The sequence below is a fragment of the Spinacia oleracea genome, chromosome 2 (genome assembly GCF_020520425.1).
Source record: "Spinacia oleracea cultivar Varoflay chromosome 2, BTI_SOV_V1, whole genome shotgun sequence".
Classification (NCBI taxonomy): Eukaryota; Viridiplantae; Streptophyta; class Magnoliopsida; order Caryophyllales; family Amaranthaceae; genus Spinacia; species Spinacia oleracea.
Genome location: NC_079488.1, coordinates 76,867,785 through 76,939,873, shown reverse-complemented (window position 1 = coordinate 76,939,873; position 72,089 = coordinate 76,867,785). Strand labels below are relative to the sequence as shown.

General features: G+C 39.3%; 2 protein-coding genes and 1 non-coding gene across 3 annotated transcripts; all 3 read right to left on the bottom strand.

The window, feature by feature from the left end:
- Positions 1-25,740: 25,740 nt before the first annotated feature.
- Positions 25,741-32,334, bottom strand: LOC130467554 (uncharacterized). Its single transcript, XM_056836097.1, has 4 exons — positions 32,080-32,334; positions 30,213-30,283; positions 26,163-26,217; positions 25,741-26,073 (listed from the first exon to the last, which is right to left on the bottom strand). Exons 1-4 carry the CDS (start codon positions 32,332-32,334, stop codon positions 25,741-25,743), a joined length of 714 nt encoding a protein of 237 aa, XP_056692075.1.
- A 162-nt stretch (positions 32,335-32,496) lies between these two features.
- LOC110804847 (uncharacterized) lies at positions 32,497-33,604 on the bottom strand. The gene is made up of 2 exons (XM_022010449.1): positions 33,094-33,604; positions 32,497-32,963 (listed from the first exon to the last, which is right to left on the bottom strand). Exons 1-2 carry the CDS (start codon positions 33,602-33,604, stop codon positions 32,497-32,499), a joined length of 978 nt encoding a protein of 325 aa, XP_021866141.1.
- Positions 33,605-52,324: 18,720 nt separating this feature from the next.
- TRNAR-CCG (transfer RNA arginine (anticodon CCG)) lies at positions 52,325-52,397 on the bottom strand. Its single transcript has one exon. It is a non-coding gene; the product is annotated as a tRNA-Arg (tRNA).
- Between the last annotated feature and the right edge of the window lie 19,692 nt (positions 52,398-72,089).

The following is a 72,089-nucleotide window of genomic DNA, read 5'->3' as shown; positions in this document are numbered from 1 at the left end:
GTACCCTTTGGCGAACCTGGGGGTCCTGTTCTCCAGCAGATCCGCGAGTTCGATCCATTACCGAACCAACCCCGTTCTAACCCGAGTTGGCTTCCCCCGCCTCCAACTCAACCATCTTCTGCAGGTATATCGGCAGCAGTTGTCACCTCGACGGCCGCCCGGGTAACCCCACCTCAGGTCGGCATGACGACATCCACCATGGTGACGGCCCCCGCCTCTGCTCCGGTGTCTCGTCCGCTGCCTCCCCCAATGGTGACCGTGTCAATGCCCCCGCCTGTTACGCTTCCGGCGCAAGGACCAACGCCAACGATTCAAATGCCATGGGATCAACTCTTCTCTCAACAAGTCGTCCAACCTGTTGTCAACCTGGTCACCTCGACACCAGGGGCACCTCCCCAGTTGATGACGACCCCTTTAGCCAACCAGGCGCCGCAAGCAGCGTTTCCCAATGCCAACGCCCAAATGCGCCCCGACTCTTCTCGAAACTATTCTCCATACACTCCTCTTAACAGGTCAGTCGCTCCGGTTAGTCACGGTTTCGTAACTCCTTTCCCTTATATTGCAGGTACCCACGCTACTCAAGGAACACCCCCTTACATGCAACAAATGGTGCCACAGTTCACTCCTCACCAACCTCAAGGCGTATACCCGCAGAGTACCTACTATCAACATCTCCAAGCCAGCCTTCCCGAAACGTTTAGCCCCCTCGTTCCGGTGCTCAACAGCATCTGTGAGAACACCAATCACCAACTCCAACAAATAATGACCATGATAAACAAAATTCCTGGTGTACCAACACCAATCAAAGAAGCCAGCCTAGACAATTATGCCGACTCCCCATATGCTGATCCCATTGATGCAATAGACATCCCGAAACGATTTAGCCCACCCAACATGCCCATGTACGACGGGACAACCGACCCAAGAGAACATATCTTGACCTACAAGCAGCGGATGATGACCATTCCTGTCCCCAAGCACATGAGAGAAGCCAGCCTTTGCAAAGGTTTCGGTTCGACATTGGTTGGGCCCGCCTTGAAGTGGTTGACTAGCCTGCCGAATGGATGCATTACCTCTTTTGCTCACCTCGACAACATGTTCAACCAGCAGTTCGCCAGCAGCAGATGTCTAGAGAAGCAGACAAGCGACTTATACCGAGTAATCCAACGTCCTGACGAACCCTTGAAGGATTATATAGCCCGGTTCATCAGGGAGAAGGTGACTGTTCCTGAATGTGAAGTTCCGACAGCCATCGAAGCGTTCAGACAGGGATTATATGGCGAAACCGACCTCTGGAGAGATTTAATCAAATACCCCTGCAAGACGTCCGAAGATGCTCAAGCCAAAGCAATGGCCCAAGTTAGGTTGGAAGAAACTCTCCATTCTCGGAAAGGGGGCAATGATTACTCAAAGACGGAAAGACGGTTGCCCTACCCCAAGAGGAGCAATGACTGCCCTGCTCCTTATTCCCGACCTCAACATGTAGCATTGGTGGAGGAAGACGACGACTCCGACTGGAAAAGCAGCCCGGACCTGCCTCCAAAAATTAACGAATATTCTTTCTGTGTTGACACTGTAGGTCTGATGAACCACCTCTCGAAGATGGGGAAAGCAGCGCAATGGCCGCCGAAGTCTAGCAAACCCGAGTCGAAGAAGGATCCCTCCAAATGGTGTGACTTCCATGCCGACATCGGTCACACAACCAACGACTGCGTCGCGTTAAGGAGAGAAGTAGCCTACCTGCTTAAAAATGGTTACCTCAAGGACGTCATGTCAGATAAAGCTCGTGGCGTTGTCAACAAAGACAATTCTAATTTCTCCATCTCGACCTCCTCCACCTCCCCCTCATACTAAAACTATAAATTTCATTGCTGGAGGTTCTGACATTTGTGGTTTAACTTATTCTGCAGCGAAGAGACATGCCCGAGAAAACGAGATAGATAGACCAGTCCGAGCTGTAGCTTCCAAATACCTAACCCCTATATCTTTTGATGAATCTGATGCAGGGGACATCTCGGACAAACATCACGACGGCTTGGTGATATCTATTCCTGTTGGAAACTGCATGATCAAATGAGTCCTTGTCGACAACGGCAGCTCAACTAACGTGATGATGCTCGACGCCCTCAAAGAGATGGGGCTCAACCCAGACACAGACGTCGTCAAAAAATCCACCGTGCTAATAGGATTCAGTGGTGAAGCCAAAACCACCTTCGGAGAAGTTACCCTACCCGTTTACGCACAAGGGATCAACCAACAGGTAAAATTTTGTGTTATTGACTGCCCTTCATCTTACAACATTATTTTGGGCAGGCCCTGGATCCACGACATGAAGGCCATCCCTTCGACGTATCACCAAACCATCAAGTTCCCGACTCGGTGGGGGGTTCAAGAAATCAAAGGAGACCAGCAAGAGTCCAAGGAATGCTATAAGGCGGCCCTAAAGCCATCGGCCACAAATAAATCCTCATTATAGCAATTATAGTCCAACTCCGAACCAGCGGGCTACGAAGAGCCCAAATCTGAACAACTCGACGAGATCATCTTGGATCCTGCGAAACCAGAACAGGTCGTCTTTATTGGATGCGATGTACCCGACGACATCAGGTCGGAGCTCGTTACATTTCTCAAAGCCAACGCGGATTGCTTCGCATGGTCCCACGAAGATATGCCAGGCATCAGCCCAGACGTCATCACTCACAAACTCAGTGTCGACCCCCGACATAAGCCTGTCAAACAAAAGCGGCGGAAGTTCGCTCCAGAACGCAACCAAATTATCAATGATGAAGTTCAACAACTACTAGATACAGGAAAGATCAGGGAGGTGAAATATCCAGATTGGTTGGCCAATGTCTTCGTAGTCAGGAAGAAGAATGGGAAATGGCGAGTGTGCATAGATTTCACCGACATCAACAAAGCATGCCCTAAAGATTCTTTTCCCTTACCCCACATCGACGCCATGGTTGACGCTACTGCGGGACACGAGATGCTCATATTTATGGACGCGTTCAGTGGCTACAACCAGATTTTGATGCACCCAAAAGATCAAGAGAAAACCGCCTTCATCACGGAGTGGGGAACTTATTGTTACAAGGTCATGCCATTCGGATTAAGGAACGCAGGCGCCACCTATCAGCGCCTAGTCAACAAAATGTTCAGAAAACAACTGGGCGACACAATGGAAGTCTACATCGACGACATGCTTGTGAAATCTAAGAAAGCCTCGGATCACATCATGCATCTTCAGCAAGCCTTCGACGTGTTGCGAGAGTACAGTATGAAACTCAACCCCACCAAATGTTCGTTCGGAGTCTCTTCTGGAAAATTCTTAGGTTACATGGTTACTCAAAGAGGTATCGAAGCCAGTCCTGATCAGATTCGCGCAATCATCAACCTACAATCACCTCGAAATCAGAAGGACGTACAAAAATTAGCTGGCCGAGTGGCTGCCCTCAACCGCTTCATCTCCAGGTCGTCCGACAAGTGCAAATTGTTTTACGACATCCTCAGGAAAAATGAGAAGTTCAGCTGGACTGACCGACACGAAGCCGCGTTACAGCAACTCAAGCAATACCTGTCCAACCCCCCGTTATTGTCCAAACCAAAAAACAATGAAGTACTACAAGTATACCTCGTAGTTACAGAGTCGACCATCAGTGCGGTGTTAGTACGAGAAGAAGACGGAAAGCAGCTACCTGTTTATTACGTCAGTAAGTCTTTACTTAGCGCCAAAACAAGGTACTCTCATCTCGAAAAACTTGTCCTTGCTTTAGTCGTTGCTTCTGTTAAATTGCGTCCTTATTTCGAATGTCATCCTATCACTGTTAGAACTAACTATCCCATGAAGTCAATCATGAGGAAACCCGAGTTTTCTGGCAGGATGTCCAAATGGTCTATACAATTAGGTTATTACGACATCCGGTACGAACCTCGCACAGCCATCAAGTCGCAAGCCCTGGCTGATTTTGTGGCTGACTTCAGCCCAAGCCTCCAACACGAAGTCGATCACGAAGTCAACACGCTGACCAACAATGGATCCTCGTCTACATGGACCCTATATACTGACGGCTCCTCCAACATACGGGGGACAGGCCTCGGCATCGTGCTAAAGTCGCCACAAGGGGACACCATAGTACAATCTGTCTGTTGCGAGTTCAAAGCTACCAACAACGAAGCAGAGTACGAAGCTTTGATCTTGGGGTTGTCATTAGCACTCGACATGAATATCCGCCGACTAGAGGTACGTTGCAATTCTTTATTAATTATCAGCCAGATTAACTGTTCGTATGCAGCGAAGGACTCGAAGATGCAGGCCTACTTAGAAATAGAAAAAAGGCTCGTGAACAAGTTCGACTCATGCACCTTACAACAAATACCAAGAGACCAAAACACCCAGGCTGACGCCTTAGCCAATCTTGGCTCAAACATTAAACCTAAACTCATCTCCATCCCCGTAGTCCACTTAATGTATCCAGCCATCACCAAAGATAACCTACCCATCAGTCTCAACCTACTCAAATGCCCTCATGGCGCGACCCTTACATACACTGGCTTAAACACAACACTACCCCACCTAGAGTCACCCACGAAAAAGCCTTCCGCATGAAAGCCTCAAGATTTATCCTAATCCATGGAGTATTGTTCAGAAAGTCGGTTGCAGGACCGTACCTAAGATGCCTTGATCATGACGAAATTGGGTCGACATTGCGCAACATACATGATGGAGAATGTGGAAACCACGCCGGAGGAAGAAGCTTAGCCCATAAAACCCTTACCATGGGATATTTTTGGCCCACCATGAAGAAAGACGCAATCACCTTTGCTAAGAAGTGCGACTCCTGCCAGCGGTTCGCATCCATCTCTCATCAACCTTGTGAAGTACTCCATCCTATCTTGTCCCCTTTGGCCCTTCACGAAATGGGGGATGGACATAGTAGGTCCCTTACCACAAGCGTTAGGACAACGCGTCTTCATGGTGGCAATGACCGATTACTTCTCCAAATGGATCTAAGCAGAAGCTTTCAAGCGAGTTCGAGATACTGAAGTCATTTCGTTCATCAAACGAAATATCCTTAGTCGGTTCGGTATCCCGTCCGAGATCGTCTGCGACAATGGTTCTCAGTTCATCAGCAACAAAACCAAAGAATTCTGCAGTAGGTATAACATCACCTTGCACACCTCAACACCAAGATATCCTCAAGCAAATGGCCAAGCCGAGTCAAGTAACAAAATTATCATCAACAACCTCAAGAAGCGCCTCGATGGCGCGAAGGGAAGATGGGCAGACGAGTTACCTATGATCCTTTGGGCCGACAGGACGACGCCAAAGACGGCGACCAACCATACTCCTTTCTCCTTGGTCTTCGGTTGCGAGGCAGTCATCCCTCCTGAAGTTGAACTCCCCACAGCAAGAAGCAGTTTCATGGCACCAGGAATGAACGACTCAGTCTTGGCTTACGACATCGATACTGTTGACGAACTGAGGGAAGCGACACTGGTCAGGATGGCCTCCTACCAACAAGCCGTCGCGAACAGCTACAACAAGAATGTGAGGGTTCGGATATTTCAGCAGGGAGATTGGGTTCTGCGTAAGGTCTTCCCAAACAAAAAGGATCCTTGATACGGCAAGTTGGCCCCGACATGGGAACGTCCCTATCAGATCGTGAGACGAACAGGACATGGCGCATACGAGTTAGTCGACAGAGACGGCACACCCATCCCAAGAAGTTGGAATGCGACACACCTAAAACTGTACCATTTCTGAACACTCGAATAAATTCTGCTTTCTAGTTTTTCTAACACAACAGGTACTCTAGCATTTATCACCATTATGTCGATGCCCCCGAGACAAAGTGGGCATGACGTATTACGAAGTCGAGAGCATCTCGAACCACATACACTTATAAGTAACAAGAAGTTAAGTCCCTCTCCTCTATCTTTTTTTTTTCTTTCTTTCCTCCTTGTATGTTATCACCATTGCTGACTTAGGCATCGGAGGGCCGTTGGCGGCGTTTTGCAGACAACACCGTGGCGACATCATAAGTATACACTTAGGAGAAATAACGAACATAAAGACTCGACTCGACGTCATCCCGTATTTCTCCTTGAACTCTTTCTTTTTTTCTCCTTGTCATAATTTCCTCTCATTTTTTATGTTGCTCCATACTGACTTAAGCATGGGAGGGCCGTTGGCTCCACCAATGGCCAATCCTCACGCTCTGCTGTGTTGACAGTATGGTGCCCACATAGTGACGAATTCGACAAGGAGAAAACAGACGAAGCAAAGTGTACAACACAATATACAGGAAGTCAAAGTGGAAATTATGCACACATGTTTAGAAACACGAAGTGAAAGGAAACAGTGTTCTTTTATTCAAAAATGCTTGTATACATTACATATTACAAATCTTACAAACTACAAAACACAATTTAGGCCATTACAAAAACGCCTGGTACACTACAATGTACATACATAATGGAATACAACTCTACATTTTTCTACAACATACATTTCTTGCAGGTTCCCCTTTGATAGGCTGGAGGCGTCACCAAAGTCGAACTCGAGGTATGTGCCCAACCTGCAAAACAAACACCAAACCAAACACATTTTTCCAAAAACAAAGCAAGCAACACAGAATTGGCAAACCACAATTATTTACATGACTTGCCCCCTTGGACAAGCCCAAAAACATTCAAAAGACTGCCGCCTTCAAGGCGAAACACAGCCGCAAATATCTTTTCGACCTTCCCAAAGGCCGAACACACAAAACATTGTTTAAAAAAGCCATTGTTTAACAAACACAAATTTTAAATTTTTTAAGGAGGGGGGACAGAACTAATCCTGATGGTCTGCTGGGCCTGGATTATCCCCTTGTTCGCCATCGTCTCGAAATCAGGGCTGGTTGCAGTTGCACCCTCCTCGACGTCTTCTTCATCGCTAACGGCACCAGGGGGGATATAGTCCTCGGGGAATGTAGTGTTGAACTGAGCAATGTCTTCGTCAGGAGTCCAGTTCACATGTTTGCCCGCCTTAAACTCCTCCATCATCTCGGCCTTCATTTTCTAAGTGTAGTAACCAGCACACTCGTAAATCCTCGCCTTGACTTTGGAGAGAGACGTCTTCAGCTCGTCGACCTCAGCAACCAGCAACTCCTTCTCAACATTCAACTGTGCGACCTCAGCAGCCCCCTTCTCTTGACTCACCTGCAGCGCCTCAGCCCTTGCTGTCGCCTCCTTGGCCACATCGCCAAGGTGACCAGCCTCCTGCTTTGCCTTCTTCATGTCATTCTTCAGTTTTACTATTTGATCTTCTAACATGATGACATGATGACGTGTGGCTAGAGCAGATTGCAGGGCCTGTGCGAAAATGAATTATTTAAAGTTTCTAAAAAGACGAGATGAGGATGGCAGAGGCGAAGAAATTTACAAGAAGAAGAAAACACATACCCTCCATGCATCCGAGACGCTCTCGACAGTTGCAGCTACTGGGATAAAGACTCCTGGCGCTCCCGGCTCGTCGGCATCCAGAGACGATCGACTTCTGGCCAAAGCTGAACCCGTGGTGCATCTGCCGACCCATAGTCGTCAGGGAACTCCACCCCAAGCTTCCTCTTCCGAGATGGAGGCGGCAGCTTTTTCTCAGCAGGCAGAAGTGAGCTGGTCTCCCCCGACACCGTGGTGTCAAATGAATCCTTTCGCGGCCTCGGTGGTGACAACACAGTGATGGGTTTGGCTCGAGACACACTTCCCAGTGACTCCAGCCTCTTCCTCAGCAATGCATCCGCAGAGGGAGCCTTGCTAGAGCGTGTCGACGGGCCAGTACCTGTTAATGGCATTTATTTGACGACTCAGTCTTGTCACAGCAGTTGTAATTTGTATTTCGTATTGAAAAGGGCGACGAACCCAAAAAAAATGTAAACTAACCTTAATCTATGTTTACCTGTTGATGTCGACTTGTTCGCAGGTTCAGAAACTTCTTCTTCTTGAGAAGGCTCCTCGCGTTCGAACTTGAGGCCGATGAAAGCTCTGTCCTTTAGAGGGATCCCCAGCAACACAGTAGTCTTTTCTATGGCTTCGGTACCAACACCAACTGTGTCGAAGGATGCACCTACAAAAACACAGAAGTGAGACAAAGTCAAATCAACAAGCCCAAAAAACACCAAAAACAAACAAAATACCTCTAGCCATCCACTCCCTCGTCAAGAAGTCGGAGTCGGGCCCTAAACTAGCCAACTCCACAAAAAAGAACCGACCCACCCACCCGCGGTCGTTCGACTTGTCCGCACCAAGAAGAGCCTCCCTGTCATCCTTGACATGCAACAAGTACCTACCAGCCCCGTAATTCTGGACCTTGTAGGTGTACACAAGGTCCTCAACCCGGAACTCCATGTCCAGTTTGCCGGCCAGGTGGTCGACCAAGTGCATCACCCTCCAGATCCGCGGCATCAGTTGCGCCGGCGGCACCGCTAGTGCCCTTATAACTCCTCGCACCAGTGGCGAGAAGGGATAAGTATACCCAATTCTGAAGGGATACTCGTAGAAGCACACCCAGCCGTCCGATACCCAATCGGCCCGTTCGTCGGGCAGCGGCAAACGAATTACCGCCAACGGAGGAAAACCTCCCTGAGCGCCTCCACATCCTGCTTCCCCCAAGTGGCCGGTCGAGCATTCTTTTTGTCCAGAATGTGGGTAGGGCTGAAAATCGGCCCCTCAGTCAGATCGCATTCCACCACCACTCTCTTGTTCTTCGCACGGGTGGATTTCGTCCCCATTCGTTACGACATGAAAGGAATCGAAGAAAGAAAGAAGAAGAAAAGAAGAAGGAAGCCGAGCAGTTACAAGGAAAAAGGGGAGAGAAAGAGCGCCGATCGTTTTTTCTGGGAAATAGAAGAGAGAGATTGCAGAAGTGATTGAGGATGGTTGGAAGCACATTCCTATTTATTGGCGCAGATGGACGGTTTGCGTCTCCAAGGCAAAAGTCAGAATGATCTTGACGCCGTCATTGTTGGGGAGGTTAAGAGGCGGTTTCCGTTTTTTCCTTCCGTGAAACCCATTTCTCCTTTTGAACTTCCCGGAATAAACTCAAAATGGGTTTGGGGACAATTGTTAGGGGGAAAAATACCCTCTTGGTGACGTGGGCATACATGGCAAGCATTGCTTACGTGGCTGCCAACAAGGCGCAAGGTGGCATTAATCGAACGGCATTCCCAACTGCTGGGCTCAAAACGGCCGTTACAAACCTTAGATGAAGCCGGCCTTCATTACGTATTTATTATCTAATTATGGGCAATTATTCCATAAACGTTACGTTCTTGTTGTAAATGCCTATAAAATGGCTTAGTCTTGTCTATTTTACATACATGATTTCCGAATAATAAACTAACATTCACCCTATGCTATTACATCTTGCTCTCACCATTTTCAATTATCTAGCTCGATCGCTTGTTAGCACCTTCATCAAGGCAGGTTCGTCTCTAAGTCGAATTTGCCCAAAACAGCTCCCATAATAAGAATGTAACGTATGTGCTTAATTGCACATAATTGAATAATAAATGCGTAATGAAGGTTGGCTCCATCAACGGTTTGTAACCGTTACACTGATTCCGATCGTTGAGGGCGAGTCTGAAAGGTGCTACCATACGCCTTGCTGGCAGCCACGTAGGCTTTGCTTGCCACATACGACCACGTCACCCAGAGGGTATTTTCCCCGCTAACAATTGTCCCCAAACCCATTTTGAATTTATTCCGGGAAGTTCAAAAGGAGAAATAGGTTTTTACGGAAAAAAGGGTGGAAACTGCCCCTTGATCCTCCCAACACTGACTGCGTCAATGTAATGATTATTTGCCTTGGAGAGATCAACCTCTCAACTGTGCCAATAAATAGGCATGTCCGTCTAACCACTCCCTCGCACTTCTGCATTCTCTCTCCTCTCTTTCCCAGAAAAGCAATCGGCATCTTTCTCTCTCCTTTCCTCAGGTAACCTCTTCCCTTCCATCTTCTTTCCTTCTCTTTTCTTTCTTCAATTTCTTCTATGTCGCAACGAATGGGGACGAAAAATCCACCCGCGCAAAGAACAAGAAGGTAGTTGTGGAGTGCGATCTGGATGAGGGGCCAATTTTCAGTCCTACTCACATACTGGACAAGAAGAATGCTCGGCCGGCCACTTGGGGGAAACAAGATGTGGAGGCGCTCAGGGAAGAGTGTGGCTTCCCTCCGTCGGCGGTAATTCGGTTGCCGAAGCCCGATGAACGGGCCGATTAGACATCAGACGGTTGGGTGTGTTTTTATGAGTACCCCTTCAGAATTGGGTACACTTACCCCTTCTCGCCACTGGTGCGGGGAGTTTTGAAGGCCTTGGCGGTGCCGCCGGCGCAGTTAATGCCGCAAGTCTGGAGAGTAATGCATCTGGTCGACCATTTGGCCGGCCAACTGGACATGGAGTTCCGGGTTGAAGACCTGGTGTACACCTACAAAGTCCAGAACTATGGGGCTGGAAGGTACTTGCTGCATGTCAAAGATGACAGGGAGGCTCTTCTTGGTGCGGACAAGTCGAACGACCGTGGGTGGATGGGTCGGTTCTTTTTTGTGGAATTGGTTAGTTTAGGGCCCGACTCCGACTTCTTGACGAGGGAATGGATGGCTAGAGGTATTTTTGTTTGCTTTTTTTGTTTTTGGGCTTGTTGATTTGACTTTGTCTCACTTGCTTGTTTTTGTAGGTGCATCATTCGACACGGTTGGAGTCGATGCCGAGGCTGTAGAAAAAACTGTCGTGCTGTTGGGAGTCCTTCTAAAGGACAGAGCTTTCATTGGCATCAAGTTCGAACGTGAAGAACTTTCTCAAGAAGAAGAGATCTCTGAGCCTGCAAATATGTCGACATCAACAGGTAAACATGTGTTAGGGTTAGTTTACAACTTTGGGTTCGTTTCCCTTTTCAAAACAAATATATAAATTACAACTGTTGTGATGAGATTGTGTCGTCGAAATGTTTTGCACAGGAACTGGTCCGTCGACACGCTCTGGTAAGGCTCCCTCTGCGGACGCGTTGCTGAGGAAAAGGTTGGAGACACTGGGAAGTGTGTCTCGACCTAAACCCATCACCGTGCTATCACCTCCGAGGCCGCTAAAGGCTTCTATCGATGCCACGGTGACTGGGGAGACCGGGTCGTCCATGCCTGCTAAGAAAAAGCTTCCGCCTCCATCTCGAAAGAGGAAGCTTATAGTGGAGGTTCATGATGACTATGGGTCGGTAGACGCGCCACGAGTCCATCTTTGGCCTGAGGTCGACCGCCTGTGGATGCCGGCCAGCCGAGAGCGTCAAGAGTCCCTGTCCCCAGTTGCTGCAACTGTTGAGAGCGTCTCGGATGCATGGAAGGTATGACCTGCTTTGCTTACTCTTTGTTTCTTTATTTTGTTGCATGCCATCATCGTCTCATCATTCAGTGACTTAGAATTTTCTTTTCCTGTTTAAATAGGCCCTGCAATCTGCTTTGGCTACACGCCATCATGTCATAATGTTAGAGGACCAAATAGTAAAAAAAATGAAAAACGACATGAAGAAAGCAAAGCAGGAGGTTGGTCGTCTTGGCGGCGTGGCCAAGGAGGCGACAGCCAGGGCTGAGGCGCTGCAGGTGGCGCAAGAGAAGGGGGCTGCTGAGATTGCAACGTTGAATGCCGAGAAGGAGACGCTGGTTGTTGAGGTCGACGAGAAGAAGACGTCTCTCTCCAAAGTCAAGGCGAGGATTTTCGAGTGTGCTGGTTACTACACTTGGAAGATGAAGGCCAATATGATGGAGGAATTCAAGGCGGGCAAACATGTGAGCTGGACTCCTGATGAAGATATTGCTCAGTTCAACGCTGCATTCCCCGAGGACTATATCCCCCCTGGTGCCGTGAGCGACGAGGAAGACGTTGAGGAGGGTGCAACAACAACCAGCCCTAATGCCGAGACGGTAGCGGCACCAGGCAATGGCGAACAAGGGGAGAATGCAGGTCCAGTAGACCCTCAGGAGTAGCTCTGTCCCCCTTCCTTAAAAAAATTCAATGGTGTTTTCTTTAAACAATGGTTTGTTTTAAACAATGTTTTTGTGTTTGGCCTTTGAGGAGGTCAGAAAAGATATTGTGGCTGTGTTTCCCCTTAAAGGCGGCAGTCTTTTGTGTGTTTTTGGACTTGTCCAAGGGGACGAGCCATGTAAATATTTGTGGACTCCTTAATTCCCAGGTTTGGTGTGCGTGAATTGCTTGTGTTTGGAAAAAAATGTGTTTGGTTTTGTGTGTTATTTTGCAGGTAGGGCACATACCTCAAGTGTGACTTTGGCGACGCCTCCAGCCTGTCGGCAAGATGCATCGAACATGTATACTGTAGACAAAAAATGTAGATCTGTATTCCATTTGTGTATGTAATGTACATTTAGTGTACCAGGCGTTTTTGTCATGGCCTAAATTGTGTTTTGTAGTTTGTAAAATTGTAATATGTAACGTATACAAGTATGTTTGAATGAAATAAAGTTGACAATGTTTCTTTGCATTTGTTTCCTTGAACATGTGAGTACAATTTTGAGTTTTTGCTTTTCTGTATTCTGTGTTGTACACTTCAGTTCATCCATCCTCTCCTTGTCGAATTCGTCATCATGCGAGCATCATACTGTCAACAAAGCAGAGTGTGAGGGTTGGCCGTTGGTGAAGCCAACGGCCCTCCGATGCTTAAGTGAGTATAGAGTAACATGAAATGAAACGAAATTGCGACAAGGAGGAGAAAAGAAAAAAGGTTCAGAAGGAGTACTAGACGACGTCGAGACATATACACGTGTTTGCCATTCCTTCTGGATGTGCGTTCATGCTGACACAGTGTCGTTATCTGCAAAACGAGATGATGTCGTGAAGGTTGGCCGTTGGTGGAGCCAATGGCCCTCCGATGCCTAAGTCAGTAATGATAATAATATGATTCGAAAAAGAAAGAAAGACAGAAATGAGGGCTTAACTTCTTTTGTTTTTGTAATTGTGTTTCACCATAGTGGCGTCCGAGATGTTCTCGGGCTCGTAATACGTCATGCCCACACCGTTTTTAGGGGTGTCGACATAGTGGCGGTGAATGCCAAGTTTCCTGTGTGTTAGGAAAAACTAGACAAAGAAAAGATTCAAGTGTTCAGAAATGGTACAGTTTCAAGTGCGTCGCGTTCCAGCTCCTTGGATAGATGTACCGTCTCTGTCAACCAACTCGTACGCGCCATGACTTGTTCGTCTTACGATCTGGTAAGGACCTTCCCATGTCGGAGCCAATTTGCCGTGTCGAGGATCCTTCTTATTTGGAAAGACTTTGCGCAGAACCCAATCTCCTTGCTGAAATACTCGAACTCTCACATTCTTGTTGTAGCTACTCGCGACTGCTTGTTGGTATGATGTCATTCTGACCAATGCCGCTTCTCTGAGTTCGTCGACGGTATCGATATCGTAGGCCAAGACTGAATCGTTCATTCCTGGTGCCATGAAACTGCTTCTTGCTGTGGGGAGCTCGACTTCGGGAGGGATGACTGCCTCACAACCGAAGACTAGGGAGAAAGGAGTATGATTAGTCGCCGTCTTGGGTGTCATCCTGTCAGCCAAAAGGATCATAGGTAATTCGTCTGCCCATCTTCCCTTGGCATCGTCAAGGCGCTTCTTGAGGTTGTTGATGATGATTTTGTTGCTAGACCCGGCTTGGCCATTTGCTTGAGGGTACCTTGGTGTTGAGGTGTGCAAGGTGATGTTGTACCTGCTGCAGAATTCTTTGGTTTTGTTGCTGATGAACTGAGAACCGTTGTCGCATACGATCTCGGAAGTGATACCGAACCGACTAAGGACATTTGCTTTATGAATGAGATAACCTCAATATCTCGAACTCGTTTGAATGCTTCCGCTTCGATCCACTTGGAGAAGTAATAAGTCATTGCCAACATGAAGACGCGATGCCCTGATGCTTATGGTAAGGGTCCCACTATGTCCATCCCCCACTTCATGAAGGGCCAAGGGGATAAGATGGGGTGGAGTACTTCACAAGGTTGGTGAGAGATGGATGCGAACCGTTGGCAAGAGTCTCATTTCCTGGAGAAGGCAATTGCGTCTTTCTTCATGGTGGGCCAATAATGTCCCATGGTAAGAGTTTTGTGGGCTAAGCTTCTTCCTCCGGCGTGGTTTCCACATTCGCCATCATGTATGTTGCACAGTGTCGACTCGACCTCGTCGTGATCTAAGCATCTCAGGTACGGTCCTGCAACTAATTTTCTGAACAGTATCCCATGGATTAAGGTGAATCTGGAAGCTTTCATACGGAAGGATTTTTCGTGGGTGACTCCAGGTGGGATGGTATGGTGGTTGAGCCAGTGTATGTAGGGGTCGCGCCATGAAGGCACTTGAGTTGGTGGAGCTTGTTCGGTGATGGGTAGGTTATCTTTGGTGATGGCTGGGTACATTAAGGGGACTACGGGAATGGAGATGAGCTTGGGTTTGATATTTGAGCCAAGGTTGGCTAAGGCGTCAGCCTGGGTGTTCTGATCTCTTGGTATTTGTTGTAGGGTGCATGAGTCGAACTTGTTGACGAGCCTTTTCGCTATTTCCAAGTAAGCCTGCATCTTTGAGTCCTTTTCTGCATACGAACCGTTAATCTGACTGATAATCAATAATGAATCACAACGTACCTCGAGTCGACGGATACTCATGTCGAGTGCTAGTGATAATCCCAGGATCAAGGCTTCGTATTCCGCCTCGTTGTTGGTAGCTTTGAACTCGCAACAGACAGACTGTACTATGGTGTCCCCTTGTGACGACTTTAGCACAATGCCCAGGCCTGTCCCCCGTATGTTGGAGGATCCGTCAGTATATAGAGTCCATGTCGATGAGAGTCCACCATCGGTTAGTATGTTGATTTCTTGGTCGACTACGTGTTGGAGGCTTGGGCTGAAGTCAGCCACAAAATCTGCTAGAGCTTGCGACTTGATGGCTGTGAGAGGTTCGTACCTAATATCGTGACAACCTAATTGTATTGCCCATTTGGACATCCTGCCAGATAACTCGGGTTTCCTCATGATTGACTTCATGGGATAGTTAGTTCTAGCAGTTATAGGATGACATTCGAAGTAAGGGCGTAATTTAATGGAAGCATCAACTAATGCAAGGAAAAGTTTTTCAAGATGGGAATACCTCGTTTCGGCGCTAAGGAGAGACTTACTGATGTAGTAAACAGGTAACTGTCTGTCGTCTTCTTCTCGTACTAGTACTGCACTGATGGTCGACTCTGTGACTGCGAGATATATCTGTAGTTCTTCATTGGCTTTTGTCTTGGACAGTAGCGGAGGGTTCGACATGTACTGCTTGAGTTGTTGTAGTGCAGCTTCATGTCGATCGGTCAAACTGAACTTCTCGTTCTTCCCGAGGATGTCGTAGAATAATTTGCACTTGTCGGACGACCTGGAGATGAAGCGGTTGAAAGCAGCCACTCTGCCTGCTAACTTTTGTACGTCCTTTTGATTTCGAGGTGATTTTAGATTGATGATCGCACAGATCTGGTCAGGACTAGCTTCGATGCCTCTTTGAGTAACCATGTAGCCTAAGAACTTCCCAGAGGAGACTCCGAATGAACACTTGGTGGGGTTGAGCTTCATGTTGTATTCTCGTAGTACGTCGAAGGCTTGTCGGAGATGTGAGATGTGATCTGAGACTTTCTTAGATTTTACCAACATGTCGTCGATGTAGACTTCCATCGTGTCGCCTAACTATTTTCTGAACATTTTGTTAACTAGGCGTTGGTAGGTGGCACCAGCGTTTCTTAATTCGAATGGCATGACTTTGTAACAATAAGTTCCTCGCTCCGTGATGAAGGCGGTTTTCTCCTGATCTTCCGAGTGCATTAAAATCTGGTTATACCCACTGAATGCATCCATAAATGTGAGCATTTCATGCCCTGGAGTAGCATCAACCATGGCGTCGATGTGGGGTAAGGGAAAGGAATCCTTGGGGCATGCCTTGTTGATGTCGGTGAAGTCTATGCAAACACGCCATTTCCCGTTCTTCTTTCTGACTATGACGACATTGGCCAGCCAATCTGGATATTTGACTTTTCTGATTTTTCCGATATCCAATAGTTGCTGAACTTTGTCATTGATGATTTGGTTGCGCTCTGGAGCGAACTTCCGTCGTTTCTGTTTAACGGGCTTGTGATGTGGGTCAACACTCAGTTTGTGAGTGATGTCGTCTGGACTAATGCCTGGCATATCTTCGTGGGACCATGCGAAGCAATCTGCGTTGGCTTTGGGAAATGTGATGAGTTCCGACCTGATGTGGTTGGGCACGTCGCATCCAATAAAAATGGTTTGTTCTGGTTTCGCTGGATCTAAGATGACTTCGTCAAGCTGCTCGGACTTGGGCTCTTTGTAGCCTGCTGGGTCGGAACTGGACTGTAGTTGCTATAATGAGGATTTATTGGTGGTTGAGGGCTTTAGAGCTGCCTTGTAACATTCCTTGGATTCTTGCCGATCTCCTTTGATTTCCTGAACCTCCCATCGAGTTGGGAATTTGATGGTTTGATGGTATGTCGAGGGGATGGCCTTCATGTCGTGAATCCAGGGCCTGCCCAAGATAATGTTGTAAGATGAAGAGCAATCAATAACACAAAATTTTACCTGTTGATTGATTCCTTGAGCGTAAACAGGTAAGGTGACTTCTCCGAAGGTGGTCTTTGCCTCGCCGCTAAATCCTATCTGCACGGTGGATTTCTTGACGACATCTGTACCCGGGTTGAGCCCCATCTCCTTGAGGGCGTCGAGCATCATCACATTAGTTGAGCTGCCGTTGTCGACTAGGACTCGCTTGATCATGCAGTTTCCGACAGGAATGGATATTACCAAGCCATCGTGATGTTTGTCCGAGATGTCCCCTGCATCAGATTCATCAAAAGATATAGGGGTTAGATACTTCGCGGCTACGGCTCAGGCCGGTCTTTCTATCTCATTCTCTCGAGCATGCCTCTTCGCTGCAGAATACGTCAAACCACAAATGTCAGAACCTCCAGCAATAAAATTTACAGTTTTAGTATGAGGAGGAGGTGGAGGAGGTCGAGATGGAGAATTAGAGTTGTCTTTATTGACGACACCACGGGCTTTGTCTGACATGACGTCTTTTAGGTATCCGTTCTTCAACAGGTAGGCTACTTCTCTCCTTAATGCAACGCAGTCGTTGGTGGTGTGACCGATGTCGGCATGGAAATCACACTATTTTGAGGGATCCTTCTTTGATTCGGGTTTGATGGACTTCGGTGGCCACTGTACCGCTTTCCCCATCTTCGAGAGGTGGTTCATCAGACCTACAGTGTCAACACAAAAAGAATATTCGTTAATTCTTGGAGGCAGGTCCGGGCTATTCTTCCAGTCGGAGTCGTCGTCATCTTCCACCACTGCTACATGTTGAGGTTGGGAATAAGGGGCAGGACGATCATTGTTTCTCTTGGGGTAGGGCAATCGTCTTTCCGTCCTGGTGTAGTCATTAGCTCCTTTCTGGGAATAGAGAGTTTCTTCCAACCTGACTTGGGCCATTTCTTTGGCTTGAGCGTCCTCAAATGTCTTGCAGGGTTATTTGATCAGATCCCTCCAAAGATCGGTTTCGCCGTACAATCCTTGTCTGAACGCTTCGATTGCTGTCGGGACGTCACATTCAGGTACAGTTACCTTCTCCCTGATGAACCGAGCTATGTAGTCCTTCAAAGGTTCGTCAGGACGTTGGACCACACGGTACAGGTCGCTCGTCTGCTTCTCCAAGCACTTGCTGCTAGCGAACTGCTGATTAAACATGTTGTCGAGATGAGCGAAAGAGGTGATGCATCCGTTTGGTTGGCTGGTTAACCACTTCAAGGTGGGTCCAATCAATGTCGAACCGTACCCTTTGCAAAGGCTAGCTTCCCTCATATGCTTGGGAACTGGGATAGTCATCACTCGCTCCTTGTAGTTCAAGATATGCTCCCTTGGATCGGTCGTTCCGTCATACATGGGCATATTGGGTGGGCTGAATCGCTTCGGGATGTCGATTGCATCGATGGGGTCGGCATATGGTGAATCGGCATAACTGTCTAGGCTGGCTTCTTTGATTTCTTGTTGGTACTCCTAGGATTTTGTTTATCATGGTCATAATTTGTTGGAGTTGATGATTAGTGTTTTCACAGATGCTGTTGAGCACTGGGACGAGGGGACTGAATGTTTCGGGGAGGCTGGCTTGGAGGTGTTGGTAATAAGTGTTTTGCGGGTATATGCTGTGAGGTTGGTGGGGAGTGAACTGCGGCACCACTTGTTGTATGTAAAGGGGCGTCCCTTGGGTAGCATGGGTACCTGCAACATAAGGGAAAGGAGTTACGAAACCGTGACTAACTGGAACGACTGACCTGTTAAGAGGAGTGTATGGAGAATAGTTTCGAGAAGAGTCTGGGCGCATTAAGGTGTTCGGGAACACTGCTTGTGGCGTCTGACTGGCTAAAAGGACCACCATCAACTGGGGGGGTGCTCCTGGTGCTGAAGTGACTAGGTTGACGACAGACTGAACGACTTGCTGAGAAAAGAGTTGATCCCATGGAATTTGAGTCGCCGGTGTCGGTCCTTGTGCCGGGACTGTGACGGGTAGGGGCATCGACATGGTTACCATTGGGGGCGGTAACGGACGAGATGTCGGATTGGAGGCGGGAGCCGACATCATGGTGGATGTCGTCATGCCGACCTGAGATGGGGCGACCCGTGCAGTTGTGGTGGCGACGGCGGCCACCGATGTACCTGCAGAAGATGGTTGAGTTGGAGGTGGGAGAAGCCAACTCGGGTTAGAGCGGGGCTGATTTGGCAGCGGGTCGAACTCGAGGATTGGGCCTCATGGCTCGCCAAAGGGTACATGAAGGGGATGGTCCGGAGCAGCGTCGAGATCTAAACGGCGGTTCAGACCGGAGGTGTCTCGCCGATACTGGAACCTCGACCCGGTGGCGATGGAGGCGGTGGATCTGACCTGGGAGTGCAACGCTTCATTTTCCTTTTGGAGGATGTTGATGTGCTGCTCCATGGCCTCAAAGCGACGAGTGATATCGTCGGATGAGCTAGCGTTTCCGGCCATGGTGATTGGAATGGTATTATCAAGCTGTTTTTGATTGTCAGCCCCACGGTGGGCGCCAAATTGTTTTGGGAAAATTCTACCTAGGGACGAACTTGCCTTGATGATGGTGCTAACAATCGATTGAGCAAGATAATTTAGAGTAACGAGAGCAAGTTGTAAGGGCATGGAATGAGAGTATTGTTATTTCTTAGCATTCGTATATACAAACTGACATATTTGAGCCATTTTATAGGCTCCCATAATAAGAATGTAACGTATGTGCTTAATTGCACATAATTGAATAATAAATGCGTAATGAAGGTTGGCTCCATCAACGGTTTGTAACCGTTACTCTGATCCCGGCCGTTGAGGGCGAGTCTGAAAGGTGCTACCATACGCCTTGTTGGCAGCCACGTAGGCTTTGCTTGCCACATACGACCACGTCACCTAGAGGGTATTTCCCCCCCTAACAGTACCTCTCAAAAGTCGAAAAGAAGTGTTCTTCAACACTAGGCAAACAAGGCTCTATCATAAGCGGCCAGCCCAATATAGCACTAAACTCTTCAGGGAGGGGACATACCTCGTAGTTGCCAAAGAGAAAAATGTGGTGCATCGGATCCCAGGCCTCCAAAGCAGCATGGACAAAATTCATATCAAGTTTTACGAACCGGAAGGAGGCAAGCACTCCAAGATGCATGGCATCTAGCTCTCTTTTCTCCAGTTTTCCTAGCGAACCAAACACGAGTTCAAGGCCTTTTTAAAAGACATAACCAGTTGCTTTCTTTTTTTTGAGAGGAATTAGAAGGCGGAACAGAACATAGAAGGAGAGGTGCAAAGAAAATGATTCGAAAGCCCTCTATTTATACAAGAGTCAACATTTATGGCGGTACTTGGAAGTTCCACCAGTGCTGGACGTAAAGCCTGCACCAGGTGCAGGGCCGGCCTGCCAGAAGGACTAGCCCAACTTCCCCCATTATAGCATCGAGTACGCCTCTCTTCATTTCATTGTACAACCGAATCAGCTTCAATGATTTGTGTCGAATATTCCAAAAGATGCAAGTTGCGCAAATTCAAGCAGTTCGAATCAACACTGAGTCAATTTCGGGTTATTTGTTCAAATTCAAGCATTCTAGTCCTAGATCGGCGTCTCAGGTTGAGTCATCATATGCATAAGAAAAAGTTAAATATAATTTGACTTGTGCTTTTTCTAACAAAAAACCTTAGTCAAAGTGGGGGCTTATAGTGGGTATATACACACGAAAAAATTGGCAATTTTTTTCATCTTGCATGCATGCATATATCCACAAATTTCAAAATGCACACACAACGCATACAAGTTGAAATTCAAACCACGCAAAAAACACATAGCAAAAATTCAAGCCATACAAGTACAAATCCAAAATTCAAAAACCATACAAGTACAAATCCGAAATTCAAATACAAACCATACAAATATCCATACAAAATCCCAATACAAAAACCTATCTGAGGCAAAGCTAGGACTTTCTACCTTGCAAGATCAGTCTGATTCGTCCTCCGACACAATCACAGTCTCAATAGGTCCCTTGCCCCTGTTCCGACTCATGTACCGCTTCAGGTCCTGGTCAAACTCTGTTCCGGGAGTAGCTGGCTCCTACTCCGAAATACGAAGGCTACTGGGAAACTGGTGAGGTCCCAGTTGATAATACTGAAAAGACTGAAACTAGCGCAACCTCTCATACGCATGCCACTGAGCCCAAGGCACAACACCACAGCCAGGTCCCTAGGGCTGAGAACTGCTCGCTCCTAAGTGACCGCCAGGAGGAGTCATGTAAGGCATCTGAACGCCTGTATATCCAAAGGAATATGAATACCTTCCAGGCTTAGCAGAAGAAGAGGGAACATCCCTCGGAGCAACATCTGAGCGCCTCCAATGAGTCACGGCATTAGAGTCCGCGCCCCGACCCAAGTTTTGCCTGGTCTGCTCCATCGAAACACCAGTTTGAGGAGCCCTATCCTCTTTACGGCCCCTACGGCGCTCCTGTAAAAAATCAAAAATTCAAGCATCAGATATCTATATACAATTTTCAAGGTACATACATCTCAGAAATGATTTAAAACACACACAAAGATTTAAGGTGTTTCACTCTTAAATGACCTACACCCACCATTTGGGGGGGGGGGGGGGGGTTTCGAAGCTTGTATATTACTCTTCAATTGAGAAAGAATTACACAGAGGGATTCTCAAAGGTTGAAGAAGAGAGTATTCTTGGTATGCTTAGATCTAGGGTTTCAACCTCTATGTGTTTCACTCACACTTCTCTCTTTTGATTTGAAAATTTTATTATATCTGATATTTATAACAGTGTTAGACATCAATACAATCAAAGGGACAAGAAAAAGCCACGATGATTGAAGTTTACGGAGAAGAAAACAGTCCACCTGCAGGGTTTGGTCAAACCTATAACAGGTTTTGTCGAACCAAGGCCAGATATGGTCGAATCCTATAATTAGATTAACCTCCAAAAACTATGAAGCTACTACCTCTTTTCTTCTACTATTCTCATAAAATAGTCACAACCCCAGCGTTTCTCATCCAAAACGAGCTTATGGCCGTGCATTGGAAATCTATTGAATCAAGCTTTCATTTCCAATTTGAATCAACTCAATATAATGAGTAGATCATGAGATATGTTCATTGAAGTCAGTGCGTCCACTATAATGACCCAAATATCCTCCAAGGAGGATTAGAGACACACAAAACTGTAGTAAATTTATATTACATAATTAGTAATGTAGTACGACTCATAGCGTAGGTGGCTAATTTTTGTATTATTTTTCAATTCATGTTTTGGAGGTTTAACGAAATTCGATTGAAGATTTCTAAACACACTAAACTTTGACCAATTTATCAAAAAATATGACTACGAGAGTTGACTTGATTTTTAATAATCCAATCCCCAAGGGGAGTCAACGTCAAGAATCATGTTGTTTGGCGTGCATTATGTTGTTTGGCGTGATCGAACTTCGTTATTCATTGTATTGTTATCTTGTTTTAAGCGTGATCGAACTTCGTTATTCGTTGTATTTAGCATGTACAGTGATGAAAGCAATAAACACGTAAAGAAAATTATCACAAGAATATTGTCTTGGATGCATAAAGTAAAAATTATCACAAGAACATGTACATTGAAGAGTAATTTTGGCGCATTATCTTGTTTTAAGCGTAACCGAACTTCGTTATCCGTGTTATTTAGCATGTGCGGTGATGAAAGAAATAAACACGTAAATCAAACTATTACAAGAATATTGTACAGGGTGCATAAAGTAAAAATGATACACCGCCTAGAATGGACCAGGTGTAAAACTTGAATGAATTGTAAAGTGCAGAAATTAAAATAAGCGATTAAATAAGCAAGGTAGAGCATAAATAATTGAAATTACAATAAAGAATTGAAAGGTGCATTCTTGAAATTCTAAGGGGGAAAGCTTTGTTCAAGCATGACATATTTTCCCTTGAATCCAATTTGTATGAATATAACTTTAAAATGAGGTTGCTCATTATAAAGTATCATCGATTTTGGGCTTGAAATAAAATATTGAACTTTAATATTGAACTTGAATATTGAACTAAGAGGCTAAATATTCAAAGACAAAAAGATTCATGTTAGAAAAATCTCATTTTTGATATGCTCAAAGACTTGAAAGTTGTCGAATTTAAAGAGAGTTTTCTCTCATTTAAATATCCCAGAACATTGAATATTGAACATAAACTTGAAGTTCATGAGTTCTAGTTTGAAGAAGGGCTTGCACTTCTTCAAACATCCTTGAACATTTACAAAAATTAGGGTTTTGTAAAATTGTATGATGATTGTTGTAAAAAGTATTTTCAAGAGTGAAATATCATTTACTAATCATGTTTTCGAAAATAACTTGTAAAGATTGAAACTTAAATTTGAAATAAGAGTATGTAAGATCATTTGAAGGGAATTTCAAGAGTGAAATCCCTTCAAAGATAACTCTTTTATTGCATTTCCTAGTTCATACGAGTTATGAACTCATATGAACATCCTTGGATGTTTTTCAAAATTGAAATGGAGAAGAAGATTTGGAAGAGTCCTCGGAAATTTATCTAGACTTAGGTGTTAATTAATTTCCAAGCTTGGACTCCCAAATTTCTTAGGACATTAGAACATTTAACTTATATTTTAAAGTGTTTATATGATTGAAATTTGAAGAGATTTGATGATTGAATATTGAAGGGATTTGAACATTAATTATTTGAATATTGAAGGGTTTTGTGATTCGAAATGGGCAGGGCTTCGCTATTGGAAATTGTATGTTGCTGCCTCCTATGATTCATGGAAAATGGAGGGAATTTATAGAAGAAACTGCTGGAAATTGTATGTTGTTGCCTTTTATCGTTCATGGAAAATGGAGGGTATTTATAGAACAAACTGTTGGAACCAAGCTAGACTAGCCCGCATGGCGCCAAGGGGGGCTTCCCTAGGCGCCAACCTTGGCCCTGCACCAGGAGTCAATGCGCATTTTGGCGGCTTCTAAACATGGTTTGTAATATTCAGTCCTTTTTTATTAGAGGTTAAGGAATTATTTTACGTCTTTGAAAGCGACATTTATGAGGAGTTTCTCGGGTTTTGCTGATTTGCTCGGTTTTCTCGGTTTTGCGGGTCGGCGCCCAGGATGCTCGATTTTGTGGGTCAGTGCCCGAATTTGACATGCTTTATATGATTTTAAGTGAACGCGACTCGGAGATCGACTGGTCGTGGCCTCCGTTTCGCGAGATTTTACTTTGAATTTGAAATTCTATTTTGGAAATGTGTTTGAGCTTGAATTGAAGTCTGGGGTTAGGATCTGGACCCAAGGAATGTATCTTTGAATTGGAAGTTCGAAATGAAAATCGAACTTGGGGATTGAATTTGTATAGCCTTGAATTAGGAATCGGAGTTGAAATTTTGGAGTTAGAATGTGTTTGAATTGGAATTGTGTTTGCTTTGGAATTTGTACTTGAGTTTTGAATGAAATTTCGGAATTAAATTGAATTATGTCATTTGCAACTGGTCGCTTGCGCTTAGATATTGATCGTTCAAATCTATTAGCGGTAACATCATTGGATTCTAGAGGAGACACAAATTAGGTGTCTACATGTAGCCACGTAGGTAATATTATCATCTTGTACTATATACATAATAAATAAAGTACTAGTTAAGACCTAAATAAATAAACATTTTTTTTGGCAAGAAAGTTAAGATTTCATTAATTCATCAAACCAATTTCCAACAAGGGGGGAGGAGGAGAACAACGCCAAAAGCCCAACCCAACTAAAGGCTAAGAGCACTCAGCCAGCAAGACAAAGCCAAAATAGGCATGTTAATTACAACTTATGAAACCATTCCACATCTCTGCTATGGACTTTTTTGCCTATATAGTTCTGAACCCTGCATTTTACATCCAGCTGAACATCTTTAACAAGGAATTGCACTATAGACACCTGAAACTTCCGAATGACTTCCTAGCTTTCTAAACATGGTACACCAGGGCAGCTGCAGTTGTGTAGGCAACAGTTCTTCTGAACTCATTAACTGCAAATCTCTACAGCCACTTAAGTAGGGAACTAATCCCATCCTTGCAGTGAGAAAAACCAAGCCATTTCATGACTTCAGTGCCATAGCTATGGGCCTATGGCTAAAAACACATCTGAAAAACAGATGATCCACATTTTCAGGAGATGCACCACAAATTGGGCAAACAAAATCATCAACAATTCCCTATCTGTGCAGTCTTGCTCTAGTTTTTAACTTATCTTGAGTGGCAAGCCACAAGATGAACCATGTTTGGGAGCAGAGAGCATGTTCCAAACATACCTGTGCCACTAAACATGCTCCTTCTGAGTGACATTAGCTTGATGCATCTCTTTAATAGAATACTTAGGGAAATAAGCCACTGGGGAGAGGTATTCTGGGTGAACATTTCTCTTACTTGACATATGAATTTCACCACCCAACTTGCAGCAGAGGAGGGGGTGAATTGAACCCATGGTTTATCCTTAATGTAGAGGGAATGAACCCACTTAACCCATAAATTATCTTTTTTCTGAGCAATGGCCTAAGCCAACTTTCCCACAACAGCTTGATTCCACAACATGAGATTCCTGAATCCCAACCCCCCTTACTTTTTAGGCCAGCATAGTTGGTCCCATGCCACTGCACCTGGACTACAGTCATCAAAATTACCATGCCACAGGAGCAAACGACATATTGCATAAATTTTTTGAGCACAACCCTTGGGAAATTGAAGATCTGGGCCTAGTAAACACAAATGCTCATTAGAACCGAGTTCACCAGTTGCATTCTCCCAGCAAAAGATATATTCCTGGAGCTCCACACTTTAATTCTGCACACCATTTTTTCCACCAAACCTTCACAATCAGCTTGTTTTAGCTTGCAGGTACTGATTGGGACCCCTAAGTATCTAAAAGGGAGAGAACCAAACTGGAAACCAGTGTTATCTGCTATAGCTTCCATTTCATTACTACTAATACCACATCAATAGATAGAGGATTTGGAGGCATTCACAGTCAGACCAGTGGTATCATAAAACACCTTGAAACCTTCCATCATGAGCTTGACTACGTCATTGTCACCTTTGCAAAACATCACAGATCATCAGCAAAGCAAAGGTGGTTGAGGGACAACCTCCTGCATCTTGGATGAAAACTAAAATGAGGGTGCTCACTGACTATAGCCATAGCTCTGGAGAAGTATTCCACACACAAGGTGAAAAGGAGAGGGGAAAGGTGATCCCCTTGCCTTAGGCCTCTCTTAGGCTGAATGAGCCCAGTAGGGGCACCATTGATCAAAATGGAGTATTGAGTAGTGGTGAGGCAAGTCATGATAAGATTGATGAAATGAGTGGGAAAGTCAAGGTCTGTCATGACTTCTCTGATAAATTCCCACTCAACTATATCATAAGCTTTCCTCAGATCAAGCTTCAACAAACATCATTTAGCTTTTTGACTTTTTCTATACATCTTAACCAAATCCTGACAGACAAGTACATTATGAAATATGGATCTACCAGCAACAAAAGCACTCTGATTGGGGGAACGTCAGGAAGCACAGAATTGAGCTTCCTACACAATAATTTAGAAATGCATTTATTGTTGGAAATTCTTATTGGGAAACACAAAGGAAAAAAAGAGTGAAAAATAAGAGAGTCCCACATGGAAAAAACTCTTCATATTCTCCTTGTTTATTAATTGGGGAATGGGTGTAACTATTGTTTAAGAAAGTGTGAGAGTGGTATGGGTGGACACATAACTATCATTATTCATATATGATTTATTTGTCCTCCTCTTATGCATAATATTTAGTTTTGGTAAATAGTTGTGCAATGTGGGGATGAACTAGTGAACTAGTGTTCACATTTGATTCTGATAGGCTTGTTATTACTCACAATGGGGAATTTGTGGGAAAGGGTTTTTGTAATGGGGGTTTATTTACTCTTGATGTCAAACTCGAAATTATGAATAAGAATGCTAGTACTTCTTCTGTTTATATTGATGAGTCTATTTATTTATGGCATTCAAGGTTGGGTCATCTCAACATTGCTTCAATTAAAAAGCTTAAACAAGTTAACTTGATTCCTAGTTTTCTAAAACAGATTTTGCAAAATCTGAAGTATGTGTTGAGGCCAAGTTTGCAAAGAAGCCATTTAAATTAATAGATAGACAAACTGAAGTACTAGAGCTTGTTCATAGTGACTTGGGGGATTTTAAAAATCATGAGAGCAGGGGTGGTAAAAGGTACTATATTACTTTTGTTGATGACTGCTCAAGATTTACCATGGTTTATCTTCTCAGGTCAAAAGATGAAGCTGAGGAAATGTTCCTCAAATACAAGGCAGAAGTGGAAAACCAAATTGATAGGAAGATCAAAAGACTTAGGAGTGATAGGGGTGGTGAGTATGACCCTAACACTCTTAAGGTTTTTTGTGAGCAGAATGGGATCATTCATGAGACAACGGCTCCATATACACCCGAACAGAATGGGATTGCTGAAAGGAAGAACAGAACACTGAAGAACATAATGAATTCTATGCTTATTAGTTCTGGGTTTTCTGATAACATGTGGGGGGGGGGGAAGCAATATTATCTGCTTGTCATGTTTTGAACAGGGTACCTCACAAGAAGTTAGACAAGACTCCATACGAAATATGGAAGGGTCGTGCACCCAACGTAAGTTACCTGAAAGTATGGGGGTGTCTAGTAAAGGTGGCTATACCCAGCTTCAAGAGGGACAAGATTGGTCCCAAAACAGTTGACTGTATTTTTATTGCTTATGCTTACCAAAGTGCTGCATATTGTGAGGGGGTCGAAAAAGCACGAGGCTAATGCGTGACCTCGTCCCTCGTGGGCGTGACGTTGTCAGATCAAGTGTAATTGGATTTCCTGTGAGTTTACACCCAATCGACTAGTAATAATAGGAGTCGCCATTCAGTTTTTAACGACAATGAGAAAAACTGACAAAACACGGTTATCGTGACATAAAGGGAGTGCAATTATGTTCGACCACGACGGCCATAGGTTCCCTTGTGATCCCTGGTGTGGGGATCGCTCAACGTACACCCGCAGGGCAGAGATTGAGAGTTCGGGGGACTGTAGCTACCGAGAGGAGTGCTCATCAATAATACTCCAGAGGCAGGTTATCCTTACTAGCTCAGCATAAATAATTGAAGGGACATGCGTTAAACTTATTAAACTATTCTGAATTGATTTTAGCAATATGCAACACATAATACTAAATTGATCGTGATTATCTTATTTAGATTGATTTAAGGTACCTAGCATGATAATTCAATTGTCCAAGGTATTATCTTATTAGGCGTGATAGATCAATCAAATTAATAGTTTGACAATTTTATAAAAGGGTGATGAAAGCGATTAAATCATATGAGGGACACATTACAACGCACCCTTGAGAGGTGCGTTGTGGTTCTCAGAAAACTAACCACTTGGCTTTGCTATTTCTCCTTTTATTTAACGAATCTCGGGTTTCTAAGCAATGTTCCAGTATTTAGGCTTAATTCATCAAGCTACAAGGGGCAGGATGCGTTCTGTTCGACTTTTGGGTCGATTGCGACAGAACGCTGGATCAATTTCGCAGCGTGAGGCTTAGGCTTAAGGCTAGAGTCAATACTCAGATTATGGAATTGTGTCTTTTTCACGTCGGTTTTAGGCTGTATTTATAGGAAAAGGGTGTGTGGAAAGATAGATTTTAAGATACGAACCCAAAAAGAGTCCGGGATAAAACGGCCCCAGGCATTTTCAGCGCCCAAGGCTAGGCGCCGAAGATTTCGGCGCCAAGATCCAGGCGTTGAAAATGGGATCTGGGCCGAGTTCTATGTCAGATTTGGACTCTTAGAATACGGAGCTTTTGAGATTTATCCGAGTCTTTTAGTGCGTATTAACTTATGACGGAATGCGTCTGGGCCCGTTACGAACTCTAGGTTCGTTAGGAATTTAATTAATACGTAACTCTTATTTTCGAATTATAGCAGGAATGCAAATTCTATCTCTTTTAGGATTTATGTTGGAGTGCAACACCTAATTCTGACAGGTTTCTATCTTTTATGACTTTGCCACTTTTAACAACTACCTTTTACGGTAGTTACTATTCTTAGCAGGTTTCTATAAATAGCAGTTTTGGCTGAAATGAAAGGGTGATTGAGATTCGTTATTTTATAGGAGATGCGTTGCCAAGTGGAGATTTATGTTCTCATCATCGAACCTTCCCTTTCGGGAATGGGGACAAAAGTAGGTGTCTACACATATCGTTTTCTTGTTAAGGGTACTAACAATTCTTATGCAGGTGGTAACATCATTGAAGCAAGAGATGCCGAGTTTTTTGAAACCATATTTCCTTTGAAAATTTCTTGTATCAATGATGTGCCTTCATCTAGTACTTCGTCTAGTGTGCCTGTTGTTGCCCCTCCCACCTCTAATGTTGGTTCTGAATCAGAACCAAGGAGGAGCAAGAGGGCAAGAAAGGAAACCGGTTATGGTAATGATTTTGTTACTGCTTTCTTAACTGAACCTTTCTTGATTGATGATGATTTTGTTTATGTATTTATTTTGGAAGATGATCCCAGGACCTATGAAGAGGCAATGAAATCTGTTGATGCAGTATTTTGGAAATAGGCAATAGATAGTGAACTTAATTCAGTCAATCCTAAGTAACAATAGTTGGGAGTTGGTTGACTTTCCTAGGGGTTGCAAGCCCATTACTTGTAAATGGATCTTTAGGAAAACATTGAAATCTACTGGATCCATTGACAAGTATAAGGCCAAAATTGTGGTAAGGGGCTTCACCCAAAGGCACAGTGTTGATTATTTTGATACTTACTCTCCTGTCACTAAAATTTCTACTATTAGAACTTTGATTGCTCTTGCTTGCATTCATGATCTTGTTGTGCATCAAATGGATGTTAAAACTGCATTTTTAAATGGTGATTTGGATGAGGAAATTTACATGGTTCAACCAGAAGGGTTTGTTGTTCCTGGTCAAGAGAATAAGGTTTGTAAATTAGTCAAGTCTTTGTATGGGCTTAAGCAAGCTTCAAAACAATGGCATGACAAATTTGACAAGACTATGACAGGTAATGGATTCCATGTAAATGAAGGTGATTCTTGTGTTTATTCTAATAATGATTCTAATGGTTGTGTGATTATTTGTCTTTATGTGAGATAAAAGAATTTCTAAATTCAAAATTTTGAAATGATAAACTACATGGATGAGGCAAATGTGATTTTGGGAGTAAAATTCATAAGGACTCCAAATGACATTTGTTTTAGTCTGTCTCACTAAGCTGAAAAATTTGCTTAAAATATTTTTCTCATTTAATTAATGTCGATCAAGTTAGGAATCATTTTGATCCAAACATCCACTTAAAGACAAAGGTGATCTAGTTTGTCAATCCGAATATGCTAAGATTGTTGGTAGTGTTATATGAACTACACTACGCTTGACATTGATTATTCTGTGAAGTGGATTGAGCAGGTACAATCATAGCTCAAGTAATGATTATTGGGATGCTATAAGGTGCTTGCTTCAGGTACCATAGGGGTACCATGGATTGGAGTTTTCACTACTCTGAATTTCCAGGAATGTTGGAGGGATTATGTGATCCGTACTTGGTATCTGTAAATTATAAAGTTTGCTCCAACAATGGTTATATCTTCACCCTAGGGGGTGGAGCTGTATCTTGGAAATATTGCAAGCAATCTTGTACTAACTTCTATGACTAATATAGAATATAAATTTATTGCTATTGAGTTGGCAAGTTATGAGGAAAAATGATTGAGGGATGTGCTTGCAAATATTTCACTGTGGGGGAAGTCAGCTCCTTCAGTTGCAATGGTTGTTGCAAACAACCATGCCTATAATGGAAGAATGACACATTCGTTTGAGGCATAAGGACGTCAAAGATATGTTGTCTATTGAGTAAAGTTTTTAGACTATGGAAGGTCTGAAATGAATAAAGTGGATCCGTAAATGAAAGGCCAATAAGGAAAACTAGTTTTGGAAACATTGGAAGGGATGGGCTTGAGACCCACTGGATGAATTGTAAAGTAATGAACTCCTACTCTTAGAGTTCAAAGGACGACATTATGTTATAATTCGGAAGCACAAAATTTTATTTTTTTTCCATCCCCTAGATGTTATAATGTGCTTGCTACAATCGGAAAGAGGTTGAGCATACGGCTCTTAATGAACCCATATCCATATTTTTGGTGGTGTGAAGGTAGCTCACACTTGATGGGATTCACCTACGTAGGTGTGGAAGTGTGGCCGCTTCCTATGAGTTTTGCAATATGGGCTATTCTTTAGAGAACCTATGAGCATATCCAGGTCGGACGTATGGCCAGTATAAGGCGTCACTTTATTCGCGGAGTCAGAATATCATACATATTCAGTTGCGTGCTTTAAGTGACGGGTTTCTAACTCCCTATCAAGTTCAATACGAAAGTCACTTGGTAGGAAAGAGATCATAGCTTAAATGTCATTAAGTGTTAATTCAAGTCGAAAGACATTGACACCTATTCAATTGTTTTGTTTTGCCCTAAACCAATATCCTTCTCTTTCTTCTTTCTTTTCCACATATTCGAACCTGTGGGGGATTGTTGGAAATTCTCATTGGGAAACACAAAGGAAAAAAAGAGTGAAAAATAAGAGAGTCCCACATGGAAAAAACTCTTAATATTCTCCTTGTTTATTAATTGGGGAATGGATGTAACTCTTGTTTAAGAAAGTGTGAGAGTGGTATGGGTGGACACATAACACACACGCGCGCGCACCGGGCTGGGCCGGGCTCGGGCCATGGGCCTTGGGCTCTTGGGAATGCGGTTCGCGGGCGTGGGGTGGGTTGGGGGATTTCATCCACAAACGCAAAGTTTATTGCTAACTGATATGGCTTGGTAACTGGATTATTTTGGTTAAGTCATTATTACGGGAATCTGTATTGATTACGTAACAGTTGGATTAATTACCATTAATTACGTCGGTTACAGCATTCATCATTTGTGTCCGTTTTTTACTGTTGCCTTGCCTTAGTTCTGATTACTTAATCAGAATTTCGATTCAGTTTCAAATATAGAAAATCATTCAAACACTTTCAGAAACACATTATTCTCTCACACAAAAATTATTCCTTACGGTTTTTGGCCATATGTTCTGATTCCATCCGGATTTGTGAGTGCACACAACGTCGGAGTTGCGCTAATCCTGGAGGGCGACCGCATTCTGTTCTACTGCACCGGGAGGTAGCGCGGAATCATCTTTTAGGACAGTGAGTGTCCACGACGCAACAATTGTTTTTCATTCAGTTCATCATATCAGATAAGTTTGTTCTAATTTTTGGTTTAATCGCAACATTTATAAATAACTGAACAACAAGGAATGGGTCTAAAATCTCCAACAGTTGCAGGCACACTGACCTTAGGCACCAGAGTGATGGAAGTAACATTTACCTCCTTCAGAATCTTCCCTGTGAGGAAAAACTCTACAACTGCTGCATGAATGTCATGCTTTAAAGTATTCCAAGAATGCTTAAAGAACAGGCTACCAAACCCATCCATTCTATGAGCTATGTTATTTGGAATGTTATCAAGTACAAACTTGATATCTTCCACAGAGAAATCACAATTTAACATGTTTTTGTGGTTTTCAGAAAGCCTACCCCCTTTGTCCATAATCACTGGGTGAATATGGCTTCTATTCTTCTTATGTGAGCAGAAAAGAGATTTATGGAATTAAACAAAAGCATCATGCACCCCCTCGACAGTTTTGACCCATTCACCCTTCTCATTTTGAATAGAATGGATCCTATTTTGCTTCCTCCTATGTTTGATACTCTAGTGGAATGCCCTAGTATTTTCATCCCCATTCTGCAACCAGTGAACCTTGGCATTATGCTGTAGGAAGGATATGAATCTCTCATTTGCCAATTTATAGATCTGAGCAGCAGATCTCTCTGCAGTTGCTAGTGAAGTGTTGCAAGGATCATCATGCATCTGTTTTTTAGCCTCTAGAAAGATCTTATGACAATTGTGTTTATCAGCTTCCACATTACACAAAGCTCTTTTATTCAAACTTTTGAGATCAGCTTTAATCCATTTCATCTTTTGTAAAACTTTGTACATAGGGCAACCATAAACATATCTACTCCAATTCTTGTCAATAAGGTCATGATACTCAGGGGCAGTGGTCCACATATTTAAAAACCTAAAAGGCTTCCTCTGTGCTCTTGCAGTGTAGGTAGAAAGCACCATAGGGAAATGTTCAAACTCCCCTTCAGGTAGAAAAGTAGCCTCAACATAATCTATCAATGTATCCCAGTCAGCATTGGCTAACACCCTGTCAATTCTGGAAAACACCCTATCCTCCCCATCTTGCTTATTGTTCCATGTAAAAATTATCCCCGCAGTTTTGACCTCAGTGAGTCTACATACATTCGATCATATAGGCTCTCATAGATTGGACCTCAACCATTCTGACAGTGGACTCTACCCTATCACCCAGTTCCATCAGAGAGTTGAAATCCCCCATGACAATCCAAGCACTGTTACAAAGAAGAGCAAGTTGTTGCAGTTGTTCCCATAGAGGCTCTCTCCCTTTCCTATCATCCATACCATAAACAAAAGTGCAAAACAACACCTTACCAGAACATCTAGCAGTGACACTATAATGAACCATCTGAGGGCCCATGTGGATAATATCAACTATGAATGAGTCTGGATCCCAAGCAACAATGATTCTACCATTTTTATGGCAGCTAATATTAGAAGTGAAGCACCAGGAAGGGATAACATTGAGATACAAGTCACCTAACCTATGAGCTTTCACTCTTGTTTCCAGAAGGCCAAACATGTTAATTTGATGGGAAGTAATCATACCTTTCACCAGTTGCTGCTTATCTTTCCTATTTAGCCCTCTGACATTCCAGCAAAGGATGTTATCCATCAGGTTCAGGGGTGATCAACCCTGCCATGATTCATGCCCTAACCCCTCAGATTTGTGGGTCACCGGCCTCCATATGATCATCAGTTTCATTCATTTCTAGTACCTGAAACTTGTTCCCAGTGATTACAGGTTTTAGTTGAGTACATTTCTGCCTGCTAAAACCAGAAGCCAACACAAACCCATCAGGCTCAATAGAAGAGTTAGCAGAGTTAGGCACTGTTGGTTTAGTTACAACCACATCTTGAGCCACTCTGGTGACCCTAGTAGGTTGAACCACCTTTTGTACCCATTTCTTCTTACCCATGTTGGTCCTTCTAGTGCATACCTCCTGCATAGGCCCCATTCCCTTACACAAACCACAAGTAATAGGGGAGTCAATCATACTCCACTGCTTGATGTATGACCCTCCCCTTTTCATCCGAAAATTGTATTTCATCAGGAAATTGTTGGTCAGCACAGACCTCCACAAGAACTTTAGCAAACATGAGTTTATCCCTATGAAGAGTGGCTTAATCCACCTAGATCACTCTACCAATTAGGCCAACAATCTTATTAAGACTCTTTTCCCCCCAAAATTTGACATCTAGACCAGTCAATTTAATCCATATAGGAAGCAATTACAGGTTCTTTTGCAAAATTCTGGTCAGCAGACCATGGTTTCACCATGACCGGTTTGGAGTCAAAGAATTGTGTACTCCCATGGAATACTTTCTAAAAATTCTCCATTGTCTTGAATCGAATCAGAAACACCCTTTTCCCCACCAATGAGACTTTGTCAATCCCATACTTCCCCCAAATTCTATGCACAAAATCAGACATCACATTTTGTGGAGGGTTTGCACCCAAAATGTAGCAAATCACAGAAGACTGCCAATAAGCTACTTCATCCTGAATATCATCTAATTCAATCTGAATCATATTAGTTTTATCAGGTATATTCTCATCCATATTAATATGAGGACTTGGGCCATCTAAGCAAGGTTAAAACATGGGTCCATTCCCGCCACAAAAATGCGAGCAAATGTTCTTGCCATTGCTAAGACCGGATAACCACGCATTGAAGTTCGATTTTACCTGTAATCGCTGCTGCAAATCACGCAAGCCAGATTCAGGAGAAAGAATTTGATCATCAAGCATTTGTTCGATATCTGGGTATGAAACAGTTGAAACAGAGTTGTCATCCACAACCTCCATTGATGGAGCAGGAAGGTTGAGAGCTTGCACGTGAGTAACAGGGCGCAACACCGTAGGATTCGTCGTGTTCTTCTTCCCATTTCTGGGCTGGCTAGCTTGCTTTCGAGGTCTCCCCATGGGGGTCGAGAGAGTTGCCTCTTCGAAACCTCACTCAAGCTTTAACTAGTGAAAATTAAGAATAAATAAACATTAAAGCAAAGCGAAGCACAATTAATCAAGAGTTGCCTTTTTAAGGATTGAGTGGGTGAGTCTACAAGTAGTAATAGTGAGTACATATGAATGTAGGATTGTAGGAATAACATACACTCCCTATATCTGTTTCTAAAAGATTGCTCTGATGTAGTTTTTTGGGTCAAACTTTAAAAGTTTTGACTATGAATTATCACTATATAAGAAATAATATAATCATAAACCATGTGAAGTCTTGTTAAATTCGTTTCATTGTATATTTCTTAAAATATTGTTTTTATAATCTTTATGCCTGTAAAATTAAGTCTTGATAAATTCTTTTCAATGTATATTTCTTAAAATATTTTTTTATAATCTTTATGCTTGTAAAATTAAGTCTTGTTAAATTCGTTTCAATGCATATTTCTTAAAATATTAATTGTTTATATAATCTTTATGCTTGTAAAATTGAAGTTATTTACGTTTTAAGTCGTGCCTTAGGCTATGTTTGGTTCAATTGAATTTTACTGAAATTAACTTACCTAAATTTAGCTAAACTTATATGAACTTGTTTTTGCTAAAAAAAACTTATTTGCGTATGTGAATTGTCTAAAAAAACTTATTTTTGCTAAACTGAAATTATATAAACTTATGTTTCTGATAAAATTATTTTAGCTAAAATAAGTCAAAATAGGTTGAAATAAACCGACATTTTAGACACCATAAAAACTAAAAAGTCAAATGTAGCAAATTATTAGGGACGAAGAGAGTTACTCCGGGTTGAGGGTTGTGGGCTAGGTCGGTGATCTAAGGGCAATTTAACAATATAATTAGCACTAATATAATATAATTATCAAGTATATAAGAGTACATATTTAATAATAATAATATAAGATGATGGGAATAATGTTAGAAGTTAGAAGTATATATTCGATCTTTAGGATAAAAAAAGAAGAGATCACGAGGATAAAGATCGAGACGATGAAAGAGAAATAGAGATCGGTGAAGTTGTAGTTGCAAAGGCAGTTTAAGTAAAGAAAGGGGAAGTGCTCGAAAGCAGACGTGAAACCACTTTGATAAAGGCGTGGAGGCTGGCGTTGCTTCCAAGGTCTCTCTTTTGTCCCCCCCTCCCCCTTTAACTGAATCAATTGTTAATTCAATTTTACAAGTAACTAAAGTAAAATGATATGAACAAAACAATGTTGATCTTTTACTCCATCGTAATCTAATTTAGTTTGTTGACGAAGGTGCACGGTGATTCGGTGAGCATAATTCACTCTTGTTCACGGTCCATGAATTATTTTAGTTTGGATATGAGCTTTTTTAGGAAAGTAAGTGTGAGTAATTGTGTTCCACGTAGAAAAATAAAGTAAAAGAGTTTCTAGTTTATATCCTTAGTGGGCTACTTTTTCTATTGCCAATTACTCTCTCCGTCCCTTAATACTTGCACAACTTTTTTTTTCGGGCCGTCCATTAATACTTGCACCGCTTTTATAAATGGAAATTTATACCAATGTTATATTATTTCTCACACTTACTTACTAATCCCACCTACACCCCTATTCCCTACAAAAAATCATTTAAAAATCCACACCCCCACTCACCACTCTCCACCTCTTACACATTTCCCACTAACTATATTAAAAAAATACCCCACTATCAACTAACACCCATTAAATTAATATGTCAATTCAAATGTCTTGAACTCCGCACCGGTCAAATCGGTTTTCGATCAGTTAGGCTGTTGCACCATCTGTTAAACACCGTTGACTGTGGGCTTGTTCCGATTATAGCTCGTCTGTTGGTGTCTCCTAAGTGGCTAGGGTATGAGTGTTTTAGCCGGTTCTGTTCAGGGGGGGAGAGTGGCTTACATTTAAGGGGGGGGGATTTGTAGGAAAGTAAGTGTGAGTTATTGTGTCCCACATAGAAAATAAAGTAAAAGAGCTTCTAGTTTATAACCTTAGTGGGCTACTCCTCCTATTGTCGGTTTTAGGATGGAACGTCACTTGAGCTATATTAATGGGTTTCTGTTTCCTCCTTGATTCCCCCGTCTGTTATAACAAAATGAGTATAAATCCCTTTATCCCTCTAGCATCGAATGCTTGTATATGTTTTTGTCAATCAAACAACCATCGAATGCCTTCTTTCGTCACTAGGTGAGACATGCACTTATTTAAACTTATTGGACCCTTCTGGATATGAGTAGACCTAATTATAAGTGAGTAAACTCAATTATTTAGACCTGATGAAATTTAATGTCTCGAATGTAACTTATTTGAACTTATTAGATTGGTTAAGGTGAAAAGAACAACCCCTGCATTTAGACAATCGTGATTTATGACTTCATTCATGCGAATCATGATTAATTAACTATGTAAAATTTGTCATTAGTGAGTAATAGAGTCGCCTTGTTCTACTTTATCTATAGGGAAAGAAAACTACATTAAATTATTAGCGAGTGCCATCCTATATCATCCTTGTGGATGATAAATGAAAGGGAAGGTTAAAAAGACGAAACCATCAGGGGCGGTTCTAGGAAGGCGCGAAATATTAATGAGGGACGAAACTTTCAGATATAGTGTAATTAGTTTCCTAAATATAAACAAAATAAAATTGGAGTGATGGTTAATTAAGGTGTTGTATAATTTCCAAGGTATTTGGTTCGATTCCTACCGACTCCTTGTTTCACCTTTTGTCCCATTGAACGAGGGCCTTATTTTGAGAAATTGCACAAAGCCCTTTAATTGATCATGGCGTAATCATAACCCATGGCAATGGTTGATCAAGAATCCTCCATGTGTGCACTTTTACAATGTTATAAAGCTCGTGAATTTTGTTTTCCTCTGTAAATTGGTTTTAGTGGGAGTGGCCTACTTAATCGAAGATCTCACATGGTGGAAATCAGCTACTCCGATCCCTAAGACATTGTTTCTTGTGAATTTTGATAATGAAATCACTTTTTTGGGATTGAACGAGGGCCTTATTTTGAGAAATTGCACAGAGGCCTTCAGTCGATCGTGGCGTCATTGTAATCCGACATTGAAAACCATAACGACATAATTACAGTTCGTCACTTAATTAGCTTCTCGGTAACAATGGTTGATCAAGAATCCTCCATGTGTGTCTACTCTTACAATGTTATAAAGGTCGTGAATTTTATTTTCCTCTATAAATTGGTTCTTAGTGGGAGTGGCCTACTTAATTGAAGATCTCACATGGTGGAAGTCAGCTACTCGCTAAGACATATTGTTGCTTGTGAATTTTGATAATGAAAAGTTGTAGAGTCAAGATCAAAATGATGAACAAAGAGACATTGTCTTTTTAATTCAAGTACATAAAATTGAATAAGTATATAGTTAAATCATGACACTTCAAGACCAAACTAACTAGACTACGTATATAGTAACCAATGTCCTTTGCATTACTATAACATCATGAAATACTATTGTGTGTTTACGTTATTGCTTGCATATATACTTCACCTGATAAGACCCCTCTAGCTATATGTATCCATCCTTCTAATAATCCGTTTTGTCGGTACCAATTTCATCAATCAATGAATAATTGAATATAATTCAGTTTATAAGATGGCAATAATAGAACTTCATAAGTACTCTGGGTTCGAACCTAGGATTACGTGGCAGCCGAAACTTTTTTTACAAGTCTGTTAATCAACTAAGTCAAGATCTTCTTTGGTATTCTTATTATAAAACCTAGCTTTGTATACTGTAATATGGTTTCTCAATAGCAGTAAAACTTCTTCTTCTTTATCCGTGTAGATGTAGTACGTTAATACGAAGTACATTGTTAGTTAACCACATAAAATATGTGTGTTATTTTACTGTTTGCTAATCTTTCTTGCATCTGTTTCAAAACCGTATATAATTCATTAGCATGCACATATGGAGTAAAGGAGGTACTAATAACAGTAGGTATATGTTGCGGGTACAATTCTGGCTAGGTGTATTGAGATTGTAACATGAATTGAAACTTATGATCCTAGCTAAACAGTGTATGTACACAAATTAAAGTACTTGGGATAGATGATAGGTCATTCGCGCGGTTGGTATTCACATAACCGGATCCGGATCCTCTAGAGTTTTAATAAAACTCTACAAGGTACAGTTGTATCTAAACCATACATTTTATAATCAATGGCTCATATTCAGCCCCGGTCCTGACATTTTGAGGGACCTACACGAAATAAGGGACTAGGGCCCCTTCTGAAATGATACGTCTTTAACTGAAATAATATCATTTTTTTTATTAAATCCATTATATTGTTGAATTCAAATCAATAAAAAAAAAAATTATATCTCCTTTGCAGGATCCTAGAATTCAAAATTCTGTTCTAGTCGATCTCTTGAAATATTTCAATAAAATAAATACTTACTTAATTATAAGATAATTAATATGCATAAAAAGATTTTTATTTTTTAAAATAAGGGTTCATTTTGAACATATAAAAGTATCAGTTAATTTTGTCATCATTAAAATTTGATATTTATTTTAAAACTTATAGACCCATAGTCCATCAAATAAGCATTTTTTTTTTGCCCACATATAGTTACATCGATTAGAACTAGGTACTAAAAGTCAAATACTACGTACATAAACTCAACGTAAAACTTAATTGTCTTGTAAAGGATTAAAGGACAGAGTTAATACAAATAAAGGGTTTAAATAATTGAGACATTATATGTACAAAGTATTATAAATGAGAAAATTAGTTGCTAAAAAATAAATTTAATAAAATATTACATAACAAGCTAAGAAACACAAAAATAAAAATATTGACAAAGTTAAAAAAAGAAAAGAGTTGAGCGAATAAAGGAAGATGAAAGTCAACCAGAAAAATAATGAAGGAACGAATAAACAAAATAATAAAGATATAGAGGGGAGTCGAACCCTAGACCTATGATAGTATCAAAACTTTAACACCTACCTTCTACCAATGAGCTAAGGAAATAACATGTTTATTTAATGTGTTGTTTATTACTAGTACTAATTTACTGGACAAGCTATAATTTTGAGTCCCCTTCCGCCTAGGGCCCTAGGCGGTCGCACCCCTCGCCTACCCCCTAGGGCCGGGCCTGCTCATATTAGTGGGAAGGAAAAATCAGTAGGTGGATATTAATGAGAAAAAATAAGGGGGATTTTGAAAAGTTAATATATGAGCCATTGATTTTTCATCCAATGGTCGATATTGCTCAAACTCTACCTTGTAGAGTTATTTTAGAACTCTAGAGGATCCAAAACCATACGCGCGACATAACAAAACAACTTCCAAACGTGGTAACGTAGCTCAAATGCTAAATTATCTAGAGCGTTATTTGTTGGAGGAATGTAAAGATTGTGTGCCGGGCTGGCCCAAGGCACGATACTTAAAAAGCATATGCCTTCATGGGGTCGTGGGCCCGACAAATTTTATGTAAAAGCATGATAAAGAACGGCACGATCTGACTCGACCCGACACAAAAAAGCACGCTAAATTTAGTAAAATTAGTTTTAGGGGTATGTTGGCCCTACACGAGGGCACATGGGTTTGGGTCATAGTTTTAAAATTTTCGTCCCAGCTCGATATGACCCGTTCAAGCGCGCTTGACATGGTCTGATCTCATTTAGGGCCACAATCCGTAGACTCGACACAAAACTCGACCCGACCCACAACTATCTTTAGTATAGACATAGGAAACTCAATCTCGGTTCTCTTTTTCAAACAATTCCAGACACCTTAAACGACAAAATGATAGAAATTTTAAGTAACCTCATACTTCAGATGATTAGAGTTGTTTGGAAAGAACCCTTAAATAGAATTTAGTATCAAGAAATTGACCTAAATTGAGATGTTTTGAGTATCATCTCAATTAAAGGTCCTTAAAGTTTCATACTACCTCTTTTTCATAAAGATATTTACGGTTATAATTTGCACAAATATTAAGAAAATAAAAGTAGGTAAGTAGAAAATTGTATAAAGTAAGAAAATTGTGTAAAAAAATGGGTGAATAAGGGTAATATAGCAAAAAAATTATTTTAAAAAATTCGAATAAAACAAAGCGTAAAGAACATTATGAAACAGATTAAAATGGAAAGCGTAAAGTTCATTTTGAAACGGATGTAGTATGATTTATCTTTAACTTATTATTTAAAAAAGTAAGATAGACAATAAATTCTACCAAATAACTCATCTAATCAGGTAACTTATCAATCAATTTCAATACCTTATTAGTTTCACTTACTACTTTTTCAATTCAGTTAACTTATCAGTGTCAATTCTATTTCAATTAGTGTTGTAAAGGTTTTCTTGATTACCACTCCCAATAACATACGTGATATTTAATAGGACAATTATTTTTTTACCACCTAAAATTAAGAAAAATTGCTTTTTATCACCTACAAAATACGGAGTATAAAAAGTTGTTTTTACCACCTAATAACGAAAAAATATGAAATATTACCGTTATTGTGGACCCCATATAAAAAATAAAGTTGGTCCATATAATAATGGTAATATTTTAGCTTTTGACTCTTACTCCCACGATTTCACGTTACTCCCTTTTTGTTCCCTATTGTTGTGTAATATGTGTTCTTCCCTTTTGCTAGATTTTTCCCCCAGTTTTTGCAAAATTGATAAAAGTCCCTTCTATTGAGGATAATATCAAGGAGATATTATACACCCATCATAATATTACAAAGACAACAATGAACATAAATAAGAAGATTACAACTAACTATATATGGTAGTAAATACATTAGAATAAATCTATATACTAAATTAAATTATTCTGATTGATTCTAATTGATTCCAATTGATTGTAAACAATCAATTAATTTATTCTAAGTCTATAATCAAGGAGATGGTATCTCCTTGATATTGTCCTCAATACCTTCTGCTAGATTTTTTTCCCTCCTCCCGTTAATTCACAAAATTGATAAATTTTCTCAAATTGATAATCTTTTCTGGCTTTGCAAAGGAGATTCAAGAGCTTCTTTAAGGAATTATTTATTAGTTCAAACATAATATCTTATCAATTCGTAAGGAGTAATTGAAACGATGTTAATTTTGTTTATAAACTAATTTTTGTGTAATTGATTCAGCAACATGATGCATGTTATGCAATTTGCTGAATTTATTATTCAATTACTTAAATAACCCATAAAATTGGAAATAAAATTTAGGGTTCTTAACAAGTTTGAATTGGGAATTTCTTGAATGAAAATTGTTTTCTCAAATTAAGGTTAGAAAATGCTAATTGAATTGATTATGAACTAATTAGAATCATTTTTTTTATGCCAAAATGTAGGGGATAATGTCTGCTCTTAGTTTATCTCCTTCAAAGGAGAAAAAAAATCTATTGTTGTTGCATGTCTCTGCTACCCCTACTATAAGAAGCCTTTGCCAGTGAACCCAATTGTTCTATGCTGCTCAGTTGCTGCTCGTCTGATCTCCTGAAGTTCTCTGATCATAAGTTCTTTTGAGACACACACTGTTCTTGTAAGAAAATTGCTTCTTTTCTAAACAACCCTTGTCAATTTCAAACAAAAAAGAGATGAAATGGTTGAAGCATAGAAAATCAGCAGCAAATTCATGACCAAGTCAACCTAAGTCAACTGTGGTCATGTATCTGAATATGCATGAAGCAGCTTACTGTTTATAGCAGAGTAAATAGCATAGCAATTGTGCATAACAACAACAACTTAGCATAACATGCAACAACAGATAGGATAACAACAACAACATAGCATACACAACAACAAAAAATATAATAGCAGTAACACAACATAGCAGCATAATAATGACAGAGAATTAAATGGCTATAGAGAGAGGAAGATTGTGAAGAGGGTGAAGGAGTAAAGAAATTCTAAGAAAATCAGAGAAGGAAAGTTAAAAATTGAAGAAACGCTGAATTTGATGGGCCCCACATAACGACTTGTTTAATTTTTCCGTTATTAGGTGTAAAAACAACTATTTATTTTTTTAGGTGGTAAAACACAATTTGCTTTAGGTGGTAGAAAATAAATTTTTGATTTTTTAGGTGGTAAACAATAATTTGTCCTTTTTAATATTCACGAGATCAACTTCAGTTACTTGGACTACTTTAAGATTTTATTTACTTATACGAAATCGTGACCATGATCAATCGATAGTGTAAATTTCCTTAACAAATTAAAGTAACAACTAAACTTGAACGGAAGAGTACAGTGCAACTTAATACGTACCTGCTTTATATATGACTATTACTGAGTTCTAATTTAACTTTTTTTCCATTTAAAATAAGATGAAAGACTCTACTAACTGATACGTCTCACATATATTTCCATTCAATTTTGCAGAATTGTAGGTTATAGTCATTAAAACGCAAGGAATGCAAAGAAACTCCTCACCTCCCGAGAGTCACTAGTAGGTTCGATCTCATTACCATGATGTAATGAGGTTAAACATTTACCACTCGTCCAAGCCTTGTATGGTACCAAGTTAATTTTAAACTAAGTTGAAAAACCCTACTAAAATAATACCTCAAACAGGTATTTGAGTATTTCCAGCCAGCTTAAATTTGCAGAATTCCAGTTCGAGAATGATGAGAGAAACTTCACTTTCAAAGAGCTCAATAGAGTATATCTCATTACGTTACCTTTAGGTTATGAGGCTAGTAAAACCATTACCACTCGGCCTGATCTCGCATGGTACTGAGTTCCTTTAAACTAAGGGTGTTGGATATAATGCTCAGAACTTCTTTCTTATCCGGTTAAATGATACTTTGCATTTGTGGGGAATTGTTGGATATAATGCAAAGTATAAATTTTATATACTATCATTTTGTGAAAATGGGTTTGTCCCACATTGGTAGAAATGAAAAGTGTGGGTTTCAAGCCTAGTATTTAATGAAAACTGTTTTCCCCCACATTGAAGGAAAAACTGATGTTTTCCTTGTTTAAATATTGGTAAGTGTTGTTTATAGTTTGAAGTACTTCCCTTAGTGGTTTGACCCGGTTTGTGTTATAGACACGTGACATGTGCGAGGTGTGAAGGACCTCCTTTTTGGGTCAAGTGTCGTAACTGACGGTCCATTCATTATGAGACCGTTTAGTTAGACTCTCTTAATTGTCTTTGTAACTACCACATGATTTCCGGAAACGGTCCCTTGATTTCTGTCTTCCGATTAATTGCATCCATTAATTTCGTAATAACGGTAACAAAGTTTGTTGGATTTATAAATTTGGTTTTGGGTCCATTTGAAATATGGAGAAAAATATTCTTCCCCTTCTTACTTTTATGTTTTTCTAAAAATATTGTTCTGAGCATATTATGAGTTCCTAGTTCGTCTTATTTGAGTGCACATTAAGACAGATTGTTGTGTAAAATTTTGGGAGGCAACGCCTATTCCGAATGCACCATAGTCGGGGGAAATTTTGCTTCTAAGACAGTGTTGTCTAACACGTCGCAAATTTTCTTACTCACATCAAATATTCGACCCGCATTTCCTTAACCATTTTTCGGATTTTGCAGTACTACTTCCTACAATTTAGAAGCAAAATTCTCTTATCCGCGAAATATGATTATGGGTTCTTCTCTCCTCAAAAGTTTCTGATATTTTTATGATTAGTGAGGAAATTATATTAGAGAGTTCGAATGAGAGATAATGGAAATTTTAAAAGGATTTTCAAAGATATTTTATTCACGTTTTTCTGGGAGAAGTCTCAAAGATCAACCCTGATCGAGGCTCATCCTTGGTCTGATTGTCTTGAAATTTCGACACAATATACGGGACATGTTGGTCTTGATTTTCAACGGTCTAATTGTCAAGTGATGATCTGGATCGTCAGTTACAGCTACAACACCGAACCTGATTTTTCTGAACACGAAAAGTCAAAAGTTGATTCTTGGAGAAGATGATTGGTGAATGGTAGCTAGCATGTCGTGATGGAGAATTTCTTGAAGATTTGGGAATGTCATACAATACGCATCCTTGATTTAATATCAAAGGAGGTTCATTCTAAACCAACTCTTCTAGAGTTATTAGGATTATCTTAACATGTTCATTTTTAGTATCCATTTCAACAATAATATATTATTTTTTTGGAAGTTGACAATAATAATATTTATTTTTATATTGTCAAATGAGATTTGTTGGAATGATTACTAGAAAGTATAAGACTTGGATTATTTGTTGTGTATGAACATGTTATTGGATTCTCTAGTTTATTATGGTTTCATGCTTAAATTCATGTTGATACCCTAATTTTATGAGATATATGTTTGGTCTTTGAAAGAATAATGTGAATTATTAATGGATTTCCTTATTTTCTTGTTGGTGGAATATATTTATATGTACTTTCTTTTAATAAGGTGTTTAACAAGTAGTTTATTTCTAACGATGATTAGATTTTAATCTTTGTACCTTGTAGTTTCAAAGTATGCTCTAGTCATGGTATAAATAGTATACGTGATTTCAAGTCCGTTTAATTACCATGAATTTTGGGTATGTAATTTCCTAAATCTTCCTCATACGTTGTTGGTAATATTTATATTTATTGGAGTTGTACATGTATTCTTTTGAGCTAGGTTTTGGAAGCTTGTGACAACTTCGTATTACTTAAGAGTTTGAGATTATGAAAGCAAACTAAGTTAGAATCTTTTTCCTTGGGAAATTTCTTTGTGAAGAGTTAAGCGTAATGTTCCTTTGGGTGTCTACCTAATATTCTAGTCACTATACTTTGGGGATTTGGACCATTAATCATGTCATGATTAGCATGGTGTTGTTTATGAATTTTTAATGATTGAGTTTAATTAGACTTTTTATTCTCATAATGTGTTGAGGCTAAGCATTCTAGAACTTACTTTAATCCAGTTACTTCTAGACTAACCGAATTGTTTGAATTAATTCACTCGAACAAAGTACCCCATAAGAAGTTAGACAAAACCCCTTATGAGTTGTGGAAAGGGCATGGACCCAACCTAAAATATCTGAAAATATGGGGTGTCTAGGTAAAGTTGGTTTGCCTTCTTTTAAACGGGAAAACAATGGTCAAAGACTTTTGACGTTTTGTTTGTTAGTTATGCTGAAAAAATGTAACTTATATGTTCATGTGATTGAATGATAGGTCAATGTGTGAATCTAGAACTGTTAAATTCTTTGACATATTTTCCCCCTTAAGAAAAATGATATTCCACATGGTGATTCTCATGATGTTTCACATGATGTGTCTGTTTCTGTTCCCTCTTCCTCTTCTGTGCCTTTACCTTCTCCTGATGTTCCAATTAAGTGATGTTGTAGAACCTAGGAAAAGTAAGAGGCGTCGGACTAAAACTAGCTATGGTCTTGGATTTTTTAATGTGTTTTTATCTGAAATCAATGATGTGGATGAAACAAATTTGTTAGTTGCATTTATTCACTTGTTTGGTGATGAGCCTAAAACTATTGATGAGGCCATGAGTTCAATCGATGCTAGTTTTTGGAAAGAGGCGGTTAACAGTAAAATAGAGTCCATTATGTCTAGTCATAGATGAAAACTAGTTAAATTACCTAAAGTTAGTAAAGCTAGCCATTGGTTGTAAATGGATTTTTAAAAAGGAAAAGGAAAACCGATGGTGCAGTTGACTGGTACATTGCAAGGCTTGTAATTAAGGGTTTCGCTTCAAGTTTTGGTGTTGTTTTCTTTTATATTTACTGACCTGTACCTAAGATCGCCACTATTCGTGCTATACTTGCTTTAGCTTCGAGTTATAAGTTAATTGTGTATCAAATGGATGTAATAATTGCTTTTTTTAATGGAGACTTAGAAGAGGAATTATATATGGTTCAACCTCCTGATTTTATAGTTCTAGGGCAGGAACATAAAGTGTGTAAGTTAAAGAAATAGTTGTATGGTTTGAAACAAGCTCCAAAACAATGGTACGAAAAGTTTCATAAAACTAATTTGAGTTTTGGATTTATTGTGAACCGTGCTGATGCTTGTGTGTACTAAAAAATGTTTGGTTCTGATTGTGTTATTGTCTGCTTATATGCACAGATGATATGTTGATTTTTGGTACACATATGGATGCTATTAATAAAACTAAAATGTTTCTATCCTCTGAATTTGAAATGAACGACATGGGTGAAACTGATGTGATTTTGGGTGTTAAAGTTACCAAAACTAGTAATGGTTTCTCTTTGTCTCAATCTCACTATGTGAAAAAATGTTAAAGAAATTTAACAATTTTGATGTTGTGCCAGTTAAAACTCCTTATTAGCATACACTTGAAAAAGAACAAAGGCAATAGTGTGTCTCAATATGAATATGCTAAAATAATTGGGAGTTTAATGTTTCTTATGAATTACACTCGACCTGACATAGCCTATGCAGTGAGTAGGCTTAGCCGGTATTCCCAAAACCCTAGTAAAGATCATTGGAATGCTCTTAGGCATTTGTTAAGGTATCTTAGGGGTATTATGGATTGGGGTTTGCATTATGTTGGGTTTCCTGTTGTTTTAGAAGGTTACTGTGATGCAAACTGGGTATCTGGTAATGATGAGGTAAGTTCCACTAGTGGATATGTATTCACTTTATGTGGAGCAGCTATCTCTTGGATGTCTTCTAAACAGAGTTGTATTGCCCGATTTGTTAGGTTATGATACATATGACAAAACATAAATCATGCGGAAAAACCTTAATGCCAGGAAACATATTATTTACACATAATCATTTAGCATAATTTAGGTGCATACACTTTGTAGCGTGCCCTCCCTAGCTGCGCCCGAACCGAACAAGAACAAGTCTTCAGGACTCCAAGTGTCGTCCCTCCGTAGATAGTCCACAGTACGTACGGATCCGCCTCAAGTTTGACCAACTAGAATCGCCCTTAAGGTTACTAGGAATTTTTGGCTATTGTGTAGCAAGTGTATGGCTGAATTTTTCTTTCAAAAACTTACCTTTAGAATACTTCAATTGTCTCTATAAATTATGACCCTAGGCTCTTATTTATAGAGGTATGGAAAGGGAATTGGAATCCTACTAGGATACGAATTAATTAAACTAGAATCCTATAAGAACTCTAATTAATTAATTTATCATTTTAGGATTAGGAATTTAATCATATACCAAATCCTAATAGCTTTAGGAATCGTGCATGAACACAAACACACACACGCACGGCAGCCCACGAGGGGCGCCTATGCGCGCGCGCGCTCAGCCCACGCCACGAGGCCCACAACGCAGCCATGGCCTTGGCGCGCGCTGGGCCTGCCTTGCGGTGGGCCTGGGCGCTGCCTTGGCTTGTCGTGTGGCGCGCGTTTGGCTTGCTGGGCGATGGCCCGACTTCGTGCGGGGCCTTCGTCCGGCAGGCCTCGTCCGATGCTTATTCGTACGATACGCTTCCGATTAAATTCCCGGTTCCGGAATTCATTTCCGATACGAACAATATTTAATATTTCCGATTCCGGAATTAATTTCCGTTTCGAACAAATATTTAATATTTCCGTTTCCGGAATTATTTTCCGATTCCGATAATATTTCCGATTCTGACAATATTTCCGTTTCCGGCAATATTTCCGATTCCGGCAATATTTCCATTTCCGATAATATTTTCCGATACGTACCATGTTTCCGTTTCCGGCAACATCTACGACTTGGATAATATTTATATTTCCGATACGATCCATATTTCCGTTTCCGGTAATATCATCGTTTTCGGAGTATTCTTTTCTTGCTTGTGACGATCTCAGCTCCCACTGAAACCAAGATCCGTCGATTCCGAATATCCATAGATGGAGTATTTAATGTCATTAAATACTTGATCCGTTTACGTACTATTTGTGTGACCCTACGGGTTCAGTCAAGAGTAAGCTGTGGATTAATATCATTAATTCCACTTGAACTGAAGCGGCCTCTAGCTAGGCATTCAGCTCACTTGATCTCACTGAATTATTAACTTGTTAATTAATACTGAACCGCATTTATTAGACTTAACATTGAATGCATACTTGGACCAATGGCATTGGTAGAAATGAAAAGTGTTCAAGCCTAGTATTTAATGAAAATTTTGCTTCCAACACAATGTTGTCTAACACGTCGCAGCTTTTCTTACTCACATCAAATATTCGACCTGCATTTCCTTAACCATTTTTCGAATTTTGCAGCACTACTTCCTACAGAGGGAATTGCGAATCGGTCCAAGTCGTTGTACTTATGTCAAAAAAAAGTGGTCAAGATCATTAGTCTACTCATCTCCCTTTATTTGGGTAACAAAACAATAATAATGCTAGTACATATATATACTGATTGATACAATAATGATAAGGCTAGTACATTTTTTTTTTTGACGGGCATAAGGCTAGTACATAAAACTATCATAATATATAAACAGTAAATGCAATAATATCTTATTTCTCAGATAACAGTTAGAAATTAAAACAGTTAATGGTAGTTTATGTTAAACATTATATATAGTGGGAAATAATAAAAGGTTCCAGAACAAAAACACAGAGACTCACTCCTTTTGATATATAGTGTTTGCTGTAAAGTTAAAAGCATTGGTTTAGTGGATGCATGGATCCATTCATTTTACGATCCCTTGATCCCACCATCGATCATATCGAACTTTATCTATCTACCTATCTATCTATCTATCTTTCTCATCCACAATCCCAGATATAATGCATGGTTGCATATCCATCTTCATTATTCATCTTTTCCCTTTATTCAATTAGTGCAAGGCGTATGTCCGATCCAGGGTTGTCTCCTAAAATTTGGGGCCTTGTTCTTAATAATATGATGAGTAACACTTATGATCGAGTAAGAAACAGTAATCAAAAGTGGCAATTGCAAATAATATTAGTACACTAGTACCTAACCAATACTTCGTACATAGTATTGCATTTTATGGTTCACTAAAAGCTACGGAGTAAGAAAGAAAGAAAAAGGAAATTTTTAGGGAAAGTGAATAAATCCCGCTACCTAGGGAGTTGTTAGGGGAGCTAGGATTTACCGCTCACAAATTCTTATTTACAAAGGTTGTACAATAACTATTATACACCAGAGTAAAAATTAACTCAAAATGCTTAAAAGTTAAGCTTATATATGTAAAAGTTATCTACTTTTTAGTGATAAATTTTTTCATTTTAGTACTTATTTCTTCAAAATCACTAATAATGTATAACATTAATCATTTAACCCTTTAAAATGTTTATCTATCAACTTTTTTTTACTAATATAAAAGTTAATCAAAACTAGGTTAAAGTTACAAAAAAATATGTAAATGCTATCTTGGTGTACAATAAATTTATTGTACACCTTGTGCGCGCAAGACCTTTTGTTTACCGCTGATCCAATAGCACAAAAGTGTCATTCTACAGGTCCTATAGACCTCCTGCCTCCTGGTAGTCGGGCCTGATCCGATCCCTCCGTTTCTAGATGAGTGTCATGTTTTTCCCCCGAGGATACATATGATGATTATATTATATATACTTCATCTGTTTCAGAAATATTGCACCATAGTTGACTTATATTGTTCTAACCATTAATTTGACTCTTAAGCTCCGTTTGATAGGGCGTAAAACGTTTTCATGGAAAACAATATCCCCCTTTTCAATCATACGTTGTTTGGTTGGTAATGGATGAAAATGATGAATCCTTTTCCATTTGAAAGGGAGGGAAACCATTTTTCCTTCTTTCTTCCTTACCTCCCTCTCCTTTCTTCCCCTCAATCTTCACCACCTTCTCACATTTTCTTTTAAGGTACCAAACAAAGGAAAACTAGTTTGGAAGTGTGTTTTATGAGATAGTTTAAGAGAAATTTATTAATCATCAAAATTGTGTATGGAAATTTACAACGCGCAATAATAGTACTCCATGCATGCATACTACTTTGTGGGATCAATATTGAGTGATATGACAAGGTACCTCGCTCTTTTGTCCACAACAACAAGGAACTAATTAATCATGCAAGCAATCATATGTTGGTAGAATTTTAGGGTTTTGTTTGTTATCAACCTAATTGTTTCGGTATGATCAGATTGAACACTGTATATAAGTTTGCCCATTTGTTCAAAGCAAGTATTATGAATTAAAGACATAGACATTTTGTCTCTATTGTAATGAGTAAGGTAATATCATATACGACTCCTTCGATCTCTCTGTTTCTAAATGAGTGTCGGTTTTTTTTCCGTCTCCAGACGACATGTATATGATGATTAAATCTAAAATATATATATATATATATATATATATATATATATATATATATATATATATATATATATATATATATATATATATATATATATATATATATATATATATATAAGTCTTGTATGCACACGATGCGTGCGGATTATATAAAAACTTAAAATTGTATTACAACCACTAAATATAAATATTAGATAAAAAAAAATTCACAAACTAGTAACATTTCGAAATAAAAATAAAATTATATTAAATTGCAATATATTGCTGTTAATTCTAGATGTCTCAGAAGAGACATAAAAACATAATTAAATTAAATTACACTACCCATGAATATCTATATCACCTAAGAATAAATCATGTAGCTGAATAAAAGTAATTATGCAATGATATAAACTTAACATAATGATGCTAACGTAAACCCGTCAAAGGCCAACATAATATTAGGCCCAAACAAAGAAGCTTCCAAAAAAGACCAATAGCCTGAATACAAAACTCTACCCAAGTGTTTCTCATTTTTCTTTCATTACCCTATCTCTTGTTTTGTCGTGAAACTTGAAGGAGGATTCAGCCGCAAGTCCTGCACCAGAGGAGAGAATATAAGAATACAAAAATGGCGGAAAATGCAGTCACAAAAATGGCGAAACTTGAAGGATTCCAAATCTTTACTTCTCTCTGATCAACTGCAATAAAACTCCCCACAAAAACCTGCCATACATCGAAAGCTAGCTGCTATCAAAAACTGCTTAGTGTATGCACTATTTGGTTTTTCAATAGGCTGAGTGCCTAAACATGTAATCAACAATACAACAGAGAGCAGACAGTGATCTGATCACAACCTCGATCACATGGTCAACTGGCACTTCAGTATGACTTTCAAACTCATTAAACCAAAAACCGAAAACTAACGGTTATACTGAAAATAAAAAATTGAATAGAAACCGCCAACCACAACAAAAACAACAATGAATACAGGATACTCATTAAAAAGGTAACAACGTGTGTAACAAAGTAACATACGCATCAACAAAGCTGAAAGGGGAAAAAAAGATAACCTCAGCCAGAACACAGCAGCTGCTGCTGGGAAAAACAGGAGAAAAACAACACTTGAAACAGCTGCAATGAACAACCCATAGCAACAGATTGTAACAACAGAACAAGCAGCCTACAAACTGCTTGTTCACTCCGCCATGGTGATCACAGTTGGATTCGAACCCACGACCTTTAGATCCGGAGTCTAATGCAATATCCACTCCGCCATGTGACCGTTTATTTGTTTGTGTCGTTCTACTTCAATTCAGTTCTATTATACTTTCTCTCCCATCACTCACAATGTCATTTCCTGTACATCACGACAACCCTAGAAAAAATTGAAAAAATTGCAATTGAAAGCAACAATTTTACATAAAAACTACAAATCCCATCAACATTATACGCCAAAACTCAATTACTTAAAATGCATGACAGGTATTTGATCAAGGAGTAATCAGACTATGCAGTAACACGAAAAACTTGTTAATTTCCCCCCTAAAATCAAAATCCTGAACCACATGTATTGAAAAACAGAATTTAGCCATCAATCAATCATCCATCGCTTTGATCTTAACACTGTAGTAATTAAACGATTTCATAATTCTATAATTCATTGAACAACTTCACACATTCCCACAATAAACCCTAAATCCGACAAAACAAATGGCATTAAATCCGACAGAACTCATCGTATTTCCCGACAATACCGACCTTCTTGGTTCTCTTGGCCTGTATGCATCAAAAATTCGACAGAACTTTAATGAGCATTATTAATCAATTCGACAAATTAATTCAATAACTAAATTAATTCAAAATTTTAGAAAATTGATTCAACAACTAAATTAATTCAAAAATTTAGAAAATTAAATCTTGGGGAGATCGTGTGCGTAGACACCTGCAAAATAAAATTAATTCAAACCCTAAAACAGAAAATTATTCACAAACCTCTGCTAAATCATAATCATTCAAATACTAATGCAACAACCAATTCATTCATTTATAATCATGTCAAAAAAGAGTTGGCAAACACTTAACCAAGCTGAATTAAGCAGAAAACACTGACATGTTGAAGAATTCTGGTATCCCAAGCTTGAATTGTGGCATCGGAGGAGCAAGAAAGCAACAAATACGGCGACGAAGAATCGGCAAAAGATATTTCGTTGATAGTAGATTCGTGACCTCGACACTCCCCAATATATTGCCCATTTTCCAATGAAACCACCATGGCAATTTTTCCTTTGCATCACAAAAAAATACATAAGATGAAATTGATTTCGAAACAATTTGAAAAACCTAATTGAAATTTGCAGCAGAGAAAAAGAGTACTTGGAAGTGATTTGGAAGACGTAATCATCGCCGAAATCGTTTTTCATTCTCGGAAATATATGTACTTGGCCCGAATACTCCAGCTCGGTTGAATAAGCGATGGAAGGCCGACGACGGGAAGCGATGGAAGGCCGACGTTAAGAAGCGATGGAAGGTCGTCGATGGGAAGCAATTGAGGATAGAGGCAATGAGGACGTGTTTTGGTGAGGGACGACGGCGGGGAAGGTTAACCCTAGAAACGAAGGTGAGAGGAGAAAGAGAAACGAAGGTGAGAGGAGAAAGAGAAGTGAGAGGGGGCGAGTGGCTCAGCAAGGACCGATAACGAAATGAGGGGTATTTTAGTCTTTTCGCTTTGGGACACGAAAAGTGTGTTTACTAAACTGTCCATCCCCTCTTGGCTTATATATATATATACTAGTCTTATATGCACGCGATGCGTGAGAATATATATAAGAAACATATAAGGTAGATAGAGCCGAACACATATAAACATATTGATATAAATAGTAAGAATTTATTTAAGGGGGTAGATTGATTAAAATGTTTCTTTGGGTTATTCCTATTCTATAAGGGTGGAGGGTATTTTAATAATCCAATGGGGACACCAAAAGTGTATTTACTAAAATAACCTCGCCTCTTTCCTTATATATATATATAGGCATATTTGCTGAATTATTAGAGCGCCACGTAGGATTACTATTGATTTCGGCCAATGAAAAATAAGATTTCTAATTTATTTTTGAATTAAGAAAATCGAGTGTCACGTAGATAATTAATTAGGTGCCAGATAGATATTTTAATTAATTAATTACTAATACATACTTCCTCCATTTTTTTTAATTGCACCATCTTAGATTTCACGCTTGCCAATGCACTATTTTAACCATTAATATCTCTCATTATACAATTGAAAAAATTATAAAAATTTGATAATTTGAAAGTATATCTCGAGACGAATCTAACAAGATCCCACATGAATATATTTTTCTTTACATATAAATCACAAAAAATAACTACTACCTCCGTTCCTAAATGATCTTTACGGTTACTATTTGCACGGTAATTAAGGAATTTTGGTGAACATGTGATGGTGGGGTAACAAATGGAAAATGAGTGGCTATAAATTGTCCAACAATGTGAGTGGGTGAAAACTAATATTAAAGTATTGTGAGTGGGTAAGTTATGGTGGGCCAAATAAGAGTAAAAATGGAATAAAGTAGGAGTGTAAAGAACTTTCAGGAACGGACTAAAACGGAAAGCGTAAAGAACTTTTAGGAACGGAGGTAGTATATAAGAATATGTGAATAGTGTCAAAACCTAAGATGGTGCAATTATAAAAAAAATGGAGGAAGTATAACTCTATTCAAAATCAAACACTTTAATAATTAAAAAAAAAATCTAAAATAAAATTCATCCAAAATCAAACACTAATCTAAAATAAAATTCAATCCAAAATTTACAATAATCAAATAATATAATTAGAGCGTCACGTAATGGTTCCGGCCAATGAAAAGTAAGATTTTGAAATTTTTAATTTTGAATTAAAAAATTCGAGTGCCACGTAGATAAATAATTAGGTGCCACGTAGATATTTTTATTAATTAATTATAAAAATATTACGCATATACAATTTCATCTAAAATCAAACACTCTAATAATTAAAATATAAATCTAAAATGAAATTTAATCCAAAATAAAAGGCGAATCTAATCTAATAAATAAAATATAGCCGTTGTTATATGTAAAAGTTTTATTTTAACTTAACAATTTAACAGAATCTGTGTATTGCACGGGCCAAAATCTAGTTTTAAACTATGAAGCAAGTTTAAGGAAAAGTAATAATCGTTAAAGTTTTGCATAAAAATTAAACTAAAAAAACGTGCGATGTTAGTTATTACTCGATGCATAATACGCTGTGGGGATCATTGTTGGGCGGCTTGAGCATGACATGGTACCTCACTACAGCACTACTAAGCTACTTGCTCTTTTTTCATCAATGGTAAGGAAGTAATTAATCATGCAATCATATATATGGTGGTTAGTTTTAGGGGTTTTTTTTTTTTTTTCCAACTTTTGTTTTGGTTCCTTGTAATTTTAGGGCTTTTATCTTCATTGAAAATGAATGAAATGGGAAATGACTGGTTTGGAGCAGTGGGAGTTCGATGAAGTTGGACAGCTGGGATGAATAATTATTTGATCATAAAAGAAGTACTCAGTTCGTAATTCGTATAAAGGAGTAACTATGATTACTACGTGATGGTTATTTGCATGATTTGATCTTCCTCTTTGACTACATTTTAAGGTTTGAAAAAATTAATTCAAAACTCAAAAGCAAGCAAAAAGGACACTAGGTTTCTGTAAACTAGGGGCATTTCGAAGTACGGAGTATTATTCAAGTGATGAAGAATATGTTTTGATTAAGAGTTCTCAGGAAAGGTGCCACCTTTGCCTGTGTGGGAATAAGGATACTTAATCGTCACGGGGAAGCGATTAACTTATATATTATGAAGAAAAAAATAGAGAAATAAACATTATAAAGGATTATATGATGTGAAGCATTTCTTATTCTGACGCAGTCGGAATCATCAAAGAAACGCAAGCGCTAATCTTTAGAACGAACAAGCGGATTATGAGCGATAAATCTGTAAAACTCCGGAATTCACCAGGAAATAGATAAACTCTCAGAATTTTATTATCAAAAGAATAGTTGATTTCTAATGACGAAAATAAAGTGTTTAGATAGTTAACACAAAACCCTAATACGAAATGGAATTAAAAACAAAAGTCCGAAATAATTAAAGTGCAGTTTTCGAGCCCTAAACGAACTCATGGGCCCATTTCCTTTCCGAAAACATATTCTATTAAGCAATAGGACACTGGAGGCCTGACTTGTAGAAATCATTTCAGCAATTTTCGACCATTTGCTTCTTTGTCGAATTGTGCAGCTATCCTTTCTACGTCATATTCTTATACTCTCCATTCAAGTCAATGGCCGGAAAGCTTGAGCCAACGCCTGAAATGAGCAATTGGTTGCCAAAAACCTTTAGCCGACTTATTGTCATCATTGGTTTAGTGATTTTATCCGAACTTATTCTAGGAACATATCTAGGACTGAGTCAGCCCATCTATGCAGGTGTTTTGAGTCACTTTTAAGCATTTCGCAGTTGATGGAGCTCAACCTTATAACCTCCAACTCACATGCAAGGTGAATTTCCCATTAACTCACAAGCTTAAAATTAATAAGTCTGTACCATGGTATACAAGTTTAAAATGCATAAAACATTAAAACCTTCAACATTTGTCGTATTTTATTTTACCTATTATAATACGATATTAAAGAAAAGATTCGAAAAGTGGCTTTGTTAAATCTTCATTATGTGGATTCAATTTTTTATTTTTTTGCAATGTACACCCTCGCTCCATGTCCTTCATCGTTCCTTAACCATTGCACAATGGTTGACTTTAACGTTTTACAACACGTACTTTAACCCTTAATATCTCGACTTTTGAATAAATAAAAGTTTTAAAAAATGATATTTAGAAAATATATATCGATACGGATCTAACAAGATCTCACATGACTAGTTTTTCTAGATATGAATTATAAAAGATGACTAAAAGTTTAGTGTGAATAGTTAAAAAACAAAATGGTGCGATATTTATAAAACGGAGGAAGTAGATGATTTATCGAACCATATATATTTGGATATATAATGAGCATTATTACACATCTAAGACCTTGTTCTTTTTTGCTTAATTTAGTTTTAGGGTTTTTTTTTTTATTCAATTTTAGTTCAGTTCTGCTCAAAAGAACAAGAACTAAGTTTTATATATATCCTCTATCCCACCATTGCGATGCGTTCCATTACGCGACAATTCCTATACCACTTCATTCTATTGGTCCAACTCATTTTATTTTCTTATTTTATTTTTTTGAAAGCATAGTTACTGTAATAACACTGATAAGATCAAATTGAAGCAATATGTTGTTATACTCCGTATGAGCATGGAATGACATAGAAAATGAGACACAAATACGCAATAGAAGGACAGAGGATTCAAACTGCCTCTAACTTTTCATGCACGGGGTTGGAATATTATCGTAAATAATTTCATGTTTAGTCTAAAAAGTACGGAGCACTCTTTTTGAAAAAGATTGATTTATTTAATTTTTTGTTAGCAAAATGAAAAACGTTTTGTAGTTTAGGCAAGGAACAAAGAGACAGTATTTGCTTTAATTAAATTTAATAAACGAATGATACCCGTGAGAAATTTAGTGCATGCCCAAAGTGACTAGAAGTTGTTTCCTTATAAGTAGTACATCGAGTCCTACGTACATGGTTAGCTTCAACATTGGATTCTAACTATGAGTGGAAACTTAAACTACCCATGCATGCGCGCGTTTGCGTAAACACATATTCCCATCGCTTTTATCAACTTCCATCTATTGCTAGCTAATAATCTTAGCATGCATGCGTTATCATGACTTTATCACTATTTCCTTTGCCCATGTCTCTTTATATTATTGTGTGTGATCCGTCGTACGGTCTTAACTTGTACGGTAGAACGGTAGTATAAGAGCTGTTAAAAACTGATCCGATCCGAGAAATCGACCTATATTTTTAAGAATTCGGATCCGATTCGAGACCCGAAATAATGTTGTTAAAATAGGAAATTCGTAACCCGACCGTATCCAACATGTTAAAATCGACCATCGATTTTGACCCGTTAATGCATGACCCGAACCTGAACCTAACACCCGACCGAAATATAGCCGATAACATAATTGAGTCAACTGACCCGACCGAAAAATGACCCGAACCCGATTCAACACCCGACCCGATGTCAACCCGAATCCGATTATAACCCGATGAACTTAACCTGTTATTGACCCAACTCGTGACAACCGGTTACCTGATTTTACACGACCTATTGACAACCCGATTTGTCATTGACGTAACTAAATAATAACCTAAACCAAGTTATTTTTTTTTATATAAATACCTAATCTAGAACAATTGAAAATCGTTAAACCAAATTTAACCAAATTTATAAAAGTTAATTATAAGGTTTAAGCTTGATTAGACCTGATAGTTATCGGACCCGATCTTAACCAGTGTTCGAAAGTGAACTCGACCTAAATTTTAACCGACCCGATAATAATCCGATCCGAACTTGACCCAAACCCGAAATTAACTGCTACAAGTATGACTCAATCCCGACTCGTTAAGACCCAAACCCGAAATGGTACTCGACTAGAAAAGATCCGACCCGAACCCGACTTATACCGAAATGATAAAACAACCAGACATGACCTGGGAAATAATCAACCTGACCGAACCTGACCTACTGTAACAACCTAATAATTCTTTGCTTTCATAAAACTAGAATTACGCAGCGGAAATAACTAACTTTTAAAACAATAAATAATAATTAATGGCCTCCATACAATTAGTTCGAACCATAACGGCCCAAACCAAATTAATTTGAATCAAAATCCATTAACTAACTTGAAATCGTTATAGTCTATATTAATTAAAATAATATATAGAGTTTAAACATTGCAAGTAAATAAACTCTATCAACCACCCTTGAAAGGTTACTTGTGTTAGGTTATGATACATATGAATAAACATAAATCATGCGAAAAAACCGTAAAGCCAGGAAACATATTATTAACACATAATCATTTAGCATAATTCAGATGCATACACTTTGTAGCGTGCCCTCCCTAGTTGCGCCCGAACCGAACAAGAACAAGTCTTTAGGACTCCAAGTGTCGTCCCTCCGTAGATAGTCCACAGCACGTCCGGATCCGCCTTAAGCTTGACCAACTAGAATCGCCCTTAAGGTACTTAGAATTTTCGGCTATTGTAGGCAATGATGTGACTGAATTTTTGCTCTCAAAAATCACTTTGAATACTTGAATTCTCGATCTAAATTATGAGCCTTTAACTCATATTTATAGGCCATGGAATAAGTAATCGAATCCTACTAGGATACGAATTAATTAAATTAGAATCCTAGTAGAACTCTTATTTAATTAATTTATCTTTTAGGATTAGGAATTTAATCATTAAACAAATGCTATACACTTTAGGTTTCGTATGTGAACACAAACTCTACACGAGCATGACCCGCAAGCGTGCAGGCCATGCCCGCGCACAACCCACACGGTCGCTCGGCCCACGCGAGCTATAAGCCCACGCGAGCAGCAGCAATGCTGGCAGCCCACTGCTCGCAGCTGCGCGCGCTGCCACGGCCTGTTGGGTCTGGCCTTGCGCTGGGCCTGGCGTGGCCTTGGCTGTTCGTGTGGCGCGCTGGCTTGCTGGGCGATGGCCCGGCTTCGTGCTGGGCCTTCGTCTGGCAGGCCTCGTCCGATGCTAATTCGTACGATACGCTTCCGAATAAATTCCCGATACCGGAATTTATTTCCGATACGAAAAATATTTAATATTTTCGATTCCGGAATTAATTTCCGTTTCGAACAAATATTTAATATTTCCGTTTCCAGAATTGTTTTCCGATTCCGATAGTATTTCCGATTCTGACAATATTTCCGTTTCCGGCAATATATCCGATTCCGGCAATATTTCCATTTCCGATAATATTCCGATACGTACCATGTTTTCGTTTCCAGCAACATCTACGACTTGGATAATATTCATATTTCCGATACGATCCATATTTCCGTTTCCGGCAATATCATCGTTTCCGGAGTATTCATTTCTTGCTTATGACGATCTCAGCTCCCACTGAAACCAAGATCCGTCGATTCCGAATATCCATAGATGGAGTATTTAATGCCATTAAATACTTGATCCGTTTACGTACTATTTGTGTGACCCTACGGGTTCAGTCAAGAGTAAGCTGTGGATTAATATAATTAATTCCATTTGAACTGAAGCGGCCTCTAGCTAGGCATTCAGCTCACTTGATCTCATTGAATTATTAACTTGTTAATTAATACTAAACCGCATTTATTAGACTTAATATTATATGCATACTTTGACCAAGGGCATTATTTCCTTCAACTTGGCCTACACGTCACTTCTTGTTAGGTTATGATACATATGACAATTCATAAATCATGCGGAAAAACCATTTAGCCAGGAATACATATTATTTACACATAATCATATAGCATAGTTTAGATGCATACACTTTGTTGCGTGCCTTCCCTAGCTGCGCCCGAACCGAACAAGAACAAGTCTTTAGGACTCCAAGTGTCGTCCCTCCGTAGATAGTCCACAGCACGTCCGGATCCGCCTTAAGATTGACCAACTAGAATCGCCCTTAAGGTACTAGAATTTTCGGCACTCTTAGGTAAGAATTATGGCTGAATTTTTCTCTCAAAACTCACTTTGAATACTTGAATTAATCTCTGAAAATATGTGACCCTAGGCACGTATTTATAGAGTTATGGAAAGGAAATTGGAATCCTGGTAGGATACGAATTAATTAAACATAGAATCCTATAAGAACTCTAATTAATTAATTTATCCTTTTAGGAATAGGAATTAATCATATACTAATTCTAATAGTTTTAGGAATCGTGCATGAACACAAACTCACACACACACACGGCAGCCACGAGGGCCGCCCATGCGCGTGCGTGCGAGCAGCAGCCCACGCAGCGAGGCCATGGCCTTAGGCGCGCGCTGGGCCTGCCTTACGGTGGGCCTGGGCGCTGCCTTGGCTGGCGCGCGTTTGGCTTGCTGGGCGATGGCCCGACTTCGTGCTGGGCCTTCGTCCGGCAGGCCTCGTCCGATGCTAATTCGTACGATACGCTTCTGATTAAATTCCCGGTTCCGGAATTCATTTCCGATACGAACAATATTTAATATTTCCGATTCCGGAATCAATTTCCGTTTCGAACAAATATTTAATATTTCCGTTTCCGGAATTATTTTCCGATTCCGATAATATTTCCGATTCTGACAATATTTCCGTTTCCGGCAATATTTCCGATTCTGGTAATATTTCTGATTCCGATAACATTTTCCGATACGTACCATGTTTCCGTTTCCGGCAACATCTACGACTTGGATAATATTTATATTTCCGATACGATCCATATTTCCGTTTCCGGCAATATCATCGTTTCCGGAGTATTCATTTCTTGCCTGTGACGATCTCAGCTCCCACTGAAACCAAGATCCGTCGATTCCGAATATCCATAGATGGAGTATCTAATGCCATTAAATACTTGATCCGTTTACGTACTATTTGTGTGACCCTACGGGTTCAGTCAAGAGTAAGCTGTGGATTAATATCATTAATTCCACTTGAACTGAAGCGGCCTCTAGCTAGGCATTCAGCTCACTTGATCTCACTGAATTATTAACTTGTTAATTAATACTGAACCGCATTTATTAGACTTAACATAGAATGCATACTTGGACCAAGGGCATTATTTCCTTCAGTCTCCCACTTGTCCTTAGGGACAAGTGTGCATTTCCTAATTCCTTTGTCGCTCGATGCTTGCTCTTGAACATAAGGTAAGAGTTGTCATCCTTATTATGTCCAGAGGTGTTCCTCGGTTTCAGAGTTCAACTGATCAAATAAACAGATAATCATAGCCTATGATTCATCCGAGCACGGCCATGCACTTCACAGTTTCTAGCTCTCCGAGTGGCCTTGTACAACTTTTAAGCATCTCATCCCGATTTATGGGAGGATAATCCCAATCTTGCGATCTTGAGATTAGACTTCGTTTGATAGGTGATTACCTGAGCGTTGCCTTTATAGCCTCCTTTTACGGTGCGACGGTTGGTCAACGTCAAAGCAACCAGTTCTCAAACAAGTAATCTCAAATCACTCAGGTATTGAGGATTTAGTGTCTAATAATTTAATGAAATTTACTTATGACAGACTTTCATCTCTTACAGTAAAGTTTCATAGGTCTTGTCCGATACTAGTCTTCCCAAAGTAAGTATCTATGCAAATGATTATGACATTGCCATGTCCACATAGTTCAAGAAACAGAACTACTAGTCATCTTGCATTCTAATCGTCTAACGTTTTCTATGCGTCCAATTTTATAGAAAACTCCGACTAGGGACCATTTTCAACATTTGACATTCAAGTTCACTTGATAGACATTTCTTAGTCACAGGACTGGTCCTGACAGTCTATCTTGAATATATCGTCAAATTTGAAGGGACTCATCATTTAATACTAAACCAAGATTAAATGGAATATGAAAATACATTTCATATATGATAAATGTTCAACCCCATTGTTTTACAACCATGGGCCTCAAACCCATCTTTAAAACAGTTCATGGAATTCAAAGCTATGCTTGATTTCCAGTGCTACAACGTGAGTGTTGCTTCTTACTTGTTGCATAGGTTTAGTTATCATGCTTTGCCAATCTTAATATCTTTTCATCGAATGATTTTCGAGATATGATGATAAGATCTTTTCGAGTTTGTTTATTATGTGATCTAGTCTTTCTTACTTTCATGGTGGTTTTACTCATTTTGCAATGTAGGACCATCAAGTTAGCAGACGTTTTTCTTGCTTCAAGAGTAGTTCTACGCATTTTTCAATGAAGAACCATCAAGCCAGCAGATAGGTGATCTACCCAAGTTCAATGAAGAACTCTTTAATATAAACAACTCTATTTTATTGCTTCTTAGGCAATAAGTACTTTTACTTCAACTGTATAGGTTGCTAGTGATGCTTTGTTTGGATTTACCTATCCAAGCAGTTCACAGACATGTGGAAGACTTTCCACCTGTATCTTAGAACATAGAAATTAATATTTTAATTTCCCACGCAACAACTCATGGTCTCCAATCCATTTGCCATTTCAAAACACGATGCTCTATAGCTCGTCCTTATCAATGGTTAACTCCAAAGGGTCTTGCTTGATCCTTTGCCAGTGTTTATGCGTGTAGCATCAATATTTAGCATATCTTTATTTCCTTGAATCAAGAACTATTCCTATGTACCTTTTCAAGTACCATAAGTATTCTTGATCTCAATCTAGTTGATCTTCACTTAGATCAATAGAGATTGGTATATGTTCGTCATGCCTAAAGTCATACGATACGTTTTTGGCGATCCTCATATTATATCATACATGATAAATTCTTTTGCAAAATAATTCCCAATTGAATTCTATTCATGTAACTTTAGCTTATCTAGTTTCAGTAGATACTAAATTCAGCTAAATTCTTTGACATATAATATAGGTTAAGAATCTCATTTAGACTCTTTGATGTTTAACTTAGTAAATGCTTATTCATAGTTCAAACATCCTTTACTTAGATTTATTCACATAGGTCGAATATCTCCAATGGAGACTTTCGTGTTTGATTTAGTAAATGCCATTACTTAATCCAAAACAATATCATAAGATCTTTGTAAATAGATCTTAATACCCAGTATGTACTAAGTTTCGCCTTGGTCCATCATTGATGAATAATTTCAAATCTAAGTCATTAGCATTTGAATGTTATTTTACAATAGAGAGATATGTGTGTGATACACATAGGACCAATTAAGTTTTTATGTACTCCCACTAAACTTCTTATATATCTATAAGAATCATGTATATTTTATGAAACTAAAATGCTTATTAGCTTCACTTAAAAAACAGTTCCAATTCCCAATTGTTTGCTTAAATCTGTACTTAGATTTTATAAGCTAGCTTTCCTTTTCAAGCATTTATTTGGATCCACAAATCCTATGACATACCATGTACATATTTTATTCCAACATTTGATTGAGGAATACGTTTTGTCATCCAATTGCTATATGTACCAATATGCAATCATTGCTTGATTTATAGATTTGAGCATTACGATTATGCATGAGGTTTCAACACAATCCACGCCGTGAATTTGCTTGTAACCTTTAGCAACTAATCTAGCTTTGTGTGTGAACATAATTTCATGTTTGATGGTTTTTATCTTTAAAACAAACTTGCAACCAATAGGTGTGAAACTATTCTTGCAAATCAACAAAATTTCAATTTTGTCATCAAAACATTGAGTATGTTTTATGGCCTCTAACCATTTAAAACATTTGAGTCTATATATGGCCTCTAACCATTTTAGGGAATCTAGGTTTCGTCATAGCTTTCTTACAAGTCACAAACTCATTAATCTACATGATAATAGTTTGACTGCAAGTTGTAGGTTTCTTCACTATCTAATAGAAGAATCTCATAGTTTTATTGACCAGAACTCTATGTTTCTTTACTATCTAATAGAAGAATCTCATAGTTCCAGTGACTTGAACTCTATGCCTACTTGGGTATAGAACATCAAACAACAGAATATCAATAGCCACTTGAAAGTCCTTTGAATATTCTATTCTCCTTGAAGCACTTGTAAAGTCTTCTAAGAGAAGTCTATTCTTTAAAAGCCACTTCTAAAGTCCTTAAAGAATAAGTTCGGATTTTCTGAAGCACTTCGAAAAGCCTCCGGAATGTCCGTTTATGTTTAGTGTTCGCCTCGAAGACTTTCGAGGTCTATTTTCTCCCACTTGTCATTTTGGAAACGAATCTCCAAAAGGACATTATTTCGAGCAAACAAACATTATGTTCTCAAAAATTCGTGGTAGAAACAATACCCTTGTGTCTCATTTGAATAAATCACAATGAAACATATATCTAGACTTGGGCCTTAGTTTGTTGAATAACAAACACTAAGCTCCCACTGAGTTTAGCAACTCTCTAGATATATATTATCGAAAAGATATTCTGAAATTTCTTTTCTATAGCTTTGACGAATTTAGTTTAGTTTGGTGGTAGTTCAGCATTTTGTTTTAGAAATTAAAGGAAAAGTCTTTATGATCCATCATTGATCGAATGAAGTACTAATCGACTTCGATCATTCCAATTTAGATATGCCATATCTTATGGACCTAGATTGTGAAATTACAACACACAATCAATGATGATCATATTTGGTCTCAAGTAATCATCAACATGATCTAACCTAGATCTTTATGATTTCTTGCCAAGTGGGATTTATACTTCTGAATCTTTGAACTAGCCAAACAGATTCAACTTATATCACATTTGAGGAAATAAACCTATATTCACTCAAATCCATGTGAAATAATAAAGTCATAAAATCTTTCTTTAGCTTTGAACTCCATTGTCTAGGCGTTCTAACAATAGTTCATATCTTATGTTACTTTCAACAAGTAAGACTAGTTGTCTTAAAATGATCTAGAAATCAATCAACTTTCAAAAGTCCATCAAAATAGAGCTTTTGAATGTTAACTTGTTGATATGGTCTAAGCAACAATGCCAAAGATTAGTGGAACTCAAATCAAGGGGTTGATTTGAACCTAGTAAAGTTCTTTAAAGAGTTGTTTGTTTTAATCAAGCATATTGACTCAACCTGTAATTGACCATTTCATTCAAATAAACAAACAAACATTGTTTTTGTTTTTCTTGAATGTGAGTCTAGAAATTTAGGTATGTTGATTATGGAACAAAATAGCCATTAAGTTCCAGCCTTTGAAAGGACTTAAAACAAACTAGATGACCCTACAACTAATGTAGCATTGCCATGCTTCATTTCCCACTTGTAGGTCATTAGTGTATCCTAGCTTCCATTGTTTGAGTTATTACCGAAGTAAGAACCTCAAGCGGTATATGATACCAAGGAAGTTTGATTGCTAGGTCACTTCTCTTTAAACATAAACTTATAGGTAGAAACGGAATCGTAAATTCCTTTCATTTGTTCCTTTGTTTTCCTATTTCTTGTACCCTTTCTTATAGTCTTAAGAATTGAATTCTTTAGTGTTGACTTTTATACTTTGTTAGACATGTCCAATGTCACCCCAAAAAGGTTCTTACCATTTAATTTATGTTGAATATTTTGTTTCAACTAGATGATCTTACCAGAAGCTTCTAAAGTTCTCTAAGCATCGATCTATTCAAATGTCTAGGGACTAGACTCATTCGAGAATTAAATGGACAAAGATATTAGGTTGTTAACCATTGGTAAAGCTGAGCGTATTAGACTCAATGCTTTATGATCTCAAAACTACAGTGTATTTTGAATTCACAAGCACCAATTGGTTTGCCATTCGACTTTGATATTCGAAAACAACCATAAAAGTCGCTATAAGAAACGTACATTTTAAATTGCTCACTTTCTCTCATTTCCGTGAATCGTTCTTGGATTCACTACCAATCGAGGAAATTTACTGTTACCTTTCTAAAAGGATTTACTGCAGTGCAAGATATTTAATTATAAACAATAATTAAAACATTCATTGAAGCATGCAAAGTCTAAACATTTATCATGAATAATAACTTGAAATTAAAGCAACCATGCAATTCAAACAAGTCATTAGCATTTTATTCGAATTATGTGTTCCGGCAGGTGTGAATAAAATGATTCCAAGATCCTAAAATCATTGAAGAACTAAGCACAGTTTGTCGACTTAATCCTAAAACATCTTAGGTAAGCAAAAGCCTTTTGCTAATAGTCTAGAAACTATTCTTGGTTGATAGGTACGTCTAAGAACTTATTAGGTAAACCTATCGATTTTGCCACGACATAAAAGGACTCCTTACTTATATCGTTGAGTTTCACCAAAACTAACATGTACTCACAATTATTTGTGTACCTTGCCCCTTTAGGACCAATAAGTAACACCTCGCTGAGCGAAAACTATTACTAGATTGATGTAAAGGATATCCAAGCAAGTGTATATTTTGGCATGGCACCTTTTAACTCAATTTTTAAGTTTGGAACTTAAGGCTCTTACTATGTTGGTTAGATTTTAAGTGAACTAAAATCCTTAATCATGCAATATAATCAAGCCACAATCTCATGCATAATTAAGACATATTTAAAGCAATAAATAACTTAAAGCATGCATAAGATAAATGTGATCTAGTATGGCCCGACTTCATCTTGAAGCTTTAACTTCAAAGTCCGTCTCGAAAATCTCCGTGGGAGGCACCATTTTCTTCAAATAGGATAAGCTATAATTAAAACTAATTACAACTATTTGATGGTACGCAGACCATATTTGAATTGAAAAACAACTTTGGTACTTTAGACCAATTACATTCAAATTAATGGTACGCAGACCATATTTTCTATCCTATTTGGGCCATACTAGTCACTTCATAACCTGCAAAACAGTACATATACAATATATACCATTCACCCATTCATTATCATGAATGGCCCACATAGCTGGTTAGTATAACACATTATGCATCACGTAAACATTTGCAGCAATTAATCAAGGGCACCAATAATCTACCAATTATTCAGTCCTTATTAATTCTAATCAAGTTGTTTTAACCTTAAGGATTTGTAGACCTAATCAAGAGTTTATGACTAAAAGGGCTCCCACTTAAACCAATAAATTCATATGCTTTACTAATTTTAAACATAAAAATGTATTTCTAGTCTAACCGGAAACATACAAATTTAATTAAAATTTAAAGCTCATATAAATTTATAATTGAATCCAAAAGTTTAATTTAATTTCAGTCGTATTTAAATTAATTCATGATTTTAATTTTAGTAAAATAATTAGAATAAATAAAATTTATTATAATTACAATATTCAAAATTAAAATCCAAGAAAATAATTTCAATTATTAATTTTAAAATTAATTAAAATTACGTAAACTGAAAAATTTCAAATTAAACATTCAAAACCATCTAATCGCAACGCAAACACCCTACGCATCGCACGCCCATGGGCCGCACGCACACAGCCATCGCTGGCCATGTGCGCGCAGCCCATGCGCTCGTCGCATAGCTGCTGCATCTCCATCGCAAGCCATCGCACGCTGTGGTGCTTGCTGCGCGCGCGCCAGCGCTCGACGCACGCGAGCCATCGTTCGCTGTGCGCGCTCGCCAGCGCACGCTGCGCGCGTTCCATCGCTCGCTGTGCGTGCGAGCCATTGCTCGCTGTGCGCGCGAGCCATCGCTCGTTGTGCGCGAGCAATTGCGCGCGTTCAACGCTGGGCGCAGCGCTCGTGGCACGCGAGCTTGCGCTCACTGCGCGCGAGGCTGCGCGCGCTTGCGCGAGGCAGTGCGCGTTGTGGCGCAGCTCGCTTGCTGCCCACACGCGACTGCCATGGCTTGCCTTTCGCCCATGCCCATACGTCCATAGCTCGTGGCCTACGACACAAGGCAGGGCTGCTGTCTTGTGCTCGTGCACCATGCCTTGCTCATTGCATTCGTGCCGCACGGGCGACGAGCTCCCTTGCTCGTCGTCGCATGCCCGCACTATACAACACCCCTTAAGGGTAACACGGAGCGTCCATTGCTTTGTGCGTGCAAGTTATATGAACGAATCGCATAAAAATTTAAAATTTATATTTAAAATTAATGACAAATTAATAAATAATATTAATTTCATAATTTTAGGGCGAAAAAATCGAAAATTTATTATTCAATTGATTTCCGATTGTCATGGATTCAAGTCTAGGTCATAAAAATTTAAAATTTATCATAAATTTACAATTTTTATGGTGGTTTTTAATCATAGGTTTCTAATTAAATTATAATTAATTATGAAAATCAAATTAATTCTAAATTATTCTAATTTTCAACAAATTAATCATAATTACAAATTAGATTGCATAATTAACAAGGCTAGGCATTCAAACTTGTTAAACATATACTGTAGGTCAATCAAAAATTCAAGATTTATCAACAAGAATCGCAAATATTTAATTTAACATCTTAAATTTACGAAATTTTGCATTCGAAAAACTAAAACCTTCGAAAACTCATAGTTAGGCTTCGAATTTGAGAATTCTGGGTTCGGCAGAAAAATACTAGTTTTGTCAAAATTTTAGAATGCCTTTTACATGCGGAATTGACACAAAAATCACTCGATTTGGATGAGTAACGAAGAAACTGCCGAAAAATTGCGTACGTATAATTAAATAAACGCAATTTGCAATTAATTAACAATTACGAAAATTAATCACCCCTTTTAATTCTTGCAAATTTGTAATATTTAACCATGTTTATGCAATTTAGATTATGAAAATAATAAGGGGCTCGTGATACCACTGTTAGGTTATGATACATATGACAATTCATAAATCATGCGGAAAAACCATTTAGCCAGGAATACATATTATTTACACATAATCATATAGCATAGTTTAGATGCATACTCTTTGTTGCGTGCCTTCCCTAGCTGCGCCCGAACCGAATAAGAACAAGTCTTTAGGACTCCAAGTGTCGTCCCTCCGTAGATAGTCCACAGCACGTCCGGATCCGCCTTAAGATTGACCAACTAGAATCGCTCTTAAGGTACTAGAATTTTCGGCACTCTTAGGTAAGAATTATGGCTGAATTTTTCTCTCAAAACTCACTTTGAATACTTGAATTAATCTCTGAAAATATGTGACCCTAGGCACGTATTTATAGAGTTATGGAAAGGAAATTGGAATCCTGGTAGGATACGAATTAATTAAACTTAGAATCCTATAAGAACTCTAATTAATTAATTTATCCTTTTAGGAATAGGAATTAATCATATACTAATTCTAATAGTTTTAGGAATCGTGCATGAACACAAACTCACACACACACACGGCAGCCACGAGGGCCGCCCATGCGCGTGCGTGCGAGCAGCAGCCCACGCAGCGAGGCCATGGCCTTAGGCGCGCGCTGGGCCTGCCTTGCGGTGGGCCTGGGCGCTGCCTTGGCTGGGCGCGCGTTTGGCTTGCTGGGCGATGGCCCGACTTCGTGCTGGGCCTTCGTCCGGCAGGCCTCGTCCGATGCTAATTCGTACGATACGCTTCTGATTAAATTCCCGGTTCCGGAATTCATTTCCGATACGAACAATATTTAATATTTCCGATTCCGGAATCAATTTCCGTTTCGAACAAATATTTAATATTTCCGTTTCCGGAATTATTTTCCGATTCCGATAATATTTCCGATTCTGACAATATTTCCGTTTCCGGCAATATTTCCGATTCTGGTAATATTTCCATTTCCGATAACATTTTCCGATACGTACCATGTTTCCGTTTCCGGCAACATCTACGACTTGGATAATATTTATATTTCCGATACGATCCATATTTCCGTTTCCGGCAATATCATCGTTTCCGGAGTATTCATTTCTTGCCTGTGACGATCTCAGCTCCCACTGAAACCAAGATCCGTCGATTCCGAATATCCATAGATGGAGTATCTAATGCCATTAAATACTTGATCCGTTTACGTACTATTTGTGTGACCCTACGGGTTCAGTCAAGAGTAAGCTGTGGATTAATATCATTAATTCCACTTGAACTGAAGCGGCCTCTAGCTAGGCATTCAGCTCACTTGATCTCACTGAATTATTAACTTGTTAATTAATACTGAATCGCATTTATTAGACTTAACATAGAATGCATACTTGGACCAAGGGCATTATTTCCTTCACTTCTAAAACATGATTATTAAATTTCTACTCCCCAACAATGCAAGTGCAAATGACGGATTGTCATAGGGTCCCATTAAGGCAAAGACCATGACCAAAACACAAAACAAGTAATCAGCGAAAGTTGAGTACAAACAAGCTAGAATAAAATCTTAAAACTAGCATGCTTCATTCCAACAACAATAAATGAAACCACATGCAAAAGCCGACTAATAAACATTTAATCTAAAGACAAGACTCGACCCAAGACACGAGTTTTGACTCATAGATTAATTAGAATAAGCATCGAAAGGGCTTAAAAGAAAATATCCATTACGGAAGAGTGTTAGGAGCCCACCAAACACTAAAATAAATATACATTACGGAAGTATCCATTACGGAAGAAAGTAACATTGTCGGACCATACAGAAGGATTTCCATCGCATAAAAAAATGAAATAACATCTTGTATGATTCGTAGGAGTACAACCACTTGACAAGATACTCCATCCATAGTTCATACTCAAAGTATATACGTTCCAAGAGTTTTAAAGCTTATTCAGATTGAACTTTACGTTTATTAATACGGAGTATTTTATTTACAAAGCCCACTCAAGACATAATTAGGTAAGACATTTAATAAACGAACAATCAAACAACACTTTTTTTAGAATCATCAAGACTTGTGATCAATTCCAGACTCAAATGAAGTTACTTAAGGGTTCCCTCTCAACAAAGTGTTGAGTCCACGACATGCCATTTAACATGCAGGTTTTGCATTAAGCACAAACGTCCAAATTCAATTCACCTTGACCCATTGATGTATACCCTCCACGACCGAGGCACGTGTGATTACGAAATAGTGCAACATGGCACGCAATATACTTAGCTCATAAAATTACTAGACATTAAGTACAATAGCATAAATCATTCCTTGCATGCAAATAAACTATACATGCATAAAACATACTTAGACAACATGCTTGTTATTTAAATTCAACAAACATAATCAATCATAACATGTTTGCTCACATACTCAAACATGAATCCAATAATCTAAGTAAACATGAATCACATCATATAACCATAACATGTATTCACATGAATTCAAGTTGGTCACCCTACACTTGTACGTACCTTGAATACCTAAGTACGGGGGCCACTAGCTTTGTGATTCAATCCAATAATTTAGAAATTTCCTCATATCATTAAAATAATAAAACTTA

Bases quoted from the DNA above. Each gene is read 5' to 3' on its own strand.
- LOC130467554 (XM_056836097.1), bottom strand. From the start codon at position 32,334: ATGGACAAAGGGGGTAGGCTTTCTGAAAACCACAAAAACATGTTAAAT. The intron at 26,218-30,212 runs GTACCCCTATGG...ATTATTGTGTAG, and splicing joins AGTGAAAACTCCAATCCATG to GAAGCTCAATTCTGTGCTTC. The intron at 26,074-26,162 runs GTAGATCCATAT...TGTTTGTTGAAG, and splicing joins TCAGAGTGCTTTTGTTGCTG to CTTGATCTGAGGAAAGCTTA.
- LOC110804847 (XM_022010449.1), bottom strand. From the start codon at position 33,604: ATGGATAACATCCTTTGCTGGAATGTCAGAGGGCTAAATAGGAAAGAT. The intron at 32,964-33,093 runs GTATGTAGACTC...ATACATTGATAG, and splicing joins GAGAGCCTATATGATCGAAT to ATTATGTTGAGGCTACTTTT.